Consider the following 72089-nt stretch of genomic DNA (forward strand, 5'->3'; position numbering starts at 1 on the left):
ATGTTGATGCATGTGCACAATGCATTAACAGGCCTAACAGTGATAAGTGCTATTCCACACCAATGTTGGCCGTAACAATGCATCATTCACAACTGAGTGAATTTTAACTAATAAGTGAAAGAAAAGATCCGGACATTCTTCCTCTTCCTCTTTGTGATAGATTTCTTTCTTTTCTCAGTCTTTTCTGCTGGCACATTAATTAAGATCCACCATTCAACTCAAACATGTGCAGTCAGTGTGGTTCAATCTATGCAAAAAAGCCAAGAACGAACAGATGGTCTGACTGAACAGCCAATCAGATCACCACCTACGCCATGACGTTCCCTGCATGCTTCTTACTTGTCTCATTCAGGGAAGGAGCCATGAGTGAAGAACTAAATGATCTGAACCAAGAGCAATAAGTCTTAATGAACAATGAATGGAATGAAAAGAAGTGACTGTGAGCCGAACCAGATCTCGTCTGTTGAGAATGAAGCCGCAAATGAGCTGCAACTCCTGAGTCAAATGAATGACTAAAGAGTAAAATGGGAAAAAAAAAAATCTTTGAAGTGAACATTGCAAAGCACTAATATTTGTAAAAGGACAATATCACCCATAATCACAATGTGTTTATCTATACTTTAACAACATGTGTTCAATCCACTTCCAGTACACCCCAATCAAGAAGATCAGTATGTCACTTTACAACAAATAAAACCCTGCTTTGCCAATTAATTGCTGTTATCTCTTTGAAAGGATTTACTTCTTACAAGCCTATTCATATTTAAAATATTGTATGCATCAAGTCTTGGTCTGATTGAGAGTGAATGAGTTTCTAAAAGTCCATCATACGAGGTCTATTAGAAAAGTATCCGACCTATTATTTTTTTCAAAAACCATATGGATTTGAATCACGTGTGATTACATCAGACATGCTTGAACCCTCGTGGGCATGCGAGAGTTTTTTCACGCCTGTCGGTTACGTCATTCGCCTGTGGGCAGTCTTTGAGTGAGGAGTCGCCCACCCTCTCGTCGATTTTTTTCATTGTTTAGGAATAGCTCAGAGACTGCTGCTTTGTTTGATCAAATTTTTTCAAAACTGTAAGGCACAACTGAGTGGACACCATTCGATAAATTCAGCTGGTTTTCGGTAAACATTTTAACGGCTGATGAGAGATTTTGTCTGGTAGTGTCGCCGTAAGGATGGCCCACGGTGCCTGATGGCGATCTGCGCTTCGAGGCGGCAGCGTCTCGCCGTTTCAAGTTGAAAACTTCCACATTTCAGGCTCTGTTGACCCAGTAAGTCGTCAAGAACTTTCAGAAGAAGTCGGCATGAGGAGTTTTATTCAGACATTCCATGTTAACAGACATTTTGTAATGAAAGAACGTGCGGGCAGAGTCGCATGTCGGGCCGGACCCGACCGCGGGGGGTCGCGTACAGGAAAAACACCTCCGTTGGAAACCTTAACGGGCAAGTTGGAACATGCCCATGCGTAAACCAATTTCTCAGTTACTCACTTGTTGAAAGCCATCAAAAGCCGCCTGAATTTTACAAATGGTTTTCAACACGGGAGGTGTTTTTTCCTGTCGCGGCGCACACCGATTTGCAGAGTCGTCACAGAATACGACTCGGCGAATTTGCGCGCACGTCTTTCATTAAAAAAATGTCCTTAAACAGTGGAATGTCCGTATAAAGTCCTTATGCCGGCCTCTTCTGAATCTTCTCTGTTCTCTCACGATGTCCTGGGTGAATTAAGCCTTAAATTAGGATGTTTTCAGGTCGAAACAGGCCGACGACAGCGCCTGGACGTGCTGCACGACGTCCCGCTCCGTGGGAAGTCCTTACACCGATAGAAACACCCCATAATCTCTCATCAGCCATTAAACTTTTCACCGAAAACCAGCTGAATTTCTCGAATAGTGTCGGATATTCCTCACAGGTCCTGAAAAAAATTTGATAAAGCAACACGCGCCGTCTTGAGCAGCGTGTGAAACAAAGGAATTCAGCCGAGAGGGCGGGACCACATCTCATTCAAGGCCTGCCCACAGGGAAATGACGTCACCGACACGCGTGAAAAAACTCACGCATGTGCACGAGGGTTCAAGCATGATTGGTGTAATCGCATGTCATTCAAATCCATATAGTTAAAAAAAAAAAATAAAAGGGTCAGTTTATAATCTAATAGACCTCGTACACTTAAAATGGCAACGAAATGACACGAGCAACCAACTTTGTAGTCATCAGCACTTTGTTTGCACAATGTGAAATAATACTGTAGCTTGGTGCACCTTGGGGCAACTGTTTGTTGTGATTTGGCGCTATATAAGAAAAAAGTTGATTGGTTGATTGATTGATTTTCTAATATACTCATTTGTATTGCTCATTTACATTGGGCTCAGTGGTTAGCACTGTTGCCTCACATCAAGAATGTCATGGGATCAATTCCCGCCTGGTCCTTTGTATGTAGAGTTTGCGTTCTCCCCATGTGCACATGGGTTCCTGCCAGGTGCTCCGGCTCCCTCCCACTTCCAAAGACATGCAGGTTAGGTGAAATGGAAACTTTAAATTGATTGTAGTTGGCACTATATGCGCCCCTGTCATGTCCGTGTAGGCTCTATCCCCACCTCTCCCCCCCTTTCCTCCCACTCCGTGACCCTTAATTGGAGTAACTGGGTATAGAAAATGAATGAATGAATATTGGCATTGCATCAGACTTTTGCTGCGATTTGCCTTGCAAGTTCTGGGCAAACAACATGTCGAACTGGGTTCAATACCCAGCTGTGTTACCTGTCTGTGTCCTTAGGCAAGACACTTCATCTGCATGATCCCAGTCCACTCAGCTATAAGTGTGTGTGGGGGGGGGGGGAGAACTAAAGAACTAACCTGTACTGGACTGGCATCCCGGGGGAATGGTGTCATAGACTCTCATCTGCTTCATGCTACACCAACACCAATGTGCTTCAGATCCAATATAGGACTTATTAGTTTATTAATAATATATGAAGCATGCAGTACAGCAATGTAACAGAGAAGGCACATAGGATGTATGTTCTCTTTAAATATGTGGTTTGTAATAAAGGTTGTGGCTTGTCTAAATCAAATAGCACTCTGTGAGCTCAGCTCTAATGTTTAAGAGTAAGAATGACATTTATTGGAGTCTAAGTAAAAAGGCAGAAAGGTTAGCACACTTGCCTCCCATCAGTGTCTCTGGTTCAGGATCACTTGCACCCCATTCTCCTTGTATATCTGAAGCGACATCAGGAAGGCCATCAACACATGGATCAACAGTGGAGAACCACAGTAAACTGTAAAAGAAGACAAAAATAATTAGTGTAATTACAGAATGTAGGTCAATTTAAACCAGTATCTTAAGTATGTACATAAATCTTATGGAGCTCATCGAAGCAAATACATTACAGTTGAGGATAATTGTATCTGAAATACCATAGAAAATGTTGGGAAGGTGTCGTGACACGGACCCACAACAGGGGGCGCTAAGGAACGGACAATGGATAAGCCAACCAGTAACAATTTAATGTTGTGGAAACGCACAACAGAATACAGACAGAGATATGGATTGCCAATGATACACCAGGTGACGTGTGGGCAGGCTCGAAGATAGAAGACCTCTGGCGAGAGAAGAGCTGATTCCCACACAGCTTCCACCACCAGCGGGCCTGAAGAACACCGGAGCCGCCAAGTCCCGAGTCCCCAGGTGGCCTCTGCCTTCAGCTGTCGACCCTGGTACTGCTGGCCGAGAACAGAGAAAATCCAGGTGAGTGTGAATCCGCACACTCAGTAGTCCACTCACAGTCAATGTTCTCCAAGGAGGGAGCATCTCCACCTCCAATCACACACTCGTGCAGCTCTTGTGTAACCACTTATCTGCTACGGAGCGTGATGCGAAGTCATCGCGGTCACGCCCTTACTCCAGCTCCGATAAGGACACCACAGGGCAAGCGGCTGCAAGGAAGAGTTAAGTTAGCAGAGAAATTTACCACAGAGAAGATTACCTCTTGGTTGCTGATTTCTCGGCGGGGAGGTGGAGTTGTAGTCCGGCTTTTATGGTGATGTGTAAAATGAGTGACAGCTGGTGCAGATGATGAATGACAGCTGTCACTCTCCGTTGCTGCTCCGACGCCCTCTCCTGCTTGAAGCCCGCACTCCAAGCAGGGTGCCATCTGGTGGTGGTGGGCCAGCAGTACCTCCTCTTCTGGCGGCCCACACAACAGAAAAGGCTTATTGGAATAAATTCATTACAATTCAGGATCAGTTCAGTTCAAAATCAGTTTTTTCTTTTGATATTTGATTCTCTGCCAAACATTCAAGACTAAAAAAACTTATTTGTGCAAATGTGCTTGCAAGTCCCAAATTTTTGTAGAACCTCATTCTTGTAAGCATCACTCTGTATAGCAGTTCGGTACTCGTGAACTGCACCTGGAAGAGCAATAACGGAAGGTCCAGAAACCCTTTTTTACTGTTGTGGAATTAAAATGAGACTAACTGTACCTAAAATTCTGGTTCCGTGGTATAAAATGATGGGAATCTATTTCAATTATTTTGTAGCTACTAAGATGAATAAGTGATGCTGCAGCTAAAAGTGCTTACACAGGCCTGGTTATACTAACGAGAGAACTAATAGGTGTGACAAAGATTAACCATTAAAGGGTAATTGTTCCTCATCAATATTACATTACTTACTTAGCTAAAGCTTGATACCATCAGTTGCACACTAATGTACACACACTTTGTTAATGTGGGGGCACTGACTGGAAACAATGTACCTCATTTAATTTAACCACAAACTTTCAGTTGTAATTCTGATGCAACGTGATCTTCGAGAGAAATATGTTCCAGTAATCCTGATCCTTTTAAGAGAATAATATGGTGCCTGATAGAGGCCACAGTGTTTCCACACTCTAGGAAATGTAGAAATTTTTTTTTTTTTTTTAATATGAAAGCCATCTGCAGCAATTCAAGAACAGGTATTTGCATCAAAAACCACCTTGGAAATTGACAAAATGTTTGCAAATACAGAGAAGACAAACATATATAACCTGCAGCACATGAAACAGTTTAATTTGATCATGTGTCTCCTGCACATTCACACTGCCTACGCAACACCACACATGCAATACAAAACTGCACAACACAATGGAAGTACTACCAACACGAATAGAGGTTTGTGCCTGGAGGATTTTCATGGCATGCTGTTATTTTTTATCTGATTTCATTATTTCCTTTATTAACAATTTTACTCATAAAGGAGAACTTCAACTTTTTAAAACATATTTCTTTATAGCCTAGTGTTTACAAGTTCATTGCCAATGAGGTGGTGGGCCTAACAGAACAAGCTTCTCCTCAGCAGTTGACTTGTAATGCCTTTACACTCCTATTCCAAAGGGCGTCTGTCTATTATGAATGCCCGCAATCTAAAAACTGTAAAAACTAGATAAAACGGCTTACTCCGGCTTGCCTCCTAACAAGATGGCTTATAAAGTACACACCTGGCAACTCAACAAAAGTAAGGGGCTGCACCCTCCTTCAGAACCACAGCAAATGCTGCTTCTGCTTCAAATTTTTAACCCAGATGGAGCACGATCAACGAGGTTTCAAGCTCCGTATAAAGATGTCTGAACATGACTGAAGCTGTTAAGACTACGAACACCTGGAAGCTACCTCAGACTAGTGACGATTTGGTGAATCGGTTAAGGGTAAGGCTAGACCTTAGACTTGTGAAGTGTCTTGGGGCAACTATCTTTGGATTTGGTGTTATATAAATAAACTGAGTTGAATTTGATTATTTTAATTCCAGTTTAAGGGTTACCCACAGTTTTTAAAGATTGTAGGTAATTGAGCAAGAACATTGCACGAACATCATATGAACAAAGAATGAGGACAGGTAATGTTAGCATTCGAACGTTCTACAAATGTTCATTTAATGTTGTGAACATTTGTAGAATGTTCCTCCCAGTTGAATGTGCCTGGAAGACCTCCCTAGGGAGATGACTGGGAGCCATCCTCGGGGCAGACACAGGCCATATTGAAGGGATTACATCTCCCAGCTGGGTTGGGGAACATCTGGGGATCCCCTGAGAACAGGTATAGAACTTGGCAGAGGACAGGGAAGTATGGGATGAACTGCATGCTCTACTGCCACAATGACCCACACCTGGATAAGCATCAGAAAAGTGAATGAATTAATGTGGCCTTTCATGTTAGATACAGTAGATTCTTTGTATGAAATCATGTTCATTCCCTGTCACATGGTGCGTAAGTGTTAGCAGCGAGCGAATGTCACCTTTGAATACATAATATTCTGTATTCAACTAATCTATGCTGCAGGGTCCAAGAATAATTAATCTGTGACAGACGAACTTCAGAGGTGTGATTCTTGAATATGATTAAACAGCAAATCAGTGCACCCTTGTTTCTCTGTGAAAAGTTTTGTTTTTTGTGAAAGTGAAGGTGAAGTTCTTGTTCGCCAGCAAACAAAAAAACTTTCTTTCTCTAATGACAGATTTTATCATTTGATGTGCTGGAGCTTGTTTCCTCTTCTGCTGTGTTGACGCTGCTGAAAATGTTGGATCATTACGTGCTGACTAAACTGGTAAAGAAACACCAAAGAGGTCCTCCTGACATTAAGCAATGCCATGAACTCTACAATCCCGCAGCAGCCAACAACACATTGCAAGACGCAACACGCCTTTGAGCTTAGCTCCTGCAGGAATGTTTGAGGGGCCTTTATGCACCACTAGAGAAGGCTACCAACAGCACACCATAAGAAATTGATACAACACAAAGAAACTCTGCCTCCAGGAAACGTTCCCTCTGGCATGCTATGTTCTTGAAATTGCATTTTCAAACACCACTGGCAAAAGATTTATCATTTCTTTTGCTTCACCACTTCTGAAGCTGCCAAATCTGCAGAGCCAGTCTAGCTAATCACAAATTATATGTACACAACAACAGAAGCAGCTTTACATACAAACAGCAAAAAACACTCAGCTAGTCGCATGGAGTTTTTATGTAAATCAACTAGTAACATTTTAACGGCCTCTCCTCAGTCACTTGAGAATAACAACAGCTGTGATTGTATTTATTTATTGATGAGAGTAAATCAAAGCATAACACCACTGAGCATTACAATGCCCGGTCTTAATGAGCCCCCATTTACATTGGTTGTTTGCCAAATGGAACAATGCTTCTTTGTACTCCGTGATTTGATCATGTTAATTCATGATAAAACAGTAAATGTATAATTATCAGCAAATTCAATAATGTTCTGTTTTCTGAATTTGAAGTTGCCCAGTAAATGAATACAAAAGAATTCAATAGAAATAGATGGCGATTGGTTTTGTTGGGTCCAGTCGGGGCGATGGAATGTGTGAGTTTGACAACTTTTAACAATAATATAAAAGATAGTTTTCATTTCATTTTAATGAAAATGAATTAATTTTAATTCATTTTCAATTTATTTATGTATATAACACTCAAGGTGCTTCACATGGGTAAGGTCTAACCTTACCAACCCCACTGAGCAAGCACACAGGTAAACAGTGGTAATGAAAAACTCCCTCTAGCATTTTTGAGGAAGAAACCTCAAGCAGACCAGACTCAGAGGAGTTCCACTACTAGGCCATTCTAATGGTTGTGTATCTCTTCATTTTAACGCTCTGCCGCTGAAACCGTGATCTGAGTTCTGATGGAGGAACTGCAGCGCAAAGTCCAAAGTCACAGAGGAACTTTTTTTTCAGCCACGACAAGGAATTAAAGTATTTTCAGATGTTGTTTCCAAACTCAGGAGGATGTATTTGGATTATTTTCTTCAGGATCATGTTAGATGAATTCCACTAACCAGGTAAGATTTTCCACATGAGGACCACAGCTTAGGCAATCAATGAACAGCATTGATGCACCATACTTCGACTTATGAGTAAATTACATGAAAGCCTGTACAAATCCATAAATTAACCACATCATTGTTTAAGCCACATGTTCAAAACGTATGAAAAAAAGTTTATAGTCCGGGAAATTATGGAGCGTATGTGCGAAAATCCCCCACTGAGAGGCTGACATCACGCTACTCTAAAGGGGTATCGGGTGTCGTAGTATCGGAGAAGTTTTATGAGAACAAGTACATGATTACGGGATTGTGCCAATACCAAATACTGGTATCGGGATTGGTGCATCCTTACTTAAAAATCGTACTTACCCAAAATTGTCCTTTTGTTTTATTTCATTTACCAACAACTTTGTCTTTAAAAAATTGCATGATTACTCTTAGGATTATTATTATTATTATTTATTTGAAGGATCCACCTGTTTCCCTTCTCTTGTCTTTTTTTTTTTTTTTTTTTTTTTTTTTTGCTGTGGCGAAGGCTACATTTGTGAGCCACATTCCAAGGAGTCTTCAAAATGAGGCAACCCAGTTGCACCAGCATGACACCTCACCTGATGTCATCAGTTATTAGCATTGCATACACAACATATCATTGCTGTTCTCAGCCGGAATAAGAGTGTTAAGAAATTGAAAACAAACGCAAAGTTTGAATGGGTACATTTATTTGTGATACTGACTGCTGCTATTGGGCATGTTGATTTTTTTAAACTTCAAAGGTTAACATTCCTGTAACCAGGCTTGTGACAGCCTCACACCAACCTTTTTTCATGATTGGGCCTGTGGGGTAGTTTTGTGTTGTTGCATATTTTATCTCTGTTATTTTTGTGCTTGGGTTTTGGTGGAGAGACTTCTCATATCTGGTGCATGATGTTGGACATATCCCTCCTGACTTTTGTTCCTGCTTGCCACGCCCCATTCCTGAACCTTCCTCGCACACCTGTCCTGCATTTCCTCATTATCACTGCTCCGATATAAGTCACACCTTTTTCTTCATGCAGTTGTGAGATTGTTATGCCGTGTGCCTCCTTTTTGGCTTACCCATGTTTCAACCACTCTGCCTGTTTTTGGATCCTGTCTCTGCCTTATGCTTCGACTACTGTTGCTTATCTTGGCCTTGTGTACCAAACCCTGCCTGGACTGACAATAAACTCTGTAACGCTGATTCTGAATCCTGCATTTGTGACCGACCACTTCGTGCCATCAAGCGTGTCACCTTTGAACTCTGACAAGAGTTTGAACATACGGAAGTAGCGGCAAAGCAATCTTAAACTAATTCACAACATTAAAATCAAGTCATCGACTGGTTCATAATACATCTAGATTCAGCGGTCCTTTTATCATTGTAGTTGTATGCATTTACTTTAACATCAATTTTTGATTCGTATTGGTTCATTATTACACACCTATCCAGTCATACACTGGCTTTGCTTTATACCAGTGGTTTTCAAACTGTGGTGTGCACCCATCAGCCGCCTGTGCACATCAAAGACCCAGACTCATTGCTCACACTAAACAAGAGGTGACACTAGATGAGAGACTAAATATGTATAAAAGTTGAATTAATATTATTTTATGTTAAAATGTGTTAGTTATGCCAAATACGTTTAAAAACACACACATATGTTTAAATGTTAAAAAATGATGTTTAAAATATGACAAAAGGTAAAAATACAAAAACAGAAACTTTTTTAAAAACATGTTTAAAATGTTTGAAAAGGGTGCAAAATGTGTGAAAGAATAGAAAGTTCTATAAAAATATGTTTAAAATGTTTACAAAGGCTGTAAAATGTGTAAATGCATAGACAGTTCCTTAAACACACATAAATATATTTAAAATGTGTTTAACGTGTAAAAGAATAAAAAGAAACACCTGCTTTATACTGTTTTCAACTTGCTGCAACAACACTATTGACACTGAAGCTATCAATCAGTGAACTCAAATCACTCCCTCACTGCTGCACAGCAAAGTAATTACTCACAGTCTGAACACAAAAATTGTGCAAAGTTGAAAACATTGCTGCTTACAGCAGTGTTCCTAAATTGGCAACTGCATCACTAGATTTAATAGACCTTCCTGGACTCTGTATTTCAGCTGACAGAGACAAATTTTGGGGACTTTCTGCAAAAATGTTATTTCAGTCAGAGACACTTAGGTCAAGTAATTGACCATTTCTAGCAAATGATCATATGAGTTACATTTAGTGGAAATGGCTCTGTTGTGTGAGGAATCTGAGACCAACAAGAATTCTCTTTGGAAAAACAACACAAGAACGACACACAGTACATAGTGTTCAGAATAATAGTAGTGCTATGTGACTAAAAAGATTAATCCAGGTTTTGAGTATATTTCTTATTGTTACATGGGAAACAAGGTACCAGTAGATTCAGTAGATTCTCACAAATCCAACAAGACCAAGCATTCATGATATGCACACTCTTAAGGCTATGAAATTGGGATATTAGTAAAATCAACATTTTAATCAAACTACGCTGTTCTTCTGAACAATGTCTTGAATGTCCCATTTTCCTCAGGCTTTCAAAGAGAAAAGCATGTTCAACAGGTGCTGGCTTCATCCTTAAATAGGGGACACCTGATTCACACCTGTTTGTTCCACAAAATTGACAAACTCACTGACTGAATGCCACACTACTATTATTGTGAACACCCCCTTTTCTACTATTTTTTTTACTAATAGCCCAATTTCATAGCCTTAAGAGTGTGCATATCATAAATGCTTGGTTTTGTTGGATTTGTGAGAATCTACTGAATCTACTGGTACCTTGTTTCCCATGTAACAATAAGAAATATACTCAAAACCTGGATTACTCTTTTTAGTCACATAGCACTACTATTATTCTGAACACTACTGTACACATCATAGTGAAGTCAATACCAAAAGCTCTGTAAAAAAACATTTGGACACCAATAACGTTTGAACACCAAAAAGCAGCAGCATCAGTGGAGCTGGGACAACTGACTTATAGACTGAGAGTCAGTTGAGATAAAACAGCCAATGATTACAAAGCATCAATGGAGTAGCGAATACATACGGTGCAGTCAGAAAGTATTCAAAGCACTTTACGTTTTCCACATTTTTTTATGTTACAGCCTTATTTTAAAATGGATGAAATTTTTTTTTCCTCAAAATTCACACAGTACTCCATAATAAATGGACTAGATTTAAATAGCACTTTTCCATCTGCATCAGATGCTCAAAGTGCTTTACAATAATGCCTTACATTCACCCCGATGTGAGGGTGCTGGCCATACAAGGCGCTCACTACATACCGGGAGCAATAGGGGATTAAAGACCTTGCCCAAGGGCGCTTGGTGATTTTCCAGTCAGGCTGGATTTCGAACCGAGGATCTGCTTGTTTCAAGCCGAACGCTTAACCACTAGACCATCACCTCCCATAACGACCACATAATTTATTAAAAATTTGAAAAACTAAGAAATGTACATACATATTCACAGCCTTTGCCATGAAGCGCAAAATTCAGCTCAGGTGCCTCCTGTTTCTACTGATCATCATTAAGATGTTTCTACAGCTTAATTGGAGTCCACCTGGGGTAGATACTGTTGATTTTCATGATTTGGAAAGACACACACCTGTCTACATATAAGGTCCCACAGTTGACAGTGCATGTCAGAGCAGGCCCAGCGCCAGAAAAAAATATTAAGGGGGTGATGAGTTTATCACAGGGGGCGGGGTCGCCCCCCCCCCAAAAAAAGTGTGCACCGGAGGGGGCGTGCCTCTGAGCGTGCGTAATGAATTGGGTGCGCTCCTAGAAAGCTTGTGTATTTAGACTACACCGTTGTAAGAGACTGACTAAGAGTAAAGAGTGATGACAGTATTTTTTTAATGATTATTTGAACGTATAGACCTTCGGTGAAGTGATCTCCTGCATACCACAAAACCAAACCTACAACTGATCTGAGAAACGACACGAGACAGTAGATTAACCCCACATACAGTCCTCCATCACATGCGCAAACACAGTGCAATTGGGCATGACAGTCACACAACGGGTCAAAGATAAACCTTTCATGTACAGTGGTCCCTCGTTTATCGCGGGAGTTATGTTCTAAAAATAGCCCGCAATAGGCAAAATCCGCAAAGTAGACAGCGTTATTTTTTTTACAATTTTTATAGACGTTTTAAGGCTGTAAAACCCCTCACTACACACTTTATGCACTTTTCTCAAACAGGCATTAACATTTTCTCACTTTTCTCTCGTGTGTAAACACTCTCAAAGTTCAAACCTTAGTAGAAAAATAAGACCAACCTGTTTTCAGGCCCAAACATTTGTTTGAGAAATAAAAATAGAACGTTTTCCTATAAATAATTATGATGGCTTTTAGAACTAATGAATTTAATTTTAACGATTAACCTACGAGGTTGGACACATAAGAAATTATTAATAGTGACTGACCAGTATTTCACAGTTCCTCTGATCTCGCCTCTTCGTCGTGGTGCCGCTCCGCTGAAGGCCTCGCTGCAGGTGTCTTTTTACGAGTGAAGAACACAGTTATGGGTAGTTGTTGGTGCTCTTTTTTCTTCTGGGTGAGAAGATTCTTATAAACAGACACCCAGAACACAATGCGCGTACTCTCCCTTTGCGGTGCCGTGACCGGCCTGCTTGATAAGGATACAGAACACAATGCGCTGTAAAAAAAAAAAAAAAGCATGCAAAATTGGACTAAAAAAATCCATGAAACTGCGAGGCCGCGAACCACGTTATAGCGAGGGACCACTGTATTTACAACAATACATAACTTTTATCTTACCATAAAAGTCCATATCTTAACATAAAATTCTGTGTGGAAACTGGATGCTAGCCTACCTCAGATGAGTTGAAGCCTTCGGTTGGATGCCGTGTTGAATCTTCTGAGAAGGACATCTTGCCACTCTCCGTTGAATTTCCTGGTTAGGTCATTCTCAAATGTCAGCCTTATTAACTCCAGCTCTGACACTCGAGCATGCATTAATTCGTCCACCTTGCCATAATCGCTGGACTCAGGATCCTTGCCCTCTGCCGCACTGACAAGCGCAACCCTCAACCTATCAAATCGCTTGAACACAGACACGTTTGTTTTAAAATTAATTACTTTAGCTAATTAATTTGGTTTATTTGTTAAATATGTGATATTATTGAATAACTAATATTTTGCTATATTTTCCAGTATTTCTTTTTCTTTCTTTTTTATTTTTATTTTTTGATAACTGCCACATCGGAGGGGACGAGGTTGATGATGTGAGGGGGCGTCGCCCCCAAACGCCCCCTCGTGGCGCCGGATATGTGTCAGAGCACAAACCAAGCATGAAGTCAAAGGAATCGTCTGTAGACCTCTGAGACAGGATTGTCTCGAGGCACAAATCTGGAGAAGGGTAGAAAAACATTTCTGCTACTTTGAAGGTCTGAATGAGCACAGCAGCCTCCATCATCCATACATGGAAGAAGTTTGGATCTACCAGGACTCATCTTAGAGTTGACTGCCCGTCTAAACAGCAATGAGGGAAGAAGGACCTTAGTCGGGGAGGTGACCAAGAACTTGATGGTCACTCTGTCAGAGCTCCAGCATTCCTCTGTGGAGAGAGGAGAACCATCTCTGCAGCAATCCATCAGTATTTGCCAGTTGCTGTGTGTTTTTAAATTTTTATTTTTATTTTTTAATTATTTTTATTGAATGGTTTTGACAAATATTTTTCTTGTAAACAATCACATGCATATTTTTTTTCCTTCGTTAATGTGCACAGGTGCTACCCACTCAGTATTGATTTGAAACAAATCTGGTGTCAGACACAACGTGAGAGCAATCAGTTTGAACTAAAAGGTCTTATCTGCCCCATTAAAATTCAACACCCCAAATGACAAAATGTTTCTGCATTATTACAAATAGATTTTAAACTAGTTCAGTGTCATTTTAAATCATTTGATCAGCACTTTAAGATATTTCATCGTCATTATAATTGTTTTAAAGACAAAATATTTTAAAAATATTTTAAATCTTACCTGTTTTATCTATCAACTCAACCTTTCTCTCATGTTAAAGTTGGATGAACATATTACAATACACTGTTGGAGTAAACAAGTTTAAAATCAATCAAAATCTGTTTTAAATGAAAATAGAACTGGAGCAAATCTTAATTTTTCTGAGCTGTGGGAGTGCATTCATCTTTGATATCCTCCCCAGATTATTATTATTATCATCCTTATTATTAATTTGGGTATTTATTTCATTTTTAACATGAATGTCAGTGAAAACACAAAATGTCAGAGTTCCAAATATTAATTTAAGAAAATGAAATTATTAGAATACAAGAGAATTGTCTGGTTTATTAAGGAAAACTTTGTTTCAGATTAAAGAAACAAAATCCTGATTAATCTGCAAGTTTATGGCACACAGGCCACAAAGACAACAGGTGAAAATAATCAGTGTTAATTTATTTTAATACATGATAATGAGGGGAATTAATCTCAAAATACTTCAGTTTTATAGGTTTAACCTGCTTTTGAAAGGGCAAGATTTAAGTATTTTTGATAACCGCTTTGAATTATTTCATTCCAATTTGCGAATTCACTTAAAACAGGCTGTATTTAATTTGAAGTGGATTAACTATCTTTCAAAACAGCTCATCAGCACTTCAAAACTCAAGTTGTTGATGGTGTATACTTTAAAAAACATTAAAGCTAAATCAAGTTACTGTGGGTTTAGATACATTTAGAATTTTTCCACAAATACAAAACTGCAAATCCAAAATATTGGAATTATCAAAAACTACATTCACATTATAGCAATGAAGTTGTTATCAGTGTTATTATGGACTACATTTACTGCACATTTTCCCTGTCAGAAGTCATGTACTTGGCAGCAACAACAAATGACCCTGATCACCAACAAAATTAAAATAGATGATGCATTTTTATCATTGGTGGGTGGGGCTTCTTTTGACTTTTTTCAGAGTCCATTAAATGCATCACAGTGTGAGGAAAATGTTGAGATTTGGGCCTGTGATGTGACGTCCTTAGAAAACGTGCAGTTTCACTACAAACAAGTGATGAAATAAAAAAAACAATAATATGCTGTTCAGAGTAAACATAACTTATTTAATCGTGTGAAGTAAGGTGGGGAGGCCAGTTTGTTCATCAATGATAGCCAATCAGGAAGTACCAGGTGTTCTGTATAAATTAATCAGCTGTGAGGTGAATAATTAACTAAAATTTAACAGGTTGGTTCTATATTAATTTGATATTTCAGTTTTTTTGTGTGTGTGAGATAACTTCTTGTTAATTAGATGGGGAGGTGATGGTCAAGTGGTTAAGCGTTGGGCTTGAGACCAGAGGATCCTTGGTTCAAGACTTAGCCAGACCAGAAAATCATTAATGGCTCTTGGGCAAGATCCTTAATCCCCGAGTTGCTCCCGGTGTGTAGTAAGCGCCTTGCATGGCAGCATCCTGACATCGGTGTGTGACGGTGAATGTGTGCAGTCCATTTACTATTTACCTGTATGGTAGAGTGGCCAAACAGAAGCCACTCCTTAGTTAAAGGCACATGGCAGCCCGCATGGAGATTGTGAAAAGGCACCTGAAGGACTCTCAGACCATGAGAAACAAAATTCTCTCTCTCTGATGAGACAAAGATTTGAATGCTGGGCATTATGTTTTTCACTGGCAGCAACGGGGAGACTAGTCAGGACTGAGGGAAAGATGAATGCAGCAATTTACGGATACATCCAGAATGAAAACCTTCTCCAGAGCGCACTTGACGTGGCCAACAGTTCATCTGTCTGCAAGACAATGACCTGAAGCACGAAGTTAAGATATCAAAGGAATGGCTTCAGATGTTGCTTGAGAGGTGCTGCAAAGAGAAATGGGCAAAACTGCACCAAGCTTGTGGCATCATATTCAAGAAGACTTGATGCTTTAATTGCTGCCAAAGGTGCATCAAGTATTGAGCAAAAGGTGTGAATACTTATGTGCATGTGATTTCTTAGTTTTATTTTTAATAAATTTGCAAAAATAAAAAAAATTGAAACAAATTTTTCATGTCATTATGCAGTGTTGTGAGTACTATTTTGAGGGAAAAATATCAATTTACTCCATTTTGGAATAAGGCTGTAACATAAAATGTGGAAAAAGTGAAGTGCGATGAATACTTTCTGGATGCACGGTATAAACCTATAGCTGCAATTTTTTTTTTTTTTTTGGACAAAATGTGTCAAGTTTGTGTTTATGTGTGTGTGTATTTATCATAGCAAACATTACATTATATAAGCTGTAGCTAATTTTTAAAATCAATATAAAAAGTTACCACTTTCACTTTTTTTCTTGCATAGCTACTTGTGAGCATGAAACTGTACAGCCTTTCAAATTTCACAAAACTGACAAATTTAAATTGTTATTGAAATTCATGCATTCTAATGTTGGTATATTGTTGAAGCATGTTGCAAAATGACAGTTCATTTTAATGAAGAGAACATATTTACCTGGGGGGGATTCCATAACAATTATTTAATTTTTCTTTTAACCCTGTCTTCAGGATGCATGTGTGTGCACATGCATGAGTTTATGAAGTTACCTTTGACCTCACGTGATACACGACGCGTGCATGCTAACATTTGTAAGATGTCTTGTAAATCACTTCAGAGGGGTTATCTGGTTTCAAAACAGCCTTTTTAGATTTGAAGTGTTTATTTCTTGCTACTTTTGCAAAATATATGGGAAACATGATAGCGTTATACAGAAATAAGATGTTTCAGAGCGTTTTCCACCATGTTGGATTATTTATCAAGCTAGCACCCAGTTGAAGTCACTGTCCATCTCTATTCTGGCTGCTGGCGTGTGCCTCTCCCAGCATCCCTTGTGCAAGCTGAGGGAAGGCCCCACATGATTTCTGACATTGCTACGGTTGCTATCATAGACTGTATGGGTCACTAATGTAAGTAGTTCAGGTCATCTGTTCTACAAGGGGTAAATAGTTACCCCTTCAGGGTAACTATTTTTTTCTTGACTATGTGAATTTTGATAATATTGGCAATAAAGGCTAATAAATGAAATTATAGTGGTGCCAAAGAAAATTATTTTAATGACTTAATTCTTAAAAATATCAAAGGCTGTACACCTTTTAATAGAGTTGCAGCTATCAGTTCTGTTGACATATAACTTCTGAAACAGACCACAGACAAACAGGCCAACTCATTCAACAAAGCCGATTCCAGTCAGTGCAAATATGATTTTATTGGACCCAATGCCGATCTTTGAGTTTGCATTTGGACAGTCATAGTTCCTGTAGGATGAAATAAAAATTGACATTGAGGCATGAATATGTTCTGATGTTATCATCTCCTCTGCATCATCCATTACTCATTATTAAAGTATATATCAAGCCTATTCATCAAAGACAAAAAAGAAAACTCGACTTGAAACTTTGAATAGATTTTCAAAATTTATTTCTATGATACATCTGTAATTTATCCTTAAATTAGCACCAGCACACGTTGCATGAATCACTGCATACAACATAAAACTGATTCATAACTCTTCAATGACTTGACTGATGTTTTGATGATCTGATGTGTTTTTCCTGTTTATTATTTTGCAGTGAATAGCATGACCATGAAAATCTGAATGTGTGAGGGAGCTGACAGAAATATGAGTTTAAAAAATCCTTTTATTTAATTTGATTTCATTAAGTGGATGAAAGGACTGGGTTGGCTGTTTAACACATATCTTGTGGAGAGTGCAACACTTTTTTCTGGGTATTTTAATCTACACACAGAGCCAGTTTTGAAGGTGGGTTTGCCCTCATCTGACCTCTTTGCAGACAGTCAACAGCTTTTGATCCTGGTCCAGAGAACAGCCAGATACCCTGCTTTATTAAGCTCCATTCACAAACACTAATTAAACAATGAGAACAGGGCCAAATTGATGAATGCAAAATAATCAGAGTCATTTATATACTGTACATTAAGTGCTTTGTTGTAGTGCACTATGTTCTCAGTGACTGATTATAGTCATTTAATGCAGATGCCAGGTTAGACCTTTCAGAGAAAAAAGGCTTTAAAACAATGGTAAGGTGGGAAGAGTTCAAATTAACTCTCTTATTCTCCTCTGACAAGCAATGTATGATTTCCCCATTCCACAAAAATAAAGGTTCTCAAACTTCTTAGCCTGTGCTACCAAGCAGGAGACAGTGTACATGGAATAAATATGGCCCTTTTGGGCTATTGAGGTGGACAGAAGAAGCGCTATAAAGACATCTTGAAAACCAACAAGAAGAAATGCAAGATGGATCCTAACAACTGGGAAGATGTCGTGAGAGACAGGCTACTCTGGACAATAACAATTAAACAAGGAGTAGAGACCTTCAAAGCAAAATGATGTGAGGAGCTGGAAGAGGAAGGGGTGAAGAAAAAGGAGAAAGAACTACAACCGAGGCTTCCATACTCCAGGAACGACATGCCCTCACGGCAACCGAAACTTCAGGTCAACAATCAGACTCACCGGCCACCTGAGAACTCACAACTAACTACAAAATTACATGTGGACCATGACCTTCATCCTTGACACTGAGGGAATGTCACAACTGTATGAACAGGAAGGTGCACATGGGCATCTACCATGAAGGGGCCTGTCTCCCATTTAGATATACAAGACTGATTCTAAGCTTATGAAAACACATTTATTCATCATTGCAGGCAGTTATCAGCCCAGTCGCACTTTTTTTTGTTATATGATGCCGTTACGCAATGTTAAATATTCATAAGGCAGTCACCCTTCAATCACTAATTTTAACCATAACCCCATGACTACACCCCCCCCCCCCCATATCACCTTGAATTTTGTGATGCCATCACAAAAAAATCTACACCATTTTGTGACGGTATCACAAACTAATAGATTAAACTGTTTTTCGTGACTCCATCGCAAATTTGGCAAGTACAAGTACAAATTTGGCTGGTACAAGGAGTGACTGAGAAGTTTTGAGCTTGCCTCAGGAAAAGTAGTTTTGACTCACTGAGTGCAATCCTAAGAAATGTTAGTTTCTCAGAATACAAAAGATGGAAAACCACGTCCTACTTTTTCTGGGTCAGGCTCAAAACTTCTCAATTGCCCTCATAATTATGTGCTAATAACAAATAAATGGGTAGGGATGATGTTATGTTCACAGTGGGAATTATTTGTATAGTTTTGGTAGAAACGCCATCTAGTGGATGTTTTGAGTTTGCATTGTTATTAAGACAGAAGAACTCACACAGGAAGTCGCTGGAAAATGGTCCTCACTGCAGTTCATGGCAACCAGTTAAAACGTTTTGCTGCACTATAAAGATTAAAAAATGTACGCTGATATTCATACTAATCACAATGCTAATCGCTAAGCTTACAGCTATATCTATGATAATGTACTAGTTGCAGCCTGACATTATTGTTTTAGTACAAATATTTATATGTATTCTTTTCTGTATTGTTACAGTTTTGCAAAAAGATAAGATTCAGTAAATTACATTTTTGTTTAGCTGTTTGCATAGCTAGATCAGCTTCTAGCAAGGCCATTTAAAGTGAAAAGACAGCACCACAGTAAAGCTACAGAGGCCACCACGTGGAGCCACTGCCATCTCAATGAGCTGAGTAAACCTACGCTTCAACACCTCCACACAGGAAACAAACTGACTCAAAGTGACTTTAAACCAAATCCCAAAAAAGTGACATTCAATAAGTCCTTTCACGAAAGTTGCCATCACACGCAAGCTCAAGAGCTAGCATTGAACTACTAAGAGCAAAGGCTGAAGCTGCTCAAGCAAGAGCCTCCTATGCACAAAAACAAATAGAAATGAAAGTTGAACAAGCACATTTACAAGCCACTTTTGATGCTCTTAGGCAGTGGTGGGCACAGTTCAGCTAATCTGATAGCAGATAATTATCGAAGCTAATGTTTTTGCCATGGAAATATAGACCTGGAATGGATGTGCGTGCCTCAATCTATTAGCGTCACTCAGGACAGGAAAGCACCATTACTAAGGGGGGAGATGTGCAAATCATCAATAATAAACTGACTGCTTTTTTTGCACTAGCGTTGCTATTTCTTAACGGATTTAAATAAATGTAGGCTTGTTTTAAAGCCCTTTGAAAGCTCTTTCCAATGAACCTATGCATGTGTGAGTGAAAAAAAACTTTTATGTAAAATGCAGAAATTTGGGGAAATTATGACAAACTGTGCTGCTTTTCTCTCTCTATTATCGCTATTTGTTAACAGATTTTAATAAAAGTAGGCTTGTTTTAAGCCCTTTAATTGCTCTTTCTAATGAACCCATACATGTCTGGGTAGAAAAAAATGTTTTATGTAAAGTGTGGAAATTTGGGGAATTTACTGTTTTTTTTTTTGTTTGTTTGTTTTGTTTTTTTTCCTTTCATCATAATTCTCGATAGATTTTATATTGAAGCCTTGTAAGTTGGATTCAAGCTGATTAAAAACTTGGATAAAAAATCCTTATGTATTAAAATATAAATCTGAAGTATGCCTTGCCATTGTGGTCATTTACCTTGCTGCTTTTTCCACTGTAATATTACTGCTAGTCTTTTAATGACAACAACATATATATATGATTTTTACTAGCATTTTATTACAAGTAGATATAAAGCCATTCACCATCTCAAGACCAGGCACCTAAGTGGCTCTACTCTACTCTTTTCTACTCTCCTATTTTACTCTTCCTTTTTAGATATTTAGATATACCTTTATACGAGGTCTGTTAGAAAAGTATCCGATCTTATTATTTTTTTCAAAAACCATATGGATTTGAATCACATGTGATTGCGTCAGACAAGCTTGAACCTTCGTGCGCATGCGTGAGTTTTTCCACGCCTGTCGGTTGCATCATTCGCCTGTGAGCAGGCTTTGAGTGAGGAGTGGTCCACCCCCTCATCGGATTTTCATTGTCAGGAAATGGTGGAATGATTTGGGCTTTTTTTCCATCAGAATTTTTTCAGAAACTGTTAGAGACTGGCAGCTGGAAACCATTAGAAAAATTTATCTGGCTTTCGGTGAAAATGTTACAGGCTTGGTAGAGAATAAGGAGTGTTACTGTCACTTTAAGGACGGCCCCCAGCGGCTGTGGGGCACGCTGCGCTCCGAAGCCGCCATCGACAGGCTGAGCGACCATTTCATTTCTAAACGGATGGCTGTCTGGATCCGTGACCATCGTGTGCCATTTCTCTGGTTATCACAAGAGCTGGACATCAACCATTTTCTGGCAGATTTCACTTATAACAAGAGATTTTGTCATGGAAAGCCGAGCGGAGGCTTCGCACGTCACGATGGATTCGCTACTGGAGCGAGACAAAACCACCTCCGTTTTGGTCTCACAGGATGGCTTTGAGATGGTGTTCAGACAGCTGTCTGTAGTTTTTCCATTGAGTGATTATCCGAGAAATTGTGGATGTGCCTGGACATGCCAGAACATGTCCCGTGAGGCTTCATCACGGCGTTGCTGTGCGCCATGCCGCACCGCCGTGACGCGCGAAGCCTCCGCTCCTCTTTCCATGACAAAAACTACTGTAACAGTGGAATGTGCCGTTCATTTCCAAACTGGACGCTGTGTTTTATCCGGGACGTCATCTGACTAGCACGGGAATTGTGAAAAGACATGGACATCAGCACTTTTTCGGCACATTGAGACAGACGTGCGGAGGAATTCCGCCCATCACGGCGGTGCCGCATGGCGCACAGCAACGCCGTGATGAAGCCTCACGGGACATGTTCTGGCATGTCCAGGCACATCCACAATTTCTCGGATAATCACTCGATGGAAAAACCACCGACAGCTGTCTGAACACCATCTCAAAGCCGTCCTGTGAGACCAAAACGGAGGTGGTTTTGTCTCGCTCCAGTAGCGAATCCATCGTGATGCGCGAAGCCTCCGCTCGGCTTTCCATGACAAAATCTCTTGTTAAAAGTGAAATCTGCCGGAAAATGGTTGATGTCCAGCTCTTGTGATAACCAAAGAAATGGCACACGATGGTCATGGATCCAGACAGCCATCCGTTTAGAAATTAAATGGTCGCTCAGCCTGTCGATGGCGGCTTCGGAGCGCGGCGCACCCCACAGCCACTGAGGGCCGTCCTTAAAGCGACAGTAACACTCCTTATTCTCTACCAAGCCTGTAACATTTTCACCGAAAGCCAGATAAATTTTTCTAATGGTTTCCAGCTGCCAGTTTCTAACAGTTTCTGAAAAAATTCTGATGGAAAAAAAGCCCAATCATTCCGCCATTTCCTGACAATGAAAATCCGATGAGGGGGCTGGACCACTCCTCACTCAAAGCCTGCTCACAGGCGAATGACGCAACCGACAGGCGTGGAAAAACTCACGCATGCGCACGAGGGTTCACGCTTGTCTGACGCAATCACACGTGATTCAAATCCATATGGTTTTTGAAAAAAATAATAAGGTCGGATACTTTTCTAATAGACCTTGTATACTGGCATAGTTCCACCTTGGAATATAATATATAAGATATACCTTACTGAATTTTCATATCATATTAAACAACAACTGCAAGTATATATATATATATATATATATATATATATATATATATATATATATATATATATATATATATATATATATATATATATATATATATATATATATATATATATATATATATATATAAACATTTTGTTTCCGTATTTGTATGTATGTGAATGCAGCTTAATGAAAAGAATTCATGGCGTTGAGATATAGTCTCAGTATATCGATATTAAATTGTGACATAACGACTTTAAAATAGACATTTGTTTTACATAATTACATTAAGGCTCTTGTACAGTTCATTTTAGTGATGGCCAAGTGGTTAATGCGCTTGGTTTCAGTTCAGAAGGTTCTGGGTTCAAATCCCACCCCTGCCACATTTCTCCATGTAATGTGGAGTTGCGTCAGGAAGGGCATCCGGCGTAAAACTTGTGCCAATTCAACATGCAGATCCACCTTGGATTTGCTGTGGCGACCCCGAGTGCAAACAAGGGAGCAGCCGAAGGGACTTACTTTTACAGTTCATTTTAGTATTCGAGAATTTGTTTTTGTAGTTGGTGCAATTGATGGTGAAGCACTGGCTGTCTTTTCTCCCCTCATTTCGCTTCTGTTTAACTGGCTCAAGGTCTCTCTCCACCCTTAGTAATGGCTGCCGTGCGGCACGCCGCTAGACACGTGACGTCCATTCCAGTCTCTATTTCCAAGGTTTTTGCTATCGGATTTGCTTTTCAGATAAGTTTTAAAACCATCATCGGTCCAATTATCTTCCGATAAATTTAGTTCCGATAACTTTCACTCCAATAACATTGTCTTTGCTGGTAAAGTTTAACGGTCTAAAACGTTTGTAAACCCTAAAGTCATACATTTTAGTCCGTTTGTTGTGTGTTTATAGCCACTGAGCAGACTGGCTGTTACTTGCTGATGATGTCATCATTAAGTGCAAAACGTGACTGGCCGGTCAACGCAGGGAGCATTGTGGGTAGTGTAGTTCAGGTTCACTTTGGATGTTACAGTGACTTATCCACTCTACTCAAAAATAAAACAGACTCATTTTAATGTTATTTTATTTCTTTGTGGCTGTAATTTAATCGCCAAGACTAGGTGGGGGAGAGGAGCTCTCATGGCGCAGCTGTGTGTACAGAGGGAGGGACTTTTCTTCACATTTAGACACTGTTTTGGATTTTAAAAAAGGACCCTTTATGTGGATTATTTATTCAGATGAATCCCACTGAAAGTAACAGGTAAGAATTTATATTTACTATGTGTATTTTACTCTGCCAATCAATGCATTAATAGACGTATTTTGATTGTTTGAGCCACAGAGTTCAAAGCGTGTGGGAAAAAAGCGGCAGCTTTTAGCTCGTAAATGACGATGCATCTAATACCGAGATAAACTGTGACTTCTAATACTGTGTTTTACTGCTTTTGAAAGATGATGACAGTGATTGGGGTTTCATCTTTTTGTTTATTCATTTTTCGTGCATTCTTTGTATTTGTGATCCTTGAAATTACCCAGCGGCCCCAGCGGCGCTTAAAGTGAAACTGGTTTATCAGAAGCTGACAGTGTAATCTGATGTGGCCGCGACCAAATCAATACTAATAGTTATTGGTTATCTGTAATAAAGATAAATTTTTTTTAGCAGTTTCTCAGTTTATCATCATAAAAGATAACTTTTCAGTTATCTGATTAATGGTTATCAAAGTTAACTTTTTGGTTAGCTGTGCACACCACTGCTCTTAGAGCAGAGCAAGAAAAGGAAGCTGCTATAGCAGAAGCAAAAGCTGGACTACATGAATTGAGCCTTGAAATACACAGTGAAACTTGTGGGACATCTAACACTGAGGACCAAAAACAGCGTACTGCCCAGTATGTATTAGAACAAGCAGCTGTTACGGGAACACAGCGAGACATTCCAGCAAAGGCTCAAAATGTTACTCAAGCATCTCCTCCCCAAAGCAAGAAAGCAAACCGAAATTATGCTGGATTTGACAATGACCTTGATAAACCCCTGCCAACCATCTTTAAACCACTCACACCTGGAATCCAAACTGTCCCCAAAACAAACAATGCTCCGAGTGATTACATGCCAACCCTGCCAACCTATAATCTTGCCAAATACCTTGCACGCAGCCAAATCATAATGACAGACCTTTTCACCTTCAATGACCAGCCTATGAACTACTGGGCATGGAAATCATCCTTCAAAAGAAGAGCCTGATCTGCTAGTATGGTACCTTGGTACAAACTCAGCCAAACAAATGAAAGCAGTCAACATAAGGTACCCCGAAGCTGGCTTAATGATGACTTGGAAGAGACTTGAGGAAACATACGGCTCTACAGAGGCCATAGAGCAAGCCCTGTTTTATACAGTCTTAAGCCCTCACACTGGTGTATTCGTAGAGCTGCTTATTGTGGCTTATCGTCTATGCTGAGTTGAACAGCTCTCTGCCCACTTTTAGCAGCTCTACGTCGAGTTTTTTCTCCCTACACAGCAGTATGTTGAGGGCTACACGCGTAGGATGGAAGAAATTAAACACGCTTAATTTTCTTCGGCGTAGAGCGCTGGACACAGTTTTAAGCAGGTCTGCGCAGCACAGCGTTACTGCATGCAAGTCTGTGCAACACTGCGCTCCTGTACACAACCAAAAACGGAGTGTGTGCATCCAGAATGATTCAGCTGGAGAACATGTGTGTGCTCAGAACAAGGACTCGAACCTCAACTCAGAAATCCAGAAACACAACAGAAACAGCAGGTCGGTCGCTCTCTCTCTCTCCCTCTGTCGCTCTCACCCTCACTTTCTCTCTCTTTCCCTCTCTGTCTGATCATACCCGAATAAGCCTGTGACTCTTTAAAATAAAAGCGCCGACGCTGCATGTCGGTGTGATCATCAGACGGTCTAGCTGATCAAATCAGCGGACCTGATCGGAGCAACCGAACCTTTAAAAGTTTAACGAGCCACAGCTCTTCATTCACAGCAGCCTTTACCACAGCCAGACTCAGCAGCATCTGTACACAATGAAAATGATCCACCAAAACAAATAATAATAATAAAAAAATAATAATAATGTTAAATATTTCTGAGCTGCACCACACCATGCAGTAGAGAACAGAGCGCACTTCCACAGAGGCAGAAAATAGCAGCTTTGGTTACATATGTGGCAGTAATGCAACTGTAAAAACCTCATGATACAGTCCACTGTTTTCCAAGAGCAGTGATGTGTTCTGCACAGCTGGCAGGAGGGAACTGGGTTTAAATAGCGGCAGCACATGACTGTGTGCACATATTAAAAAGCAAACACACGCAGCTGCAAGCAGATCTACGAACATGGAAAAAGGCTGAGTACGTACGCATTTTGGGCGTATTTAAATGAAACACAACACCACAATATGCTGCTCTACGAATATGCCAGTGTGAAAGGGGCATTATATAAAGTACCTCAAATTGACACTTGAGTGAAAATACAAGTATCTTACCATAAAATTATTCTGGTAAAAGTTAAAGTTTCCTTTAAAAATATTACTTGAGTAAAAGTCTTAAAGTATCTGAAAATTACTGTACTTAAGTATCAAAAGCAAATTTCTCATATAAAATGTACTTTAAGTAAAATCCAAAATGAGTGGAGAGTGAAATTGCAACATGAAAAGAAAGCCAGTGTGGTGTCTGGAGAAACCAGGAGGGGGCCTCAGCCCCTACAAAAGGCTGGATCTACCTCTGGTGGAGCAGTCGATGTTGGTGACGGGATGAGTGAGCAACAGGTGGATGTATGTAGCTGTAAATAAAGCTGCAATTATTTTTCCTGGAAGACGGACACACACTTTTCTGTTAAACACAACAGCCTGGCTCTTGTGAAACAGAACATTCATTCATAGCTACACAGTTGTGCCAAATTTAAGGGAAAAAAATGCAAGTGTCATCATCGCCAACCACTGCAAAGCAACCAAACACAGTGCTTTATCCGCTCTTGAATTCAAAACGTGGCACTGCATTTACGCACTACATTTCCAGAAATTTCAGATAAAATAAATGAAACGAAACAGCCACGCTGGCCAGTTTTGTCAGTACTTAACTGTGTGTTAATTTCAGTGGGATCCATGTATATGTACTACGTCCATATACAACTCTGTCTACATCAAACGTGCAAAAGAAAGAACTGTATATTTGCTGATGCATCAGTAAAAGCCATTGCCGTTGTCACCTACATTAAAGTATCCACTTCAGACAACACAGAAGTGGACTTTGTATTCGGGAAAGCAAAGTTGTCTCTTCAAGCAGGCCTAACCATCCCCAGGTTAGAGTTATGTGCTGCAGTACTCACAGTTGAAGTCACAGAACTGGTTGTAGTAGAAATGGACATTAGGGTCCTGTCCCACTGGCGTTTCAGAGGATTTGCGTATGGATTGCGCACAAAATTGGCCCATATTCGCCAGACATCCGCAATATCCGTGTAACATGCCTGTATGAGTCGGCCGTCATCCGAACACACCCATGATCATCTGCAGAGGCACGCATGTCCGCAGCCAGGATTTTTGAGTAGTTCAAAAATCTGGATGTGGATAACATCCGCCTTACATACTCCATACATACTCAATTTATACACAATACATACTCACTCTATGCGCTGTATAACTGACGTTAACCATTGATATCCGCAACTGATGGGGATTTGCGGCTTGGCAGGGGACTGGGACAGTGTGTAAAACAGATACCCAAAGTACTATATGTGGCAGAAAGCGACATACCTGCCAGTCAGTGCCGGTCCGGCTGTGTAAATCCACAAAGACGTAATAGCTGCTGCAATCCAGGACTTTTATTTAACACCAACAAAAGGAAGAGTTGCTGTTTAGCCACAACTCACGCTGAAGTCTGTTTTCTGTGACACTCTCAAAAAAAAAAAACACCACCTTACACCCTGAGCGGCTTCTCCCCCTCCCACTCCCCACACTCATGAACAGTTAACCCTCACATGACAAAATGAACATTAAGTCTGTGATCAACTTGTCCAAGTCCAGCACTTGCTCCAGAGGCTGTATTGTTGGTGTGAATAGTGATGCCGAAAGGAGCGAGTGCGCTTCTTTTATGACCGCAATGCAGATGCCGTGCACGCGCAACACGTGCACGATGCATTCATAATACACCCGTAATACTGCTGTGATAATCTCAATGTGTCGGATCAGTTTCCTCACTACATGCATTATATAACCGTGATTGTTCATCATATATTCGCTATATATTATTAATATATCCGTAATTCATACTGGGACATTTGTCATTTTTGGCCATTTTTGTTGCGGACGGCAACGAACACCCGCAATTTGTATACTCAATTCATGCGCAATTGGGCCCTTACATTTGACAACACTGAGTATTACACGGACAGTAAAGTTGTACTTGGGTACATATACAGTCAGTCCTGTAGGTTCTATGTATATGTGCAAAACAGAGTTCAGTGCATCCTCCAGTCAGTTCGTCCCAACCAGTGGAAATACGTTCCATCTGAGCTCAACCCAGCCGACTATGGGTCCTGATCTGTAACAACGGCAAAGCTGAGCAGCACGACATGGTTAGGAACAGCCTTTCTTGCCAATTCATTTGTGCAGTTTTCATCTCCAGACACATGATCTTGTTGGTTCCACCCTCGACAAAGACATACAGCCTCTGATTACAAGCCTCACTCATGTGACAAAACCTACCGTAAGTCTGACGTGTTTTGAGATGTTCTCCAACTACAGTACACTCATCGGAGCAATAGTTCATTTGATTCATGTTGCCTGTTCCTTTGCTTCCAGTTGTTGTGGCTGGCACCTTTGTCGACCTACAGAACAGGAGCTTATAAAAGCCAAAGTTTACGTTGTAAAAAGTGTTCAAAGTGAGTTCTATAAAGAGCAACTGAAACATATACAAGAAAAGACCAAGCTTCACCCATCAAGCAGCCTCTGGAACCTGCACCCTATTCTCGACAAAGATGGACTCTTAAGTGTTGGGGGCGTATCGCACAGTCTGAGCTAGGCATTGACATCACCAATCCCCTCATCATTCCTGCTCGACATCACCACGCATCACACCTAGTCCGCCACTACCATGAGACGGTAAAACATCAGGGGAATATTTCACAGAAGGTGCAATTAGAGCAGCAAGATTCTGTCTGGTAGGAGCACGGTGAAGCATCAGCTTGTTTCTTTACAAGTGCATCACCTGCAGGAAATTACGAGGAAAAACAGAATGTCAACAAATGGGAAACTATTCATCTGAGCGAATGCTTCACATATGTGGGTGTTGATGTGTTAGGGATGTGGGAACATGCCACACAAGAGGACAGGATAACTCTAAAAGGTGGGCAGTAATGGTCTCATTTATGTCAACAAGAGCAGTCCATATAGAGTTAATTGAAACAATGAGCACTGACAGCTTCATCAATGTTCCGAGATGTCCTTTTGCAGTCCGTGGTCCTGTGAAACAAATAACATAAGATTGTGGCACAAACTTTATTGACGCTTCCAGAGAACTGAAAATGGATAAGATAAACTTCAACACAAAGGACACTGAAAACTACTTGAATGAACAAAACTGCTCATGGATCTTCAACCCACCTCACGCATCACATAGGGGCGGGGCCTGGGAGCGAATGATTGGAATCGCCAGACACATTCTCGATTCTATGCTCCAGGGCTGTACAGGTAGAGCTAACTACCTCTACTTAGGTAAAGCTAAGGTACAGCTAACTTATGAACTGTTGTCAACATTTATGACTGAAGTATCTGCCATCATGAACGTGCGTCCTCTTGTTCCTGTGTCCTGAGTCGCCCGTTATCTTCACACCTCAATGTTGCTCACAATGAAAACAGGATCACCACCACTACCTCCTGGCAACTTTGAAAACAGAATGTTTCTGAAAGAACAGTGGAAAAGAATACAAAGTCTCGCTGACATGTTCTGGTCCAAATCGAGACAAGAATACCTCCACACACTTCAGTTGCACCACAAATGGCAGGATAAGAAACTAAGTCTGAAAGAAGGAGATATTGTTTTGCTCAAAGACTCTCGGGTGAAGAGGAATGAGTGGCCCATGTCTATTATCACAAAAACCTTTCCAAGTCAAGATGGAGTTAGGAAAGTTGAAGTAACAACTTCTCATGCCGGCAACAAAAGGAATTTCTGCTGCCTCGTAACAGAAGTCGCTCTGCTTATCTCCCCAGTGTAAACGGAATTTACAGACTATTGAAATGTGGGATCACTATAATCCCAGGTGGGGAGTGTTATCTTCACTGTGGATATTATGTGTATAGTTTGGTAAAATCCGCTATCTCGTGGTTGTTTTCAGTTTGCTTTGTTTAAGACAGTAGAAGAAGAACTCAGACAGGAAGTCACTGAAAAATGGTATGATAATGATAAATGAAATGATATTATGTATATGTCGCAGACATGAATGAGCGAAGCTCTTCAGCATCTCACCATGTCATTTAGGTCTAGGGATGGGTATTGATAAGATTTTATCTATCAATCTGATTCCTTATCGAGTCCCTTATCAATACCTCTTGTGAATTTTCTGTGTACTAAAAGTAGGCTTTACAGATTTTCTATGTCAACAACATTTTATTGAGTGTTAAAGTAATAAATATAAAAATATGTAAATATGAAATTGGTCACTGTATCCTTAAAGTCTACATGGTGGATCCTTGATCTCTGTACATAATTTGAAATAAACAAAATCTGTAGTTTTTGTCAAAAGCATTTCCTTTCAGACATTAATGGCATGAATGTCACTCCGTACCGCTGAGCTCAATTGGCTGCGCTGCACGTCAGCATCAGTGTAATTCGTAAAGAATGCAGGACGTCTCACTTTGGGAGGGAAAAATACATTTTATTCGTTTGTAGTTTGTTGTCTGTTACAATGTTTGAAAGATTGTCATTTGATTTTTAAATATGATCAATCTATCTTTGTTAGTTGGCTATGTACCACAGGCTTTTAAGGTGGCAGTAATTAAACCATTACTTAAAAAGCCATCACTTGACCCAGCTATCTTAGCTAATTATAGGCCAATCTCCAACCTTCCTTTTCTCTCAAAAATTCTTGAAAGGGTAATTGTAAAACAGCTAACTGATCATCTGCAGAGGAATGGTCTATTTGAAGAGTTTCAGTCAGGTTTTAGAATTCATCATAGTACAGAAACAGCATTAGTGAAGGTTACAAATGATCTTCTTATGGCCTCAGACAGTGGACTCATCTCTGTGCTTGTTTCTGTTAGACCTCAGTGCTGCTTTTGATACTGTTGACCATAAAATTTTATTACAGAGATTAGAGCATGCCATAGGTATTAAAGGCGCTGCGCTGCGGTGGTTTGAATCATATTTATCTAATAGATTACAATTTGTTCATGTAAATGGGGAATCTTCTTCACAGACTAAGGTTAATTATGGAGTTCCACAAGGTTCTGTGCTAGGACCAGTTGTATTCACTTTATACATGCTTCCCTTAGGCAGTATTATTAGACAGCATTGCTTAAATTTTCATTGTTACGCAGATGATACTCAGCTTTATCTATCCATGAAGCCAGAGGACACACACCAATTAGCTAAACTGTAGGATTGTCTTACAGACATAAAGACATGGATGACCTCTAATTTCCTGCTTTTAAACTCAGATAAAACTGAAGTTATTGTACTTGGCCCCACAAATCTTAGAAACATGGTGTCTAACCAGATCCTTACTCTGGATGGCATTACCCTGACCTCTAGTAATACTGTTAGAAATCTTGGAGTCATTTTTGATCAGGATATGTCATTCAATGCGCATATTAAACAAATATGTAGGACTGCTGTTTTGCATTTGCGCAATATCTCTAAAATTAGAAAGGTCTTGTCTCAGAGTGATGCTGAAAAACTAATTCATGCATTTATTTCCTCTAGGCTGGAGTATTGTAATTCATTATTATTAGGTTGTCCCATCTTATCTTAGGGACCTCATACTACCATATCACCCCAATAGAGCACTTCACTCTCAGACTGAAGGCTTACTTGTAGTTCCTAGGGTTTGTAAGAGTAGAATGGGAGGCAGAGCCTTCAGCTTTCAGGCTCCTCTCCTCTGGAACCAGCTCCCAATTCAGATCAGGGAGACAGACACCCTCTCTACGTGTAAGATTAGGCTTAGAACTTTCCTTTTTGCTAAAGCTTATAGTTAGGGCTGGATCAGGTGACCCTGAACCATCCCTTAGTTATGCTGCTATAGACTTAGACTGCTGGGGGGTTCCCATGATGCACTGAGTGTTTCTTTCTCTTTTTGCTCTGTATGCACCACTCTGCATTTAATCATTAGTGACTGATCTCTGCTCCCCTCCACAGCATGTCTTTTTCCTGGTTCTCTCCCTCAGCCCCAACCAGTCCCAGCAGAAGACTGCCCCTCCCTGAGCCTGGTTCTGCTGGAGGTTTCTTCAAGTTAAAAGGGAGTTTTACCTTCCCACTGTCCCCAAGTGCTTGCTCACAGGGGGTCGTTTTGACAGTTGGGGTTTTTCCGTAATTATTGTATGGCTTTGCCTTACAATATGAAGCGCCTTGGGGCAACTGTTTGTTGTGATTTGGCGCTATATAAATGAAATTGATTTGATTTGATTTGATTTAAAATGGCGATTCGCTTTGAAGTTATTAATTCCGACCGGACTATTTGGAGCTGTGTTAATGGAACGGAGGATAATTCTCGTGTCTTGCCTGCAACAAGACAAGCGTTCCAGATAGTGGCTTTAATCTGCACTAAAGTGACTCATGATTGACATCTTTAAATTGCTTTGAGAGGGGTTAAGAAACAGACTCACTGCTTCTGAAAACCATCAAAGCAGAGAACCAACAAAGCAGCGAGTTGGAGCACTGCTTTGTTGGTTCAAGCTTCAAAGCAGAGCCATGTGCCATTTTCGGTTTGCGGCTTTGTCTAACATTGGTTTGTGGCTTTTTCCCCAATAGGCAGATTTTTTATTTATTTATTTATTTATTTTTTGTGTCATTTCCAGTTTGTGTCTCCGTCTACCATAAAAGCAAGTTTCATGCTGCTTCCCTCATATAATTTCTTTTTCCTCATGAACACCCCTAAATCCTATATACTGTAGTTTTGAAGTATCTAGAAAAACATATAGCTTGCACCACAGTGTTCTCAACATTACATAATCACTATTGGAGCCCATTAAACCAGCCATCCTCATTTCTTCAAAGTTATCATGTTACCATTGGTTTCCTGTAATTCTGCAGAGACCACTTTGTCTGGTCTTCTCTCCTGAGATGAGGCACAAGAGATGGAGCCTGAAACTGAAACCCCCACCACCACCAAAAAAAGACGAGCTCTTCTGTGAACTCTCATTTTTGTCCAGTACTCGCAAAACACATACACACGTCTTTGTCCTTTATGATATCTGACAGAAGAGGACAGTCACAGTTCTCACTTTTATTCCCCATCACTTTTTTGTGACATCATAGTGTGAGAAAAGATTTATAGGTAATCAGGGGCGTTTTCAAATGCTGACTCACATCCCTGCCAACTCTCAACGGTGTATCATTTCTGCTGCATATTGATAGAACCTAAATGGTTTTATTTACCACGAGATTTGAAACAAAATAAGAGAGCAGATGGAGACGCTGGACGTTGATGCAAAATGCTAAGAAAGGCAGACAAATTTCAGCACCCAAGAAGCCCAAATAATTGCTTTCTTTTATGATAGCATACTACACTATGCAAGGTTAACAGGGTGAAAATTATTTCTGCTAGTGGCTTCCTTGGATTCTGGTACCAGCATGTCCCAGTATCCCCAATGTCGATGTAGAATGGTAAAGGCAAATAATCACAAACATTCGTCAAAATGCCTCTGACTTGCAGCAACAGGTCCATCTCCACTTCTCAAAAGTACCCACACATCTGCTACAGCCAGGTGAAATGTGAGCGTCCCCTTGACCTTCTCCACCTGCTGGGTTCCTCAACACCAAGGCATCATCCCCACAGAAATGTTCACATGGCCAAAATGACATAACTGACCTTCCCTCACAATGCAAGTGACACTCCTCATGTTGGTCTCCTTAAGTAGCTGTTGGTTTGACACAAAGTCATTTCAGCAGTGTCCAAGGATCCTCTGAAGAGGCCTAGTGTCAAAGCCAATTTGCCATCGCTTTAGGTCATTGGAATACAAAGCTGAGGTAGAAGTGACACATGTTAGCTGTAGCTCTCTGCGTGATGTGTGGCTCCATCCAGGAGTGGGAGTGGGTGTCTTCTTCTGCAATGATCATGAAATAGACGGGATATGTGGACCCAAAGCACGTCCCTCCTCCCCAGCCAGCCTCCCGTCCTGGACACCAGCATGGACTCCCATCTCTTGTCAAGTGTGTCGGTAGCATGGCCCAAGCAGAGGGTCACCCCTTTGAGTCTGGTCGGCTTGAGGTTTCCTCCTCATATCATCAGAGGGAGTTTTTCCTTACCACTGTCATCTGTGTGCTTGTTCTGAGGGTTGGTAAGGTTAGACCTTACTTGTGTGAAGTGCCTTGAGGCAGCTTTGTTGTGATTTGGCGCTATATAAATGGAATAAATAAGTTGAATTAAATGAACTGTTAGCCAGATCACCAAACATACAGCTGTACAGCTGTAGCATTTTTTATTTTTTTTTTCAATCTTTATTAAACAATGAACAACAAAACATTCAGCGGATGTTTTTCTCTCAAAAATTCTTGAAAGGGTAGTTGTAAAACAGCTAACTGATCATCTGCAGAGGAATGGTCTATTTGAAGAGTTTCAGTCAGGTTTTAGAATTCATCATAGTACAGAAACAGCATTAGTGAAGGTTACAAATGATCTTCTTATGGCCTCGGACAGTGGACTCATCTCTGTGCTTGTTCTGTTAGACCTCAGTGCTGCTTTTGATACTGTTGACCATAAACTTTTATTACAGAGATTAGAGCATGCCATAGGTATTAAAGGCACTGCGCTGCGGTGGTTTGAATCATATTTGTCTAATAGATTACAATTTGTTCATGTAAATGGGGAATCTTCTTCACAGACTAAAGTTAATTATGGAGTTCCACAAGGTTCTGTGCTAGGACCAATTTTATTCACTTTATACATGCTTCCCTTAGGCAGTATTATTAGACGGTATTGCTTAAATTTTCATTGTTACGCAGATGATACCCAGCTTTATCTATCCATGAAGCCAGAGGACACACACCAATTAGCTAAACTGCAGGATTGTCTTACAGACATAAAGACATGGATGACCTCTAATTTCCTGCTTTTAAACTCAGATAAAACTGAAGTTATTGTACTTGGCCCCACAAATCTTAGAAACATGGTGTCTAACCAGATCCTTACTCTGGATGGCATTACCCTGAGCTCTAGTAATACTGTGAGAAATCTTGGAGTCATTTTTGATCAGGATATGTCATTCAAAGCGCATATTAAACAAATATGTAGGACTGCTTTTTTGCATTTACGCAATATCTCTAAAATCAGAAAGGTCTTGTCTCAGAGTGATGCTGAAAAACTAATTCATGCATTTATTTCCTCTAGGCTGGACTATTGTAATTCATTATTATCAGGTTGTCCTAAAAGTTCCCTAAAAAGCCTTCAGTTAATTCAAAATGCTGCAGCTAGAGTACTGACGGGGACTAGAAGGAAAGAGCATATCTCACCCATATTGGCCTCTCTTCATTGGCTTCCTGTTAATTCTAGAATAGAATTTAAAATTCTTCTTCTTACTTATAAGGTTTTGAATAATCAGGTCCCATCTTATCTTAGGGACCTCGTAGTACCATATCACCCCAATAGAGCGCTTCGCTCTCAGACTGCAGGCTTACTTGTAGTTCCTAGGGTTTGTAAGAGTAGAATGGGAGGCAGAGCCTTCAGCTTTCAGGCTCCTCTCCTGTGGAACCAGCTCCCAATTCAGATCAGGGAGACAGACACCCTCTCTACTTTTAAGATTAGGCTTAAAACTTTCCTTTTTGCTAAAGCTTATAGTTAGGGCTGGATCAGGTGACCCTGAACCATCCCTTAGTTATGCTGCTATAGACGTAGACTGCTGGGGGGTTCCCATGATGCACTGTTTCTTTCTCTTTTTGCTCTGTATGCACCACTCTGCATTTAATCATCAGTGATCGATCTCTGCTCCCCTCCACAGCATGTCTTTTTCCTGGTTCTCTCCCTCAGCCCCAACCAGCCCCAGCAGAAGACTGCCCCTCCCTGAGCCTGGTTCTGCTGGAGGTTTCTTCCTGTTAAAAGGGAGTTTTTCCTTCCCACTGTAGCCAAGTGCTTGCTCACAGGGGGTCGTTTTGACCGTTGGGGTTTTACATAATTATTGTATGGCCTTGCCTTACAATATAAAGCGCCTTGGGGCAACTGTTTGTTGTGATTTGGCGCTATATAAAAAAATTGATTGAGTGATTGATTGATGTTTACACTGTGAGTACAAACAAGGAGCTAATAATTTAGTTAAAACTTTTAGGTGCTAACCCTTTGTTTGGTCAGGGTCACCGCAAAAGACCTCATTGGGACTGGCACGGGTTTTATGTGGGATGCCCTTCCTGACTCAACTACAATCTTATCTGGTGGGGGGGGGACAGACACACACACACACACACACACACACACACACACACACACACACACACACACACACACACACACACACACACACACACACACACACACACACACACACACAGGCCTTGGTATTCTTCACAGGAATCCTATCCAAGTGCTCATCAGGACCTATCCTGTTTAGCAACTAAGACCTGGCTTACACAAAGCACAGCCCCTGCACCACTGGGTCAATAATGCGTAATAATAATTAATAATATTAATAATATAATAATTAATAATATCCAAAAATACTAGACTTGTTAATAACTGCACTATGCAGTTTTAAGAGCTGTAGTTTGAGTTTGTGTAGCACTCTACTACAGCTATCCCATTGTTGTTCAGCCTATACAACATTTTGTGTAAAAAGGGATTTTATATATATATATATTTATATATAAAGGGATTCTTATATACTGCACTTGTCAAAGGTAAGAAAAGCACCCAGAGGCTTGATTGTGAACAATGTTTTAATACGGAAGTGAAGTTCCATCAAAGATTGGCCGTGGAACCCTTTCTTTTAGTAGTGCAGCAGTGATGGACAGCTTGATGGACGAGATCATCCAGGGAATCTCCATGGACTCTGATGTTAATGCATGATGTGATCTACAGTGAGAGTAGGGAGAAGGCTGAGGTGAATCTGGAGGTGTGGATGTACATGTTGGAGAGAAAGGAAATGAAAATCAGTAGGACCAAATCGGAGTACGAGGTCTCTTAGATAATAAACTGACCCTTTTATTTTTTTTTTAACTATATGGATTTGAATGACATGCGATTACACCAATCATGCTTGAACCCTCGTGCGCATGCGTGAGTTTTTTCACGCGTGTCGGTGACGTCATTTCCCTGTGGGCAGGCCTTGAGTGAGATGTGGTCCCGCCCTCTCGGCTGAATTCCTTTGTTTCACACGCTGCTCGAGACGGCGCGCGTTGCTTTATCAAAAATTTTTCTGGACCTGTGAGGAATATCCGAGTGGACACTATTCGAGAAATTAAGCTGGTTTTCTGTGAAAAGTTTAACGGCTGATGAGAGATTATGGGGTGTTTCTGTCGGTGTAAGGACTTCCCACGGAGCGGGACGTCCTGCAGCGCTTCCAGGCGCTGTCGTCGGCCTGTTTTGAGCTGAAAACATCCTAATTTAAGGCTTAATTCACCCAGGACATCGTGAGAGAACAGAGAAGATTCAGAAGAGGCCGGCATGAGGAATTTATGCGGACATTCCACTGTTTAAGGACATTTTTTTAATGAAAGACGTACGCGCAAATTCGCCGAGTCGCCGTGACGACTCCGCAAATCTGTGTGCGCCGCGACAGGAAAAACACCTCCGTGTTGAAAACCATTTGTAGAATTCAGGCGGCTTTTAATGGCTTTCAACAAGTGAGTAACTGACAAATTGTTTAACAGCTTGGGCATGTTCCAACTTGCCCGTTAAGATTTCCAACGGAGGTGTTTTTCCTGCCACGACCCCCCGCAGTCGGGTCCAGCCCGACATGCGACTCTGCCCGCACGTTCTTTCATTACAAAATGACCGTTAACAATGGAATGTCCAAATAAACTCCTCATGCCGACTTCTTCTGAAAGTTCTCTGTTCTCTGACGACTTACTGCGTCAACAGAGCCTGAAATGTGGAAGTTTTCAACTTGAAACGGTGAGACGCTGCCGCCTCGAAGTGCAGATCGCCGTCAGGCGCCGTGGACCGTCCTTAAAGCGACACTACCAGACCAAAATCTCTCATCAGCCGTTAAAATTTTTACCGAAAACCAGCTGAATTTATTGAATGGTGTCCACTCAGTTGTGCCTTACAGTTTTGAAAATTTTTTTATCAAACAAAGCAACAGTCTCTGAGCCATTCCTAAACAATGAAAAAAATCGACGAGCGGGTGGACGACTCCTCACTCAAAGACTGCCCACAGGCGAATGACGTAACCGACAGGTGTGAAAAAACTCTCGCATGCCCACGAGGGTTCAAGCATGTCTGATGTAATCACACGTGATTCAAATCCATATGGTTTTTGAAAAAAATAATAAGGTCGGATACTTTTCTAATAGACCTCGTATGTGTGCGAATGAGAGGAAGAACAGCGGAATGTTGAGGTTGTTGCATGTTGTTGAATGTTGCAAGAAGTGGAGATGGCAGGAATGATTTGTTAAATAAGTGTATCTGCAAGAGTGAAAGGAAAGAGAAAGTACAAGATCGTAGTGAGACAACTCATTTTGTAGGGTTTAGAGGAGGTGGCACTGGCAAAAAGATACACTGTAAACCTAATCAAGTTGGCAGAACTCAAAAATACTGAGGTAATCAGTTGCCACAATATTTTGAGTTCATAAACTTAAAGTCAGTTCTTCCCAGAACTTAAAAGTTTTGATTATATGCTACTTGTACCCCATGATTACAATAAATTAAAGTGTTCATTAAGTAAAAGTAAGTCCCTGCAGCTGCTGCCTTGCTTTTCATTCAGGGTCGCCACAGCAGATACGAGGTGGATCTGCATATTGAGCAGACACAAGTTTTATACCGGATACCCGGTGTGTGAGTTTTGAACCAGGAACCTTCTGCAGCAAGGCAAAGTGTATTAACCACTAGGCCACAACCCCTGCTAAAGCTGGGCTTACAGTGTGCAAGTTTTGGCCCTTTCCCAGCTGATTTTTCACTTGTGCAAGAATTTTCTGGATCGCGCCGAGTTTCAGCTTAATCGTGCGTCCTGCATCATGTAGTATACATGGCGTAACGAGCTGCGTTTAACCTCTCATGACCACCTCCCAATCGGCAATCATGGTCGGATGAAAATCAAACCTGTTTGATATTCTGGTTGGCCATCGTGAGGGTATCCCCTGCTGAAGCAGCGCTACAAGCATCTCTCGCACTGTGCATGTGCAAACACTGGAGAGAGCATAAACAGTCCTCATCTCTTTGAGAGAGCAGCTCCTGTTTCTTTTTTTCCCCCATTATTCTTCAACTCATTTAAAGTCTTGTATTTTTTTTTTTATTTTGATGTCTTCCATTGAGAGTTTTTGTAAAAATAAGAAATGTAAATAAAGTTTGAAAAAAAAGAAAAAAGCTTCTGTTTACACTTTGCTTCCGGAAACACGAGTCCAAAGTGTGGTTTTTCAACGTACAATGTGAGTAGTCAGAGCATCCGGCCGTATAGTATGAGAACATTAATCGTGTGCCTTGAACTTTTACTCCCTGCGGTTTTGTCGCACAGTTTCAGCTGTAGCCAAGTACAACAATTGAAAATATCGTACAGTGTCTGCCCAGCTTAAAGTGTTCACAAAGTCAGCTCAAATATTTCCATATATAATTACTTAATTCTTTTGTGCTTAAGTTATACTTTGAAGTTTTGCTAACTTGTATATACTTGTACAATTAGTTCAAGTCAATCAAAAATTCTGAGTTTAATTTACTCAAAAAGCAAGTAAGTCAAATGTTTTCTTAAAACTTTGAGTTTACACAACGTAATCTTTTTAATTAATTTGAACATTCAGGTTTAGAGTGTAAGACACAGAGCTGGAGGTGGCAGAGCAGATGGTGCTACGATATTCATTGGGAGTGATGAGGATTGTCAGGAGCATATCGGAGAAGAACTGATATTTAGATTTGAATGTGCAGAAGAGGAATGTAGGGTATATAGGAAGAAGGATGCTGAGGATGAAGCAATGATGTAGCAGAAAAACAGGGAGGCTATAGAGAAGGTTTATGGATGTAGTGAGGGAGGACATGTAGGCGGTGGACATGACACAGGAAGATCCAGAGAGGATGATATAGATCAGGGGTATTCAACTTATTCGAGAAAGGGCAGAGAGGGTGCAGGTTTGGTTTGCAACCCCCCACTCCACCAAGGGATTTCACTGATTAACTGATTCCATCGGCTCAAAGTGATGTTAATCAGTGAAATCACCTGGTGGAGTGGGTGGTTGCAAAGACACTTGCGCCCTCTCTGCCATTTCTGGAACGAGTTGAATACCCCTGATATAGGTGATCAGCTCTGGTGAACCCTGATGGGAAGCCAAAAATCAAGTCACTTGGCAGATTAATAAATGCAAAGTAACACTGAACAATATGAATATCCATCACACTTTAGTGTGAATTATGTTAAGTCTGTCCCTGTCTGGTCCCATGTCCTCCCCTGCTTTGGTCTTTGTCACTTTTTGTCTGCGTCTGCTTTACACTTTGATTCTCTGTATTTGTTTTTCAGTTTAGGATTACATTAGTAACTGATATTAGTTTGCATTTTACCACTAGAGTCATGCTTGTAATTTCTGTTAGTTTTTGATTTTGTCAAACATTAGTTTCAGCCCCTGCCTTTAATTGTCTTGTTGATCACTTTCCAGTTCTCACCTTTGTTTTTCTTGGTTTTGTTTCTTTGCTTGTTCCGTGTATAGATTCTTCTGCATTATATTCAAGATTTACCTTTCAGTTTATTTCTGTCTGCTTAGTGTTCACTCTACTGCACTCTCTTGCACCTGCTCACCTCATCTTTATTTCCTCCCTCCACGCCATTTCTGTCTGCTTTGCTTTTTGCCTGACTGCACCCTCTTGATCTCATCTTTGCCTCTTTGTTCCCCACACCTGTGCCTTGTTTGCTGTGATTGCCACCTCTGTTATTTAAGCCTTGTGTGTTTAGTTTTTCTTGCTAGTTCGTTGTTTCTGTAAACTTCGTCCAAGCCTCTTGTCATAGTCCTGATTGCCTTACTGATTTTTTTACTTTTACTTTGTGGATCACGGTTTTGTCTCAGCCTCTGAACTCTGTGTTATTGTGTTTTTGACCTCAGCCAGTTTTTGACCACGCCTCAGCCTTACCCTTGCCTGATACCTCTGTCACGCTGACTGCTACTCTGTGTTGCCTGCTTTTGAGATAAAGCCTTTTTGTTGTTCAATCCTACGCTCCTGTGTGTGTCTGCCTTTGTGTCCCCTCCCTCTCTGAGCCACGTTGCCTTACAGCATGACAAATTATTACATTTTCTTTAAAAACTACATGCAGTAAATAAAAGCTTTATTAATCAACATTTTCTTTTAATAATGATTTCTCTACATATGTGTGAGCATTTTCAAAGTCGACAAGCAAATGAATGTGTGAACTATTTAGCCAGAGTCAAGAAAAAATTGCCACCATAAAAACTATTAATGCCTCACTCTTTGCCGAGCTGGTCACAGAATGATTTATTTATGATTGTTTTATTTCTGTCCTTAGATGGTGCGTTTCTAAGTCATGAAGCAGACCATTTCGATTCCTAATGAGGACTCTCTATTACATCAATAGACCGATAAGACACTCGTCTGTGACAGTCAATTTTAAGACCTAAACCCTATCAAGGAACCATCAAGTGATAGGATTGCTGCAGGACCATTAAGTGAATGTCTAATTAACTTATTATAAGGCATCTCTGAGCTGACTATCAAATCCCTCCGAGCCACCAATGCATCCAAATGTGACCTGATTTGATTGCACAGTCACATTAGTGAGGGCCGTAATGTCCGACATTCAACCACACCTCACCTCCCAGCTACAGCTAGAAATAAAGAGGAAGTTTGGCCCTATCTTCTACCCAGCAAAAAGAGATGCACAGCACAAGCACTCCTTTTCCACTTCCTCATTTTTGATCTTAACACCCACAAAATCTCTGTCAAAGGACTGCTTGTGCTCCTAAAAATGAGGTGTGGTCAGGGGCAAAGCATGATTGTTCATATCATCCATCACAAGAAGGTTTTGGATCATAGACTTCTTCCAAAATCCTGGTCTAAATCTCAGCGCTGTATGTCTTTATTTATTTGAATGCAGCAGTCAGACATACCTTATATGTGGGTTATCAGCACGTATATGCTCTGCTTGCCTGCACATATCATTGCCAGTTGCCTGCAAAGGTGTGCAAACATGATTTGATTAGATTAGACAGAACTTTATTAATCCCTTGGGAAGACTCCCTCAGAGAAATTGAGTTTCCAGCAGCATTGGACAGCAGCACACAGCGTAAGAAGCACACAGAGTATCACAAGTATAAGTAATAAACAATTACCAAAATGAAAATTCAAATATAAATACCAGAAATACTATCTTACTGGCTATTACTGCTCCTCTCCTTCCCGTCCTCTGTCTTCCTGTTAATCCTCCTCCTGCTGAGTGGGGAGTTGTATAGTCTGATGGCCTGAGGGACAAATGATGCCATGTTATGCCAGAAGGTGGGAGAAACAAACCCTCACATATTTCAAGAGGTGCTCACTGAATGTAAGGGACACTCCAGGAGACAGACTGCTACAACTGACAACATGGCACTACAGCATCATATGCTGTAACATGCATTTACTGATTTCACCAGACCCAAAAGAATGCCGACAAGTGAAAGTTTAATTATTTCATTTATACAGTGCCAAATCACAACAAAAACTGCCTCAAGGCACTTCACACAAGTAAAGCCCCTTTCACACCGGGCCAACATAGAGTTGCATCATGCGATGTCATGACAACGCTGAGTTTATGCAGTGTAACGCCACAATACACTGAGGGACGTAAGGCGACACAAAATGGGTACAAAAAATTAAACATGTTTAACGTTTAATTTGTTGGGGGTTTTTTTGCTGATTTTCGGTGTAGAGCACTGGATGCAGAAAGGAAGTACTTTTCACGCAAGTTGAGGCAATGTTACAGTACTTAATGTGACTGTATGCTACACCATTGCAATACCACGCTACCCGATGCCAATTTATGATTCCTGCTGTGTTCCATTGTTGCCAAGCTATAAATCACACAGGATTGTTGTCAAAGTTTTTATACCATAACACAACGCAGTAACTATACCGCTCAAAGAGCACATGTGAACAATTAAAAGAACAAAATGCTCATTACAGCCTGGCTGCAGCTCCTTGGTGCTTTCACCTCCTCAAGTTCTCTTACAATTGTGTTAAATAAAGTCCATTAACTCTTGCTCACAGACCAATTGCCAGCGAGAGGACATGTCCAAATCCAGTATAACTCCTCACGGAGGACAGCTCCATGTTCACTCATGGGCAGATCACGCGTGCATGTGCAAATTAGAACAGAAGTCGGAGTGCACACCTGCAGTGCTGCACAAGAAGAAAGATAAACTACAACACACATCAGAATGCACACCTGCAGCGTGGCACAGGAAAAACTATAAACCAGAAGAGAAATCCATCCATCCATCCATTTTCTTCCGCTTTATCCGGAGTCGGGTCGCGGGGGCAGCAGCTCAAGCAAAGACTGCCTCAGAACATAGGAAAAAGGCTACAGATATTAAAAACATCCTGGGGGCATGCCCTCAGACTCCCCCACTTGGGGGAACACCCAACAGGCTCATGATAACTCCCACCACCACCACCTGAATCTAGAGCCGCCCTTGTAAAGGACTATTGGACCCTGAGAGATGTACGTGATCTCTAAGTGATATTTTATTTACTGCAGAAATCAACCAGTTTGTTTTTTGTTAAGCCACAGAAAATAAAATCCCTCCGTGATACCAGCTTGACTCCATAGTATCGCATTGTTTGAAAAGACCCAGAGAAACTTTTCCTTCAGTTGATCTTTCCTTCATTCTTCCCTCACAACTAAGGTCAAAGTCATATGATTGCACAAATACCATCACATTACCAATAAATCATAAATGAAACATTGTGATTGTTTGACTCCTGTGGTCACACATTGTGCTTTGATCCACTGAGAAGTTAACAGATACAAGGTCACTTTAGTATCAGATATTAAATCAGTGCAATTTTTAAAATATTTATGCTAAAATTAGAAAGCTGGTCTCCCATGTGACACGGCTGAGGTCATAATGAAGCAGATCTCTTATCAGCGTGCGAGATGTTCTTCCACTTTCCCTTCACTTATCTCACTTGATGTTGTTGGTTCTGATCCACTTTCTCCATCTGCCCCTGACACTTCCTCCCCATTCCACCACTTTGTCTCCGGATCTCACTTTTTTCTCCTCTTCTTGTACTTCTATTGTCATCACTCTTACCAGCAATCTATCATTTTCTCACAATGCCCAAACCAATTTAACCTATCTTTGCTATCACAACCTGTTCGAGTTTAAAATCATTCATGAATATGAGCTTATAGTGCAAATTATAAGAGAATTCTGGGAGCATGCACTGGTGCCATGTGTCACCACATCCACCACACCAAGGAAACACCTTAAGTCCTGGATGGCCAGTAACTGGGCAAACAACTAACCCATCCCCACCTTTCATTTTTTTTCTTGTATTTTTAATAGTACTGTGCCATGGACGACCAGTAAAGTAAGAATTTCACTGTATGTTGCAGCACTATGTTTTCACTGCATATGAAGACTCTTGAAAGTAATCTTCTATCTGCCTCATCCCCTTAGGTCTTCCAGCTGTTGGGATCCTGAACATTGAGGCACCTGCATGTAGGATCATGTCCAGAGAATGCATCACCTGGCCAAAATGTCAGAACTGATTGAATCTCTTTCAGGACATACAGATACACTTCTGATGGCTGACTTAAGGAAGCCACTGAAATTCTGATCTTAGGCTTGGTGCAGGACAACCGCAAATCCAGATGTTGTGATTCCTCTGATTAAAGTCCTTTCAAGTCAAACCTGGGAGCATTTGCACTTTGCAACACCTAAGAGCTGCCTTGGATCCTGGACGGTAAGCAGACCATCTCCACATCTCTAAAAAACCCTCCAAATCCAAACTGCCATAAGTGTGTTAAACTAAGAATTGCAATAGTAGTAATTGCTGCTGAGCCTTTTCACAGCCACAGGTCTGTTGTCCCCTTATTATTTCATTGACTCTTCAATCCATGAATACACAACACTTAGAGCATGGCACAGTACGGTAAACCTGCATGGAACAAACATCTTGCCTGAAGGAAACTCATGAGGGAAGCCACCAAGTCAACAATGTTACACCTTATGTTACAGTGCACCTTATTTTACACACGCACATCGTCTTGACGATCCCACCCTCTGTCTGTGTTCCCAAGTGGACCCCATGCTTTGTTCCACCGGCTGCCACTGGCTCTGGGCTGGATGCTGCATATCTAAAATAATTATTCTGTAGCGGATTAATCATTTTTCTCTGCAAGTTGGCTGCTGAAAATGCCTCTATTCGCTTCCTGAATCACAGAGGTCTGCTCCAGCTGGAGAAAGCTGCACATGCGCATGCTGAACGAGCTGGAGAAAGCCTTTGGAGCTGTCTAAAAAGGTAATTATTTGTCATGTTTAAGTTGTCATGGCTTGGTAAAACAGTTGCATGTTCTTTCCTTCTTGTGTGCGGCTGTAAAAGTATGTTTATGATAGATTTAACATCTCGTTATAATCGTTCAGACGAGCTGCGCTCTGATGCGGTGCGCTGACACAACCACTCACACTGTTGACTTCTTTCCTTCACTTGATGAGCTGCACGAAGTGTTGGTGAGTAGATCATGCAACGTTGCACTACATTTAAGCGTGAACGATTTTTTGAACATTTAAAAATTCTCTTTGCACAATTGCACGCGCCGCTGCCCCTTTCATATTCAATCTACACCCGTTAACGACGGGTTTACTCTTCTGCACGACACGATGTGTGTTAAGTGCATGCATCAAAGTCGTGCAAGTGTCAGGGGGCATTTACTCTGCCTCTCAGGCTAGAGGAGATTTTACTATTTGTGGGTGACATGTGTCTATGTTGGTGTGACAAAGGAGAAAAGAGGAATTTATTTTCATGCAAACTAAAATCATTTGCATAAAATGCAGGAAACTCACTTGCATGCTTATCCAAAATTTGCATTAAAAAAAACAACACTGAAAACAAACCAACAAAAGAAGTCAGTGATCAGTCACACACCAACTCATTGTTTGACCCTTTTACAAAAGGGTACATGCTCATCATATACTGAGATCTTTCTCTGCATTTTACATCTTTGGAATTGAGTTCTGCCTCTTGATGAACTTATTTTACACATTCTTGAATTTACAGCATGTGACCAAATGTATAAGCAAAGGTCATCTTCAAAAGTTGAATACGGAGGATGCTCCTAAGAGATTGCAATAGGATTATAGTCTGTGTATATAAACTGAGGTTTAATCTTTCACTCTATCCATCTACTTTTCTCTCTTACAATCCTTCCGCTGAAGTCAGAGAGGATCGCTGCACTGCCCCATCCCATATGGCAGTGACTATGAATACAAATAGGTGAGCTCCTGCAGGTATTACAACTCATCCAGGCTTTGGAGCTGGTCAAGAATGTCAATACCTGCATAATGTAGGAGCCGGCAGTGTCTAATGGTTAGAATTGCTGAAATTTTCATGTGGAATTTTAAGTATATCAGCACAATACTATGCAATGGTAAGAGTCAAGGTATGATGGATCCAGAACTTTGAAGCCATCCAAATAATTTCTTTAAAAACATTCTGTATTACATATTACTGACACCATGCTCTGTTGTGAGTTGTGGATTTTTAAATCATGATGATGGAGTGGTGTATTTACCGCCATCAAGGTAAATACACCACCACCATCATTATGAGGACTGCTTTCTTCCATCTAAGAAATTTAGCGAAGATTCATCCCATCCTGTGTATGGCTGATGCTGAGACTCTGATTCATGCTTTTATTTCTTCCAGATTGGACTACTGTAATGCTCTGTTTTCTGGTTTACCGCAGTACAGCATCAGGGGTCTTCAACTGGTTCAAAATGCTCTGACACGAAGCAGAAGGTTTGACCACATTACGCCGGTTCTGGTGTCCCTTCACTGACTTCTGGTCTCTGTGAGATCAGATTTTAAAGTGTTATTATTGGCCTATATAATTGTTCATTGATTGGCATCCCCCTATCTGGCTGGCCTGGTTGAGCCCTACGTACTGGTGTAACAGTATATCTTACCCCCCTGGATATCTTACCCCTCACCCTGGAAATAAATAAATATAGCGTAAACACACACAAACACATACACACAGACACAATAGTATGCAAAGAAACATGTTTAAGAAACATAATGAAAATGAGGGCCCTATATTGTCTGCCACCTTTCTCAAATCTCTTTTGTACAAACTAGGTCATAAATATAAAGAGTGGCAGATAGGAATCAACAGAATAATATAAATGTAGCATGAAACTCAGGCCCGGATCCAGACCAGTTTGGACCGATGCAGTTGCAACAGTCAGATTTTTTTTATGCATCGTTTGTCATCGGTAAAAAAAAAAAAAATCTCGAATAATCCCGAATAGTGCCGAACGTGTCCCCATGCTGCGCACAGCTTTTGATTTGATCCCACAATGCACCATGCAGGTGTACACAGGAAAATTCAAACCAGATCAATCAAACATAGCGTTAGTCTGGTTGAGTCAGTGATCATGGCATCAAGGAAAAAAGTTGTGCAAGGGAAATTGGGCGCTTATTTCAGCAAGAAACGGTGAGTGGTTTATAAATAGTTTTCAGACAATAGTGTGTTTGAAAGGCATTCTGTGATGACTGAAATTACATTTTCGGTGGCTTTCCGACCATACATGTCAACCTATACAGATTGTCCGTAAATTATACAGATTTTTCTGAGTTTCAGAGTCATACGGATGTACAAATAAAGTCGGATATTCAGGGTTTGGTCTGCAGCGGGTCTAATCAACCGTTTCTGCAGCGCGACTCCACTTTGAAGCGTGAACCATTGAAGCAATGCTTCACTCATTGGTTCTTTGATTCGCTGCTCTTCAGAAACGGCAAGTCCGCTTCTTAACCCCTCTCAAAGCCATTAAAATATCGTGAGTCACTTCTGTGTCGATTAAAGTCACTAACTGGGATTCTTGTCTTGTTGCAGTCAACAAACAAGAATCGTCCTCCGTTCTGTTGGCACAGCTCCAAATGCTGGAGCTGTGCCAAAAGCTCACTCGACTGAAAAGCCATCTGAATCTTCCGAATGGTTTCCAACACGGAGGTGTTTTTTTTTTGTTGCACGCCATGAGCGGCTCCATGCCGACGTGCGTCTTTCATTACAAAATCTCCTGTAACTGTTATGTTGGGACGCAGGTTAGAGGAGCGAACCAGCGTCTGACAAGGACCCAGCGCTAAAGAAACAGAGAGCGGTTCCAAAGAACATAACAGATTTATTTCAAGTGCAAATATAAACAAAAAGTGAATTAACAGCCTGGTGGGGTGGAGGATGACGCGCTCTTCCTAGCGCCCAAGGGATTGGAGCCCAACAGTTCTGGATCCAGAAATTTCCGCCGGCACCCCCCAGGTGGTTAATGAATCGGACAGCACCTGTTAAGGATGAGAGGCGAGATAAGTCAACACTGTTCACACAAATACTGTTTAGGGTTCACACCATCAGCAAACACATTCAGGTTCTAATTCAGACTCAAATTACAGAAACAGCTCTCACAGCCCGTGGAGGACCATCAATCCGCACACCACGGCTGTAAAGAGCGACTTTACACAATTATCAGAGTAGCTCAAATATAGCTGCGTACAAAACGCCAAATTACTATTGTTAATTACTCAAAGTCATTCACAGCTTTAGTTACCTCTGAAGTGTGCTGATGGAGCATGTCCTTCACCCATCTCCTTAACAGGCACAGTGCGTCAAACCTGGAGCGATCCTCAGCGTCACAATGTTAGACAAACAATCGTCACACAGCAGCAACAAGGTTGAGTCCCCAGCACCTTACACAGAGCAGTCATGGCTTAAATGTAGTACATCATTAGGATATCTACTTCAGCTGGAAGTCCTTTGGAACTGCACGTGAACTGCTGATCAGGATATCCACTTCAGCTGGTAGTCCTTTAACTCTGCACGTGAACTGCTCATCAGGTGCATCCACTTCAGCTGGTAGTCCTCTAGATCTGCACATGAACTGCTCATCAGGTGCATGGGGTTGGCATGATGACAGTGGAGGGTGAGAGATGCTTCATCCATCAACACAGCCTCAGACACGCCCCCCACAAACCACCCGAAGTATACACAAAACACACAAACAGTATCTTGGCCAGCCAAACCCCCCCCCCCCCCCCCCAACACACAACAGTACCCCCCCCCCCCCTCAACGGGAAGCCTCCCGGCGACCACACAGACCTGGCCAGAAAACAGCCCCCCCCCCCCGGGGTCCACGGCAGGAACAGGTGGTGTGAAACCCCAGGGTCCACAGCAGGAACAGGATATGGCAGCGAGGGCAAGACAATGTGGCAGGGAGGCCAGCTGGCAAGAAAACAAAAACAATCCCAAACACCCCAAAAAAGTCCCACAACACAGTACAACATAAAACACAAAGCACACAGTAAAACCCCAACATACTCCCCCAGAGTACAGCACAACAACAACCCCAGGGAAGCAAGCTGGGGAATAACACAAAATAAAAACACATGACCACCCCAAAACCCTCCCCAGGGGACCGTCCCATCAAACCCCAGGGAGCAAATCCCAAACCAAAAAAACCCAACAGAGCCCCATATAACACAATATAACACAACATGCAAAGAAAATAACAAACACCACCCCAGACGACAAGTGGAGCACAACACCCCCTAGAGGACATTGCCGCCAGCTCTAGGAGTAATAACCGAGACCGGGTCCACCTGAGATCCCCAGGTATACACGGGAGCTACAGCGCCCCCCAGAGGACCGTTCCATCAAACCCCAGGAGACACCCCCACGACCCAGAAACCCCAGGCCCGGCCACATCCGGCTAGTCGGCCCCACAGTCCTTTCCCCCCAGAGGACCGTCCCATCAACCCTGGAGGTGGAACCCGGGAGGAAACACAAATAACATAAACACCCCACACCCCCAGCGGACACCAATAATAACCCCGGGGGCAAACAAAACAAATGGGAAATCCCGTTGCCCCCCCCCAGCACCCCGAAAGACCCCGGAACACCCTCAGAGCCAATCAACAGATACATCGTGGCGAACGGCACAGGACTACTGAGCCGGGGGAGAAAACAGGAAAAAACTAACCCAGTCCCACCCCAAGCGCAGAGGAAAACCGGAAGTACGTCCGGTGTCATAACTCAGACTGTGCTTCAGCCTACCGGGAGGGGTGGACAGCGGAAAAGGCAAACGGCACGAATCGGCACCACCGCTCCGACCGAAGCACATTCCCACTGCACTACACAGCAGCGACGCCGATGACTAACGGTCAAAGGCTCGCTGAGGCTGGAGTGGAACCGGGAATCAACTAAATAGAAATAACGGCCCTGAAACCCCCCCCCCCCCCCCCCAGGTGCAGAGATTTCCTAGGAGACGCCCAGTGTAACCAACCTGCACCACCCCACAGACTAAAGACGAACGGTACAGAAGTGTGTGAGGTCAGGGCTAGGGGACAGGGAAATAAAAAACAACAAAGAAAAAACGACCCAACCCACTAACAAAAAATAAAAAACTACAAATAAGTAAAAAATACCATTACCTGGGTCCAGAAGAGCTCCAATCAGCCGGTCTGTCCACTCCACCAGGGATGTTAAAATGTACTATAATAATCACAAATACATTTTGTGAAAATCCCTTAATAAAACCCCACTAACTAACCGATAAGTGTTTTGCTCCGTCAAGGTCAGAGAGCAGGAAATATGTCTTTTCCCACTCTGAGCTCTTGATGGCAATGTGACTCTGTTGCCAGCAGGGGGAGCCAAAGTGCAACAAATAAAAAGCCCTGTGGCCACAGAGAAAAATCAACATACTGCTTTTCTGTGAGCAGCTGAGTGCAGCAAACGTGACACCTTACTAAAGTGGTCCGGAGCTGACACAACAGATGTTGGAACCAATTACCACCGGAGGAGACGGGGCTACAGCTTCAATAGCGGGATGCAAAGCGACCCGTGCTGCAAAACGACGCTGTGACTCCGCCATGTGCGCGCCCACGCACACAACCTGGGCGGAGAGCACCCGCAACGGATCCCGGATTGGTTCCAACATTCGCTGCCGCTTTCCCAGACTAAACCAGCTCCTCTGCCGCTGGGTCCATGCTGGTTTGGCTGGGGACTTCTGTTATGTTGGGACGCAGGTTAGAGGAGCGAACCAGCGTCTGACAAGGACCCAGCGCTAAAGAAACAGACAGCGGTTCCAAAGAACATAACAGATTTATTTCAAGTGCAAATATAAACAAAAAGTGAATTAACAGCCTGGCGGGGTGGAGGACGACGCGCTCTTCCTAGCGCCCAAGGGATTGGAGCCCGAAAGTTCTGGACCCAGAAATTCCCGCCGGCACCCCCCAGGTGGTTAATGAATCGGACAGCGCCTGTTAAGGATGAGAGGCGAGATAAGTCAACACTGTTCAAACAAATACTGTTTAGGGTTCACACCATCAGCAGACACATTCAGGTTCTAATTCAGACTCAAATTACAGAAACAGCTCTCACAGCCCGTGGAGGACCATCAATCCGTACGCCACGGCTGTAAAGAGCGACTTTACACAATTATCAGAGTAGCTCAAATATAGCTGCGTACAAAACGCCAAATTACTATTGTTAATTACTCAAAGTCATTCATAGCTTTAGTTACCTCTGAAGTGTGCTGATGGAGCATGTCCCTCACCCATCTCCTTAACAGGCACGGTGCGTCAAACCTGGAGCGATCCTCAGCGTCACAATGTTAGACAAACAATCGTCACACAGCAGCAACAAGGTTGAGTCCCCAGCACCTTACACAGAGCAGTCATGGCTTAAATGTAGTACATCATTAGGATATCTACTTCAGCTGGAAGTCCTTTGGAACTGCACGTGAACTGCTGATCAGGATATCCACTTCAGCTGGTAGTCCTTTAACTCTGCACGTGAACTGCTCATCAGGTGCATCCACTTCAGCTGGTAGTCCTTTAGCTCTACACGTGAACTGCTCATCAGGTGCATCCTCTTCAGCTGGTAGTCCTCTAGATCTGCACATGAACTGCTCATCAGGTGCATGGGGTTGGCATGATGACAGTGGAGGGTGAGAGATGCTTCATCCATCAACACAGCCTCAGACACGCCCCCCACAAACCACCCGAAGTATACACAAAACACACAAACAGTATCTTGGCCAGCCAAAACCCCCCAACACACAACAGTAACAGTGGAATGTGCCGCAAAAGTGCTATGTCCAACTCTCTTGCCATTTTTGTGGTAGTCACACGATGTCCCGGATCAACACAGCGTTCAGTTTGGAAATGATCTGGTCGTTCCAGCCTGTCGATGGCCGCTTGGTGCGCCACGCGCCCTCCACCGCTGTGGGCCGTCTTTAAAAAGGTTTTAACACTCCTTAATCCGTGTGACGCCAACAGAATCTTCACCGAAAGCCATCTGAATCTTTCAAATGGTTTCCAACTGGCTGTCTCTTAGTCGTTCTGCCATTTCCCTGACAATAAAAATCCGACGAGGGGGCTGGACCAGTGCTCACTCAAAGCCTGCCCACAGGCGAATGACGCAACCAACAGGCGTGAAAAAACTCACGCATGCGCACGAAGGTTCAAGCTTGGCTGATACAATCACACGTGATTCAAATCCATATAGTTTTTGAAAAAATAAAAAGGTCCGTTACTTTTTGGACAGACCTCGTATTGTTACCTGCTGGACTGTTTCTAATTTTGATTGGTATCAATGGAAAATGTCTTCCGTGAACTGTCTTTATCTCAATCTATTATTATTAAGAATACTTGTATATGCAGTCATCTTTTAATTGATTTTATCAATTGAAAAAAAAAATCATATATAGATTCAGGTATAATTGAAAGATTTTGGCAATACATTTGATTCTGTTTAGTCAATTTTTGCTATAGTGTTGTTTTTTTAGGACATCATATTTACACAAATAAGAAGTGTTCACTATGGCCCACGAAGTATAATAAATATATTAAAAGAAGTGTGACAGTGTATGTTGCACACAAATAAAAGAATGAAGATTAGTGAATAACAAGACATGTACGATTTTTATTTTATCATTGGGCAAAAATGCATCTGCCAGATTTTCACTCTGGATCCAGCCCTGAAACTGACAAATATAATTATTTGAAACAGTGTGATTTTAGGGGAGGTGATGGTCCAGTGGTTAAGGTGTTGGGCTTGAGTCCAGAAGATCATGAGTTCAAATCCCTGCCTGATTGGAAAATCTGTGGCTGCAGTCACAGAAGGTTTGTCCATATACATAGAGTATGTTGAGAAACTACAGAGCCACTTGTGCATGAGACCTGACTTGGTGCCGATGTGCGGCAGCACAGTAGTAAAAACCAGGCTGTAGTTGCAATCACATAATCAGAGGAAGGTTTAGCATTGACGGAGGTATGCACTCTAGTTCCACATGGGAGTGGAAATAATGGTGTAACACAAAAGAATAAGAATGTTATTTTCTAATTTCATGTTTTCTTGACAAATATTATATTTTATTTTCAACCCTGTAGACTGACTAATAAAACTAAATAATAAAATAATAAAACTAATAAATTAATAATTCTTCAGCTAAATTGTTAAGCAAATACATCCTGTATCACACAGCAAACAAGAAGGGATATAGCGGTTTATACACAACAGATTTTTTTAGGATTGCACACTTTCTTCAAAGTAAATTCCCTTTGCAGACCACCAACATCCCTGGCATGAACAAATACACACAAAGAGCATTATTTGGCAGCAGGAAACAAAGCTAGAGACAAAAAGGAAAAGACAATGATACGGTTTTAGCAGAATAGGCCATTAAAATTCCATTTGAATCATAGCAGTCTGCAATAGTGAGAAGAAAACAAAAAAACAAAACCAAAAAAAAAAAAAAAGCAGCAAAGCCGGATAATGCAGAGAGCCTGATGTGACTGTGACTCAAACCTCCGCTGAATTCAAAAATGCTGCTCCTTCCTGTGATCAGTCAGCCCGCGGCAAAACTTGCTGTGCTGGACTGTGCCAGTGAGCGCGAGAGCGAGAGAAAGTCGGGCTCTGGGCCACGCTACCAAACTCCGTTGAACCTAGCAGCTGTATGCTGCAGGACTGATATAATATTTAATGAGATAACCACTTACACGCAGAGAAAATGCAGTTGGTTAATGTGTGCACTTTTCACATTCTAGAGCTGCATATACACAGCACAAATAGACTTGGCTCATTGCCCTTAACTTCATCTTTTTCTTTTTGTCTACATTCATGTATAAATCCACAATTTGAAGTGTTATTAATGTGTGCAATCAGACACATTTCTCATTTCTGAAGTCTGATTGTCTGCGGTGATGCAGGGATGTTCTTACATTCCGTGCAGATTTATGTGATGTAAGAGTCGAATGTTCATTTCTAAATTGACTTCCATATCATTTTTACCTGATGCCATCAAATATGGCCAACAGGTATTGGGTTTTGCGTCCATCTGTCTGTCTGTCTGTGCTCAGCATAAGTCCAGTCTTATTACTGCCAGTCTTCAAATTCACAGGGAACATTCTTGGGACACAAACCTTGGACAAGTTCAAAGATGACTAACCTTGACATATTTTAAGAGATATTTTAAAAGGTTAAAATGTCACATTCTGTTTCAATCTGTTCCGTGTTGTTTTTGAGTGGCAGAGGTGACAGCCAATCAGAGTAGAGCTGCACCGTGACGTCAGTGGCTGGCCTCTCCAAAACCACTTTGTTTTGTGTGTTTATATACATGTCTTATGGAGTTAAACTTCTGTCATTAATGCCTGCAAATGCACAGAGGGTAAATATTTGGAAATATTTATTTGTAAATATAGATTTTTTTTTCATTTGTTAAAAAAAAAAGGCATTTGCAAAACTGAAAACTGAAGTGTAATTCAGCATTTCTGGTTCACCGGTAACACACATTCATCGCTTTGCTCAGTTATGCAATACTGAGATGTTCTGAGCGCAAACCTGCAGTTGAGATTCACAAATATATAGGTCACTATTCACACTCCCATCCAGCAGATGGCAGTGTTGTTCCATGCATTTTGAGAGCTGGGAAGTGATCACGGAAACTCAGAAAAAGTTTTCCATAATGCCTTTTGGCGCATGTGTTGGTTAACGTACTAACCTTCAAAAATAGCATGTTATTTTAAAAGATATGTGCGATATATCTACTCTAGGGGGCCCACAGTAGCCAGCCACATGACGTAGCTCAATTCAATGGGTGAGGTGTAAAGTCCGGGGTAGAGAGAGCTGCACATACACTGTGAAGCTCATCTTGATGGGTACTAGTTAATTTTGACGGGACTCGGGACACCGGAAAAATATAAATCTTCAGAATTCATGAAGTGGAGTTATCTGTCAGGAAGTCAGAAGAGGAAAAAGAGAAAGGAAGAGGAAGAAAAGAAAAAAAAACAGGACAGCGGTAAATGATAGTTTACATTGGATAAATTAGGCCTAAGTGTTTATATATATATATATACTGTTTATGTTAGCTACCCGCCTGGCTGTATTATAGTAACAGTATTGCATCTTTGAAAATGATTAATGTCCACCTGTGAACTGAGTTTCCCAAAATGTAGTCTACTGAACCATGCTCAGACAACTTCCTTGGTCTTACATTGCCCTTTGCTGGACTCTTAGGAGCATAACATCCAAGGACTCATATGTAGACATACAAGCATAATATATTTGATACCACATCTCCTCCCCTTTAAGTTAACTTATGTCTGTTCACATTTAAATATTATTTTGTTAACTTATTTTTAAGAAACTTTTTAAAGTATGTTTGATATAGTTACTGTGCACATTTTTTTAAGTACTTTGGATTTTGTAGTTACTGCACAATTTGCACTCTATGTGGTGGTGAGGTGTAGGGGGGCTCCAAGTCCCTTTTGCTTGGAGTCCCCAAATGCTTTGAAACGGCCCTGGATTTATACACCAAGCTGATCTAAAATAAACTGTTCTACATGAGATTAACTTTATTGATTAGTCTGACCCATTTGAAAAGTGACCAAATTACATGTATTTGTACGGAGTTCGATGATGCTTTCACTGACAAAAACAACCACTAGAGGGCACTGGGGTAATGCCTGACCTCGAGAATACACCAATTGACAGTTGTTGCTTGAATTTATCCCACATGGCAAAAGGAGACCATCATTGCAAAATGGAATGTGGCAAAACAATCATTTTTATTTCAAATACGTTATCGTAAATGTTGGAAAGTCATGAATGAATTCTAAATTGTATTAACTGCCCAGCTTTATGAAGTAATATCATGAACTGTAAGTGAAGCAGACAACAAAGATGGATGGCTAAAAAAAATAACAAATTTAATTTTCTGTTCATTCATGGCGAGATTGAGAAATGTCTGTTTTCCCAGTGTACAGAAATATTCACGATTTAGATGTGAAGTATGAGTGCCTACCCCATTATTCTATGTGCACATAAAAACACTTGACAGAGAATTTAAAAATGTTAAATTACAAAATATAATATATAATATAATTTTATTGTTTATTTAATGCAGAATTTGTGTCACAAAAGGCATAAAGTAGGTGTTTAATGTCAGATATATTGTGTGGGGTGTAAAAAGTTTGGTGTGATGTATGCCAACACATCGATGCTCTCATCATTTCTGCTTACACCGCACGCCCTGCCAAGTGGTGCATATATCAAATCCATACAGAAACCCATAGCTCATCTTTCCCTTGGCAAACTACAACACAGTATGTGCTGTTACCTAAAATTTCACATGAGATTAATCTCTTAAATCCGGAGTGTCAGACAACTTGAAAGCCATTGATAAATCGGTGCCCTCGTAAAACGTGCACTTTCTCCCACCGTAGCCTTTGCTTTCATATAGAGAGCCTCACATTATCATGTTTCCTCTGACTGGAAACGTATTTCCTCATTGTCCTCATTCAGTGAAGATCAATTTTTACATGAGTTCTTTTTCTGAAGTGCAAGGATTACCACTGATTTATACATATAATAGGCATATCCACATCAACTTTCTTCAATAAGAGATAGATGGTGTTGCCTAGCAACTGCTGAGTGCCATAACAGAGACGAGTACCTGCTCCTTGAGGTAGACTCCATCTTGTAGGTTTCTCTGTCTTCTACATAATTGGCCAGGTGGTTAAACACTGTTCCCCTGCTTTTCTATCCTCCCGTTTCCAGGCATTGTCTTAAGTGACAGATAGCCATGGCATTATGCTAACCTTCTGACGGGGAGAGTGTGCACAAATGCACCGCTACTGGCATGAATAGAATTGACAGCATGAAATATGGTGGACATTTACTCCTCAAATGACTAGTCCATAAATTTACTGCCTAAAAGTACCCTATACTCCTACAGTACATCAATGCTGGTTTGCCCTCGTTCCCAATCAATTAGAAATTATTCAGAAGGTAAATTGCATGAAATGTGCTTGTGGCATTTCAAGCGCTGAGACGCCAACGGGCTGCAGGGATTGGCGCTTAATTATAAATAAGTAAACAGAGGAGCCAAGCTGGATGCAAAATGTCAGCGTTACACCTCTCGCTAAGTTTCGGAGATGGACATCATATCGTTACTCTCGTGTGGCAAAATAATGAAACCACTTGAGAGATTAGAAACTACAGAGTAATGCATTGTTCCTGAACCACAGGAGGTCCTCATTAGTCGCAGTTAAAGGTTTGGGGAAGGGTAATTGATTTCAGAATATTTATTGGCCTCATTTCTTGATTGTTGAGTTAACAGTGTTGCTACGTGGCACGGGTTGCTATGACAGTGCTGATCATAAGACTCCATTTGGAATAGCCATCAATCAGTCTTCATAACTAACTTGTCAGGTGGCGTTTTGATGGCTGTAGTGGTCGACTTGAAAAGATGTGTCACCTCACTGTTTGTCAATGCTCACATCACCATCTAATTAGCCACAATTAAGTCTGAAAGGAGCTCCAAATCAGGGGAGGGGGCAAAATGGAACACTTAATTATCTATCTCTTCAAGCTGTTTTCAGCCCGACAAGGAAAATGAAATGCTAATTAACTGATCCTTAAAATAGCCCACGTTTTGGATTACCTTTAATCAACAGGTTCGGGAAAACAACCTGTTATATGCTGCCAAACAAAAGACATTTAATGTGATTGTACAGTATGCTCCACTGTAGGTTGGTGAGTGAAGTAAATATAATTTTTTACCATATATCCACACTTATCAAATGCAATTTCCATTCAATTAGTATTCAAGAACATGTCACTATAATATCTAGTCAATGGTTAATGTTATTACGGACAAACATTCCTTTGGTCAATTTAGAGTCATCGATCCACCTAACCTGCATGTCTTTGAAAGAGGGAGGGAACCCACACGAACAGAGGAAGAACATAAAAACTCCACACAGAAAGGATCAGGTGGGAAGTGATCCCATGACCTTCTTTCTTTAAGGCAAGAGTGCTAACCACTAAGATACTATGCCGTCCTAAAGTATATTAAAATCAGAATCGAACTTATTGCCAAGTAAGTTCTCACATGCAAAGAATTTGATCTGGTGTTATTGGTGCATAAACAACAATAAACAGAATAGGAAAGAATACTTCTGTAGAAGTAAAGGAGTCAAATAGACAAATAAGCAAACAGGCAAACTATGTTCACTGTCAAATAAATATAGCATAGTGGAATGAGGCTGTGCAAAGGCATGTAGGTGTACAGTACCTTTCAGTGCAGGGATGATCAAGCTGTACTTTGTGGGAGTGAGGGGAGGCAGGGTAAATGGGGTCTCCATGGCATTACTTATAAGTCTAACTGCAGACAGAAAGAAGCTGTTTTTGTGTCTTGATGTTTTAGTCCTGATGGACCTCAGCCGTCTGCCAGAGGGGTGGGTAACAAAAAGTCTGTGCCCTGGCTGAGAAGGATCGGCCACTATCTTCCTTGCTTGCCTCAAGGTCCTGGAGATGTACAGGTCCTGTAGGGATGGCAGATTGCAGTCAATCACCTACGCTGCAGTCTGCACCTGCACCTATATTGATTAGCAAAATATTTGTAATTGATTAAGAATGACCTCATAATGAAGTCACATATAGCTGAAAACACCATAAGAAACATATTTATATTTATTTGTATGTTTATTTTGTGGTGTGTAGAGCGTGCACAGTATGCATCAGCCCTCTCATGCCTTTCATTATAAATACAACGACTAGCAGCCATGGCATTGTCTTGAGCTATCACTGCTGTGATGTGAGCTCAGTGTGTTATAGGTCACAACAAGGGAGCAGTTTACAAAAAAATGTGAGGAAAAAAAGGAATTGTTTTATTTAAAGGGGGGGAAAACATGATCCTTGAAGGTCTCTGCTGCACTCTTTATCAGTGAATGGCCAGCAGTAAATGCTGAAAGAATAACGTGTGAATTCTATCATAGTGAAACGTGCTGATCCCTCTGATTTACTGCATGGTTGCTGAAGTGGTCGCTGCAAGGACAGAACCTGGCCAGCAGCCCTCATTTGGGTGCCTGTACGTATGTCTTCTTCACATCTGCCACACATGCAATCTTTTCCTTGGATGGATTCCGAGTGTGTCGTAACTTCCTCTTCAGACTGCAGCCGTCTCCATCCACACAGGAGCAGACACGTCTCATCATTTATCATCGGTCCTGTGGTGTGAATCAGTGTGAGTGTCTCTGTAAAGACGCAGAGGAGTTAGGGGTCAGCTGACAGTCTCAGGGGAGTAAATTCTTTTGCTGTGGTGCTGATGATAAGGCAGGTTGTTGGTACACACATTCTGAACGCGTCCCCGCAGGAGAGGCTGGCATGAGCGGAGGAAGGGGAGACAAATGGAGCATGGGAAATAGTTTGACTGAGGTGGGGTGGGTGGAGGGGGGCGTTCGGGGGTTGTGCGTCATACTGAGCTGGAAGGCGAGAAGGAAAAAAAATCCGTAGTAGTTGATAAAGGAGCCATTCAAGTGAGAACAGCAAGGCCCTACTCGACAAAAAACAGCCTTGAGACGGAGCCAGATTTTAGTGAAGTGAAGAATGGTGAGATAAATAATAAAAATATATCACATCAAATGCATTTCTACTCAATTTGTGGGAAATCCATCAAGTGGCAAAATGTCTGAGAAAGAAGGAAGAGGTGAGAAGGTGAAAATGGAAAAGAGGAGTCAGGCAATAAGTTTCATGTTTTCACATATTAGGGATTAGATCATTCTGACGGTTGCTTGGTGAGTTGCAACATCGTTGTGATTTCTGTGTTGCAACACAGTGTGTTTACATTTTAAATTGTATCCAGATGGAAGTGGGATTTTTGGGATTTGTCCCTCCACCTTCGGCTGACTCATGAGCAGCAACCCGGAAAAAAGAGTTTCACAACATTTTGTATTAAGCAAGGGATCAGCATTGTGTTGCATTGTGTTTTGTGTCTGCGCACATGAAGTCCATCTGGATAAGAGGCACCAGTGGGCCTCAGGGCCTATAATAGACTTAAAGAAATTATGATTACACTGGTGGGGAAAATTGAAACTTAAAAAGAATTGTTGAAAACAATGTCATTTTTTATTCCTATTACTGGAATCAAACACACTTGCTGTTCATATGAAATCATATGATATATTGTATTACCTGTCTGTTTGTCTGTCTGTCCGTCTCCCTCCTCTCTCCCAGGTCCTTTGGCCAATTTCCACCAAACTTGATATGTGAATGAAGATCAACCCCAGAACTGTCCTTAAAAGGTTGGTTTGGAAAAGGTCAAGGTCATTGGGGTCAAAGCTCAAAATACAGATTTTTCACTACGATGTCCACCAGACCTGGCACACATATGGAGATTGGTTCTGGAATTGCCCAGGCAATGTCAAATGTGCAAAAGGTCAATCATTGAGGTCAAAGTCATTGGGCACAAACATTTAGATTTTTCACTGTCAAGGCCACTTTTGCAGCTTCAGGCTTTTTTTTCTGTGTGGTTTGTTAAATGAACCTGAGCACCTCCTGTGGGTATTCGGCAGAGGTCCTTATGTGATTTCTGCATGTTCATATGACTTCCACTCTGCAATTTCTGTGATTTCAAATTGCAGAAACAGAAGAATAAATTGTCTCAGGTCCCTGTCTCAGTGGGCTGTAAATGATTTATGTGCCTCCCTTATGCCCAAATTGTGACAGCTTGTCAATTAAAATCATGATCGCAGCTGTTGACACATGACACCTTTCATTAAATTCACTGCCATGCAGGGTCACCACTTAATATTTAATCACAGTTGTCTATGACAACAATTGAGGCCATTGGACTGTTTTGAATTGTGGTTTCTTCACAGAGTTATCTTTTTTGAACCCTCAGTTTGGTTGTGCCTCATGTCTTATAGCTGTATTTGTCCACTGAAGTAAAATGTGTTGTTATAGTTGACTCTCTGCAGGTCGATAGGCTATAAATTTGACATGGAGAGAAAGCAATGCCTGTGATTCAGTGCTACTGTCCTCTTCCTCTTCCAGAGTTAAATGTACTGTATGTTTGCTCATAGCATGCACCAGGAGAGATGCATAAAGGTATAGATCTAGTTTAGGTAACAAGAAAGTAGACAGGAGTACAAGTACAAGGAGATGCGGTGTAAGGCAAAAAGAGAAGTGGCAAAAGCTAAGGAAAAGGCATATGGTGAGCTGTACAAGAAGTGGAATATTAAGGAAGGAGAAAAGGATTATAGTGATTGGCCAGAAAAAGGACAGAGCTGGAAAGGATGTGCAGGAGGTAAGGGTGCTAAAAGATGCAGATGGTAATGTGCTGACAAGTGAGGTGTGTTGAGAAGTTTGAGGGAATATTTTGAAGAGCTGATGAATGAAGAAAATGAGCGAGACAAGGCCAGATGATGTAGAGAGAGTAAATCAGGAAGTGCAAGAGATTAGTAAGGATGAACTGAGGGTAGCAATGAAGAGGATGAAGAGTGGTGCTGCAGTTGGTCCAGATGACATTCCAGTGCACGCATGGAAATGTCTAGGAAATATGGCATTGGAGTTTCTAACCAAATTATTTAATATGACTGGAGCCGAAGTGTGCTGGTTCCTATTTTTAAGAACAAATGGTAAATGGACTGCATTTATATAACACTTTCCCTTCTGCATCAGACACACACAGAGCTTTACAATAATGCCTCACATTCACCCCGATGTCAGGGTGCTGCCATGCAAGGTGCTCACAACACACCGGGAGCAACTAGGGGATTAAGAACCTTGCTCAAGGGCCCTTAGTGATTTTCTGGTCAGGCTGGGATTTGAACCAAGAATCCTCTGGTCTTAAACCCAACGCTTAACCACTAGACCATCACCTCCCCAACAAGGTGATGTGCAGAGCTGCAGTAAATACAGAGGCATAAAGTTGATCAGGCACAGCATGAAGTTATGGGAAACAGTAGTAGAAGCTAGGCTTAGAAAACAACTGAAGATCTGTTAGCAGCAATCTGGTTTCATGCTGAGAAAGAGCACTACAGATGCAATATTTGCTCTGAGAATACTGATGGAGAAGTTTAGAGAAGGCTACAATCAGTTACATTGTGTGCTTGTGGATTTAGAGAAAGCTTATGACAGGTTGCCAAGAGAAGAGTTGTGGTATTGCATGAGGAAGTCTGGAGTCGCAGAGAAGGGTGGCATGGTGGCTTTAGCACTGGTGCCTCACAGCAAGAAGGTCATGGGGTCGATTCCCCGCCTTTCTGTGTGGAGTTTGCATGTTCTCCCTGTGTCTGTATGGGTTTCCTCCAGGCACTCCAGTTTCCTCTCACAATCAAAAACATTTAGGGTCTGCTCCTTTCTCTGCCACTGACCAAGGCAGAGTCTACATCTGGAGTTGGTCCCCGGGCGCTGGACTGTGGCTGCCCACTGCTCCTAGTAGTGGTTAGATTGTGTCTAACTGTAATTAGGATGGGTTAAATGCAGAGGACAAGTTTAGTTGTATGTATATATGTGCAATGACAATAAAGTTTCTATTCTAAAGTATGTGTGGGATAGCGTGGCAGTAATGTGATGCACAGTAGGAATAACAGACTCATTCAAGGTGGCAGTGGAATTACTTTGAATCCTTTCTTGTTTGCAATGGTGATGAACAGATTGATTGATGAGATCAGACAGGAGTCTCCAATGACTATGATGTTTGCAGATGACACTGTGATCTGTAGTGAGAGTAGAGTGCAAGTTGAATCCAGCCTGGAAAGTTGGAGATATGCTCTAGAGAGCATATCTTTCCCTTTCACTTTGTTTCACTTTACAACACAGTAGTGAGACCAGCTATATTGTACAGCTTAGAGACGGTGGCACTAACAAAAAGACAGGAGGCAGAGCTGGAGGTGGCAGAGCTGAAGATGTTGTGATTCTCTTTGGGAGTGACAAGAATGGACAGGATAAGGAATGAACATATCAGAGGGACAGCTCAGGTGTGACAGTTTGGAGACCAAGTCAGAGAGGTGAGATTGAGATGATTTGAACCTGTGCAGAGGAGGGACACAGGGTATATAGTGAGAAGGATGCTGAGGATGGAGCCACCAAGTGGGAGGAGAAGAGGAAGGCCAAAGAGGAGAAGCTCAAATGGACTTAGACACAGACAACACTAGGAACGGTCACCAGGGGGAGTCAAAGCACAAGGACCAAAACAGAAATAAAACCCAGACAGAAAGGAGAGGCAGACAAACAACCCACAAGGAGGACACACAACTGACAGACACAGAAGGACACACATTGAATACAGACAGGGATGCGGACAGCAGACAATGAACACAAGTAACCACCACAGAAACCAGACAGAGAACTAGATACAATCCCATAAACCTAAAAACACAAACAGGACTGACAGATGCACATACAACAACCGCTCTCCAATGCTTTGTTTATTTATTTAATTTTTTTTGCCTTGGAATTTTGAATTAAACACTTGGATTTCATTTGGTTGCTCTCAATTTTATTTATTTTTAGTCTTGCTCCTAGTCATCACAATGAACCTGCTGTGATATATAGCCACATGTTGCTTTGGCAAAAGTTTTATGCTGGCTGCCCTTCCTGATGCAACAACAGCTGTACATGGAGATTGGGGCACAGGGATAAAACCATAAAAAACACCACACTTTTGAATCCCTCTTATCGCGCGGATAATACAAGTATGAACCATCTGTTCCTCTCTAGATGACCCATGGTCACAGACGTACAGTCATGAAATGACATGAATGATGCAGTGCGCTCTTATCATTTCCACATCTGCTGGCCCTGCGTGTCAAGCTGGCCCCACGTGTGTCTCCGGCCGCATACACATGTCCTGTGGATGGCACGCTGCAGGACAGACACTGCGTCATGTGGAATAGAGCTCATGCGGGTGACGTGACATTCAGATCACCCACTGCGTGTTATGATCTGACCGTCCGTTTCACCTGGGGCAGCCTGTCAACGTGTGTGCCGTACGCTCAGTCTCTGCAGCCCCTCGCAACTGCTATATATGTTTTTATGTATGTCCACATGAGGACAGTAAGCAGACACACGCGCGTCATAGTGGACAGTTGTTAGATCATGTCCGTCCAAACATGGTACATGTTCCCCAGCCATGACATCCAGAACCAGAGATCTCAACAGCTCCTGCTGTCGGCGGACACACCCCCTGTCAGCTCAGCGCACACACCAATGTGTCACTCTCTGTTATGTGATCATTATTTTTTAGTTATTTGTTATGTAATTGTGTACGTAGGTAGTGTGTGTCCTCTGGCTTCATGGATAGATAAAGCTGGGTATCATCTGCGTAACAATGAAAATTTAAGCAATACCGTCTAATAATACTGCCTAAGGGAAGCATGTATAAAGTGAATAAAATTGGTCCTAGCACCGCAGCGCAGTGCCTTTAATGCCATAGGTATTAAAGGCACTGCGCTGCGGTGGTTTGAATCATATTTGTCTAATAGATTACAATTTGTTCATGTAAATGGGGAATCTTCTTCACAGACTAAAGTTAATTATGGAGTTCCACAAGGTTCTGTGCTAGGACCAATTTTATTCACTTTATACATGCTTCCCTTAGGCAGTATTATTAGACGGTATTGCTTAAATTTTCATTGTTACGCAGATGATACCCAGCTTTATCTATCCATGAAGCCAGAGGACACACACCAATTAGCTAAACTGCAGGATTGTCTTACAGACATAAAGACATGGATGACCTCTAATTTCCTTCTTTTAAACTCAGATAAATCTGAAGTTATTGTACTTGGCCCCACAAATCTTAGAAACATGGTGTCTAACCAGATCCTTACTCTGGATGGCATTACCCTGACCTCTAGTAATACTGTGAGAAATCTTGGAGTCATTTTTGATCAGGATATGTCATTCAAAGCGCATATTAAACAAATATGTAGGACTGCTTTTTTGCATTTACGCAATATCTCTAAAATCAGAAAGGTCTTGTCTCAGAGTGATGCTGAAAAACTAATTCATGCATTTATTTCCTCTAGGCTGGACTATTGTAATTCATTATTATCAGGTTGTCCTAAAAGTTCCCTAAAAAGCCTTCAGTTAATTCAAAATGCTGCAGCTAGAGTACTGACGGGGACTAGAAGGAGAGAGCATATCTCACCCATATTGGCCTCTCTTCATTGGCTTCCTGTTAATTCTAGAATAGAATTTAAAATTCTTCTTCTTACTTATAAGGTTTTGAATAATCAGGTCCCATCTTATCTTAGGGACCTCGTAGTACCATATCACTCATCAAACTTTCCTTTTTGCTAAAGCTTATAGTTAGGGCTGGATCAGGTGACCCTAAACCATCCCTTAGTTATGCTGCTATAGACTTAGACTGCTGGGGGGTTCCCATGATGCACTGTTTCTTTCTCTTTTTGCTCTGTATGCACCACTCTGCATTTAATCGTTAGTGATCGATCTCTGCTCCCCTCCACAGCATGTCTTTTTCCTGGTTCTCTCCCTCAGCCCCAACCAGTCCCAGCAGAAGACTGCCCCTCCCTGAGCCTGGTTCTGCTGGAGGTTTCTTCCTGTTAAAAGGGAGTTTTTCCTTCCCACTGTAGCCAAGTGCTTGCTCACAGGGGGTCGTTTTGACCATTGGGGTTTTACATAATTATTGTATGGCCTTGCCTTACAATATAAAGCGCCTTGGGGCAACTGTTTGTTGTGATTTGGCGCTATATAAAAAAATTGATTGATTGATTGATTGTAGTACTTATTAATATATCTGTCCTGGCTGTGGTCTCTGTGTTTTGTACTATGACACGTCGTGTACACTGAGCCATCATTTGTCCCTGGTCAGCAGCTGGGAGGTGCCTCCCCGTGCTGTGTGCGTTCAGACATGGCTGTCCATCCTGCATGTGTTCATGTCTGTACATACATATAAGAATTTTATGCAAGTGTGACCCCTCCCCACTCCCACCACGCACCACATGTGTAGGGGGAACTGGGAGGGGGGGCGTGATACACCACATGTGTTTCGGGGGGAGTGGGGAGCGCGACACATGCGCACATGTGCGAGACACATTCACCACATTTGTTGCTCTGCTCACTGTTTTTGTGCTAACAGCGTGAATGGCCACACATTTTCTAAGTGTCAGGCGAGTGGTGTTAGATGTTCGTGTGTGTCATCTGGAATTTAGCCAACACCTGTCGCAAGAGGAATCGAATGGGCTCTCACAGGGCACACTCTGTCTTGCACGATTAGATGTAGTGACACGTGTACAAGGCATTAGAAGCAGCTCCAATTTTTCACAAATGACATGCAATTCCTCCTTCGTGTGCTAGTCAGCTTAAATCATGTTAAGTGAAGAGTTCCTTAAATTGGTTTATGGTGGTTTCACGTTGTTTCCTCCTGCGTTTGTAAGTACTCTGAGAATTGTTTCTCACCTCCTGTTGCTGTTGTGTTTGGTTTGTTGTGTTGATTTTTTTTTCCTCGTATACTCTGTGACTGGACCCCTTTTGGCAAGTTTGTGTTTGGACACTGTACCCTTGTTGCTTCACGTCACTTGTTTGGACTGTTTTGTCATTTTGTGGAACATTAAATCACCTTGTTTGCAATTTAGTATCTCCCTCCTTGCTGCCTGCATTTTGGGTTCAATTTTGACTTTGCTACACTCCATGACATTGGAGGCTTAATTTTGCCAAAGCCCCACCCTTACGGGAATCTACTATAATGGGTATATATGGCACAACATGCATAATTCTTAAGGAGTCACAACTAATACAGGAGAAACTGCACATAATTTCACTTGTTGATTGTCTGCTACGAATTATGTGTAGCTGTATTTGCAATCAAGATCACCATATAATTTTTTGGGAAACAGCTAGAAAAGTAAAACTAAGAAACAAAGGGCACCATTCCATTCATCTAAAGAAAAGTGTTAAGAATCCACACCTACATCGTGATCAATACCAACATTTATTAGTTTCTTCCTCTTAATATCATTGTTCTTACACCAGAATTTCATGGAGATTTGCTCAAAGGTTTTTCAGGTAATCCTACTAACAGTCAGAAACACAAAAACGCACGTGTGGTGTTATAAAATTCAATGCAATTTCTGCATCAGAATAATAAAGAAAACTGTCTGGCCTTTGCATACACCAGTAAATATTGACATTGACTCAATTCACCACCAGCGTACACAGGTAGAGATGATTATCAATGATAAATTCTGTCAAACGCACCTACTTTGAATTGTGCAGGAAGTAGGCAGGGGATCATTATGTGACATCTGCAGTGCCACCAAATGATCACAAAATTATAGCCTGGAGTACTCTGTGATTGGCACTTAATGAGCAAATGTGAGTGACAATGAGGATTTGCCTGGGGGCCACAACAGTGTGGGGCGGTGGTAGGTCATGAATCTGGAACTAATGAAAAAATAAATGAGCTCCATCAGTGGTATTGATTTTCTATAGACTTGGTCTATGGTTTATGTCCATGATCATCCACCAATTCAACCACGCACAACTTGTACTTTTAGACAGTGCGTTTAGTCAAGAAAGAAATGTGCATTAGGATGAATGAGCCTTTCCTCTCCTGGCGTCTCATATTGTGCATGGATTGTAGAAGACATGCCATCAAACTGACCATTTAACAATACTTAGCATTAAGGCACCTTGACAATTGCATGAATTTGATCCCTACACTGGCATGTGATCTTGCATGCCAGTGAATAAACTCATCATAAATTGTTGTGAACTGTGCACTGTTGCATGCCAGTGCACAAAGAAAATTTTTAAAATGTTAAATTTCAGGCATGCATTAATTTCATGCCACTTGCGTGAACTTGTCGTGAACACTGGGCAACCTATTTGAAAACACTACGTATATGTCAATGCATGTCATTGCGCACAGGGCATCTGAACCTGAAATTAGATTAGGACGAGATGTTACATGTATAATAAACATAACTTTACAGATACATTATCTAACTCATGAGAAGGAATGAAACTGCAGCTCTTTTTCCAATCCATTGCAATATATATTATAAATAATTACCTTTGAGACAAGATTCCAAATGTGTTCTCCACCACGCGATGAGCATGAGACAACTTGCAGCTGTAGATAATTTCTCTGATTGTGAGAGCGATGAGATAATGGTTTCATCAGCCATGTTCTAAGAGGAAATGTGTCATCGGCTATGAAATAGTTATCTTATATGAAGTCTGTCCAAAAAGTAACAGACCTTTTTATTTTTTTCAAAAACTATATATGGATTTGAATCACGTGTGATTGCATCAGCCAAGCTTGAACCTTCGTGCGCATGCGTGAGTTTTTTCACGCCTGTCGGTTGCATCATTCACCTGTGAGCAGGCTTTGTGTGAGCACTGGTCCACCCCCTTCGTCCGATTTTTATTGCGAATAAATGTCTGAACAATTTGGAGCTTTGCTGCATCAATTTTTTTCCAGAAACTGTGAGAAACCTCCAGGTGGACACCATTCGGAAAATTCAAATGGCTTTCAGGGACGATTTTATGGGGATTACACAGATTAAGGAGTGTTCCAGACGGTTTAAAGACCGCCCACAGCTGCTGAGAGCGCGCCGTGCTCCGAGCGCCGATCGACAGGCTCAAACCTCGCTGAAACAACCAGATCATTTCCAACGTGAAGGCTTTGTTGATCCAGGACGTCGTCTGACTTTTACAAAAAGGCAGAAGGCGTGGACATCAGCACTTTTTCGGCACATTCTACTGTTACAGGAGTTTTTTTCATGGAAAAAGAAGCGGAGGATTGCGCCACCGTGCCGCTCATGGTGCGGGACACAACCACCTCCGTGTTGGTCTCACAGGACGGCTTTCAGACGGCTTCCGGTTGCTTTTCAGTCATGTGAATATCCGAGAAATTGAGCATGAGCTGGACATGCCCCAACATGTCCTGTGAGGCTTCATCACGGCGTTGCTTTGCGCCATGGAGCTCCTCCGCGATGCACGGAATTCCTCTGCTCCTCTTTCCATGACAAAAACTCCTGTAACAGTGGAATATGCCGTTCATTTCTAAACTGGACGCTGTCTTGATCCGGTATGTCGTCTGACTACCACAGGAATTGCGGAAGACGTGGACATCAGCACTTTTTCGGCACATTGAGACAGACGTGCGGAGGAATTCCGCGCGTCAGGACAGAGCCGTATGGCACAAAGCAACGCCGTGATGAAGCCTCACAGGACATGTTGGGGCATGTCCAGCTCATGCTCAATTTCTCGGATATTCACACGACTGAAAAGCAACCAGAAGCCGTCTGAAAGCAGTCCTGTGAGATCAACACGGAGGTGGTTTTGTCCCGCACCATGAGCGGCATGGTGGGGCAATCTTCCGCTTCTTTTTCCATGAAAAAACTCCTATAACAGAACAGTAGAATGTGCCAAAAAAGTGCTGATGTCCACACCTTCTGCCTTTTTGTGAAAGTCAGACGACGTCCCGGATCAACAAAGCCTTCACATTGGAAATGATCTGGTTGTTTCAGCGGGGTGTCAGCCTGTCGATCAGCGCTCGGGGCACGACGCGCTAACAGCAGCTGTGGGCGGTCTTTAAACCGTCTGGAGCACTCCTTAATCTGTGTAATCCCCATAAAATCATCCCTGAAAGCCATATTAATTTTCTGAATGGTTACCACCTGGATGTCTCTCACAGTTTCTGGAAAAAATTGATGCAGCAAAGCTCCAAATCATTCAGACGTTTATTCGCAATAAAAATCCGACGAGAGGGGTGGACCACTGCTCACACAAAGCCTGCTCACAGGTGAATGACGCAACCGACAGGCGTGAAAAAACTCACGCATGTGCACGAAGGTTCAAACTTGGCTGATGCAATCACACGTGATTCAAATCCATATGGTTTTTGCAAAAAATAAAAAGGTCCGATACTTTTTGGACAGACCTCGTATTGCTTAGTGTCAAGCGAGACAAAGTGGGATGCATTGGCACTGTGAATTGCGCGGCAGTGCAGTGATCAAATAACAAACAAACAGAACAACAAACAAGACAAACAGAACTTTCAGTTTTCAAAGGGCCTTTTATTTACAAATGGAAAAAAATTACACATTTACAAATACAGATTTATTTGTAAAAACCAACACACACGTTACAGTTTCTTGTGTGTTGGTTTTTGCATATAAATAAACCGACCAACCACCACTGATGACAAGAAGCTCATTTTCCCATAATGCCTTCTCTCGTGTGTGTGTAAATGCTCAACCTTCAAAATTAGTGCATTACTTTAAAACTAAAACATATAGCTGATATTTTCACTTTGTAAAAACGATAGAGGCGACGTTAATTTTGATAACCTGTCCTGATTTTTTATTTTTTTTTTTTAACCACAAGTCTTTGCTGTGCATGTCTCCTGCGACACGTCTGTAAGAATGTATGGCTGTGAAAATAATCTTAGGATAGGATAGGATGCGATATGGCACACCACCTGTTAACGTGTAGAACAATAAAGTATATATAATCTGGCTACAACATCATGAGGGCAAGTTGGAAAGGACGACTTTCCAACCTTCATGCAGTGTAACAAGATGTCTTCTGCTTCCCCATTAATAAGATGAGTTTAGCCCAAATTTTCAATCAGTTACACACACAGCAATTTGAATGGTGTGAGTTCATCTTCTCTTTTGACAACATTTCAACCTTTTCTTCTTTCACACTTCAACAGCACTTGTAGTGTGAAAGTGTTGCTGTTCCTCATTGTTTCTGTAAAATGTGTCAATTATTTTGTGGGTAGAAATTAATACTAGAAAGCATTTCCATCTCACTTGGTTTTGTTCATGGTGTCAACAGAGGCTAATTAACAAGAACTCAACTGTCGTGCCATAATGACTGACTTAAAAAAAATCTGAAGTAACAGAGATAAAGCACTACAAAGTCCCCATTTTCACATCACTTTGACACTGCAGAAACGTGTTTTTGAATCTTTCATTGGCATGAGGCTGCTGGAGTGCTTCATAAACATAGCCGCTAATTCACAGGAAGCTCCCGCTGAGGCCTTCTCCTCCTCGTCCCCAGCCATTATACAATCCCTCATGGCTATGTGACACTCTCCACACCCACCTGTCTGCCAATCTACCTCCCCTGCTATCTGCCACTCACATTTTCATCTACAACCGCCTCCTCTCCCTACAGCTATGCTCACTTTTCAATTTATGTCTCCATTTTGTTTCAGCACAGAGAGAGAGATGTATACAGTAACATAGCTGTCACATTTTGTTTTTGTTTTTTTATGCCTTATCATTAAACAAGCTAAGAGCCATGTTTAACTTATCTAATTTTCATAAAGGGATTTGAACACCAATGCATTCAGGTTATGCATGCATCGTTGGTAAGCTTTGATTAAGCAGAAAAGAGGCTTCCCACTGAGGGGAACAGGAGACACGCTCTCTGCTAACATGTGTTTGATTCATCAACATTAAGATATCACAGTGCGAGACAACAGATGGGATACAAACAGGTCACGTGTTTGGAAGCTGTCAAATTCACAAGCAGTAACTGCTTATTGTGTTTGCGTAAGTATTTGTTTTTATGGAATAACTTTTTACTGATTTTTATGTTTTGATTTATGACTTACCACTTGAGATGTTATTCCTAGAAATTTCAAGATGAGCTTGTGGTATTTGGAGGGACTACGTGATCACGGTTGCTGCTATTGCAATGTGCCACAAGTGTAGGAAATGATCAAAACTATAATATCTGACATTATAATGAATTCTATCATTCAAAAAAAAAAAATGGATATCAGTCTGATGTTATCTGATGAACAGAATACACATCCACATACGCTTGTATGTAGACATGTGTAGCATGTGTGGCACAGTTCCACTAATCAC

Source organism: Thalassophryne amazonica, chromosome 11 (genome assembly GCF_902500255.1).
Source record: "Thalassophryne amazonica chromosome 11, fThaAma1.1, whole genome shotgun sequence".
NCBI classification, from domain to species: domain Eukaryota; kingdom Metazoa; phylum Chordata; class Actinopteri; order Batrachoidiformes; family Batrachoididae; genus Thalassophryne; species Thalassophryne amazonica.